This window comes from Glycine max, chromosome 3, assembly GCF_000004515.6.
Source record: "Glycine max cultivar Williams 82 chromosome 3, Glycine_max_v4.0, whole genome shotgun sequence".
In the NCBI taxonomy this organism is placed as follows: domain Eukaryota; kingdom Viridiplantae; phylum Streptophyta; class Magnoliopsida; order Fabales; family Fabaceae; genus Glycine; species Glycine max.
This window is the reverse complement of record NC_016090.4, coordinates 32,370,409-32,442,497: the sequence shown is the minus strand read 5'-3', so window position 1 is coordinate 32,442,497 and position 72,089 is coordinate 32,370,409. Positions and strand designations below refer to the sequence as shown.

Sequence of the window (72,089 nt, the reverse complement as noted above, 5' to 3'; positions counted from 1 at the left end):
AATTACTTGAAACACTATTGGAACTTTATGTCAGTAGCCCCAAGCTATTCATCATTATGACAAAATGAAACTTTAGGGGAGGAGTATTGACAGATACTCATTAGATGTTAGATTAGTTAGTCAAACAAATACAAGAATTTATGTAACAAAGAATGGTGTTGGGCCTGCAATTGATTATTTCTTATTTGCTTTCCAAATTATTCAATAAAAACTACTTTCATGGCATTGCAAGCTATCCTGTACTCAGGAACAAGTGGTGCTTATAAATCAAATAGTTCTACAACTATACAAGTAATGCATACAAAAAGAATTTCAAATTAGTTTTCGAATCAAAGATATAAATACATGAGTTCGAGGCTTTAGCACAATTGACTTTCCAGCAATGACTATAGGACTACTTTTCGAAACAGCAATGACCACAGGATCAAGAATGGCTAAAATCACTCCTAATGGAATCTGAAAATAGTATGGCAGCATAATTTAGTGTTTAGCAAATTAAAAAAAAAAGGCTAAATGACATTATAAACAATATTCTAAATTCCACCAATATAACTTTTAAGCCACTTAATTTTTAGAATCTATTTTGATCTCTCAAGACCTACCCTATCATTTTGTTAGATAGCTAAAACTAAGCAACCACACACATACAAAGATGGAGCAAAAACTGACTTGTTGTATTTCAGTTATGCATCATATTTAAAGTGTTACAATGAGAGTTTAAATACAAAGGCTATAAAAGTTTCTTAGCGGGCAGAGCAGAAAGCAATCAAATGGTCTTGCAATTAGACCAAATTTATATATATAAAAAAAAAAAAATCAACACCATGTTGCTAAAATTAACCTTTTACCACCGATCTAACTTTTTTTCTAATTAAAGAATGGAAGCAACAAAAATGGCATACAGATCCATCAACCAGAATGTGCTAGCAAATGCACCTTGCTTGGTCAGAATTCTAGTGGATAAAGGCTTAAGTGGCTCTAACCATTTGGCGGGAAATCAAGTATCTCATCATGTAGCAGTGTTGTTCTTTAGAGGACCAAATGATAGAGAAGCATTGTGCTATGGATGGAGAATGGTGGAACATCATGGGATTAGCCTTACCGTAATGCGTTTTGTCCAAAGTGATCAAGTACAAGTACAACCATTGAGGCAACAACATGGTGGCATTGATTTGGATGAACCGAGGGTGCTGACAGTGCAAACAGATAGGGATATTCAGAAGCAACATGATGAGAATCTTATACATGAGTTTTGGATGAGGTGTGGGGATGATGATGTGGTTGATTATGTTGAGAAGGTGGTCAGCAATAGTGAGGACGCAGTGGCAGCTATAAGAACAATGGATGACATTCATGACCTTTTCATAGTTGGGAGAGGTCAAGGGGTGATATTATGACACCATGTAATAAGAACAAAATTTAAATATCCATTCCCTTATCCAAGCTCATGTTAAGAATTACACCAATTATAGTCAAGTTTAATGGGCGATGAGAGGAAAATACACAGCTAATTGTAGCACCAAACTAGCATGATAAATGGATTTTTTTTTTGGTAGAGATAAATGGGATTTCACACATTCCCAAGCACTAAACGTGCACAAAATTGAAGATTTTGCATTGAACGGGATTTCAATGCTTATTCAAACACACCCTTAGTTTGTCAAATTTGTGCCTGTTGATTCCAGTAATTCAAGCAGGCATGTGATCATGTCTACCAAGAGGCAACAGGAAAATCGTGAAGAGGCGTGTTAAGTTGAAATGGTTTTCCTTACAGTCTTCATATCACAAAAAATAGATAATTTCTTCAACAAATCCAGTGCCCTTGTACAACTCTGAACCAGAGCAAGTTATGCCATTCTAACTAAGCGATGAACAGAAATAAATAAAATCATTACACATGAGAAAGCCAACTTTTAAATGTTATATAAAGGGTGTATCTTTTAATCCAGGGCATTACAACAAAATAGCAATTTTTTTTATATTGTTCTCGAGTGAGTTAAACAGAGTTGTTGACAAGGGTCCAACACCTAAGAGCATTTTTTAAGAACAGAGGCCACAAAATGAGTATTTTATAGCTAACAAGGTACTATATATGAGGTAATGTAAAGAACATATGGAAACAACTTTGTTGATGATGCTACATCGTCAACTTGGATAGGTAGCCGGATACCTATATAATGAAAGGAGTATTCTAAAAGTAGAATAACATCAACTTGGGACATTTTGAACCTATATAAGACAACAAATTGATAAATAAAGAAGAGAGTATAACAATGCAAATATGAAATCCCAATTGATTTTTAAAGTGGATACTGAAACCAAAGACAAAACTACTCTAAAAGTAATTAATGCCACATCAGAGAACAGAGATGGATTGGACACAGAGATTCATCAAAGGAAGAAGTTAAATATGAGAGAATGGATCCTCTCATGTTGAATTTCACAAACCCATTTAATGTAAAAAAATTGTATCTATCTTTCACTCCCTCTCTTCTTAAATGTACATAAATTTTAATTTTAATATAGCCCCACATATTTAATTTGTATGAAGGGGTGATACACAATGGCACGATCCTCTCCAATTTCAATATCTATTCCCTTATCCAAGCTCATGTTAAGAATTACACCAATTATAATCAAGTTTAATGGACGGTGAGAGGAAAATACACAGCTAATTGTAGCACCAAACTAGCACTGTAACACGAACGGGTAACAAAACCTATTGTTTGGAAAAATAATCATATTGACTAGTCTCAACTTAGTCAAATATCAATCATATTAGTTATTCTAACTAAGGTTTCGAAACATGACAACAGAGACAGACCACTTAACAATGAATTTTCATCATTAACAGAGAACAGAGACATACCTTTGATGGCTTCCCTGGGAGTCTTAAAGCCAATCAAAATGGACTTCCAAAATCGATTCCCACCTTTTCCGGGACTCTTTCCTTTCCTAGTTTTCTTCGAGCTGCGAAAGTTACCAAATGTTAAAACGAGAAATGCCTAATGTTAAAATGAAAGGACATACCTAAATCGATAAGTGCCAGTGACGAACTCGACAATGTGCTTGCAGTGACGGCAGGGCAGGGCAGTTTGTGGCAAAGACAAACTTAGGCAGAAGGAGAAAGAAGAAGAGCGATAGGGTTCAAGCGCGCGGGATATGCAATTTCAGGTTTTTAATTTATAATCATAACAACACCGGGTTTTTTAAATATAACCGATGTTAACCTCAATTAGGTAACATCGGTTTTCTTAAAACCGATGTTAACATCAAATAGGTAACATTGGTTATTTAAATAACCGATGTTAACATCAACTCGTTAACATCAAATTTTCCAAATAACTGATGTTAATCTCAAGTAGTTAACATCGGTTTTGGAAAAACCAATGTTAACTAACTCTACTTATTTACAAAATTGCCACCGAGCTTTTGTTAACGTTGGTTTTATGAATAACCGATGTTAACTGTGCGATGTTAAATCTAAAAATGGTAGTAGTGATTTTATAAATTGGAATCTTTTTGAAATAAGGGCTATTAGCTTTTTATAAGTGATGTTTGCATAACAAAACAAACTGAAAGTACAATGTGGGTAAAATAGAAAGATGAACTCTTACTGCACTATCCCATCCCACATATATGGCATCAACCTACCAAAATCGTACTCATGATTTGTTTGTGCAAACACTATTAGAAAATACACTTTCAACATCGGTTATTTAGAACATTCTACATCGGTTCTAAAACCGATGTTGAAAGTGTCGATGTTGAATGTATCAATGTTAACATCGGTTTTTGAAGAACCGATGTTAACATGTATATGACAACATCGGTTCTCTAAATACCCGATGTTAAACACAATGAACAACAGCAAAAAAACTGTACGCATGATGAACGTTGGCATCGGTTTTCCAGTAAAACCGATGTTAATATGTTATATTAACATCGGTTTTTTAGCAAAACCGATATTAATGTATTCCATTAACATCGGTTTTGCTAGAAAACCGATGTCAACGTTGATGATGCATACACTTATTTGGTGTAGTTCTTTGTGTATAACATCGGTTATGTGTACATAATCGATGTTAATATTCAAATGTTCACATCGGTTATTTATAACTATCCGATGTTAATGTATAAGAGTTGGTATCGGTTATCTAAAGATAACCGATGTTAAAATACAAACGCTGACATCAGTTATACACAAATAACCGATGTTAATATACAAACGTTAACATCGGTTTTCTATTACAACCGATGTTAAGGTTCATATCGACATCGGGTTTTGTAAATAACCGATATTGTTTATGATATTAACATCGGTTTTTGTTAATAACCAATGTTATTTTCAAGTATTTTTTTATATATACTTTCTGTTTTTACAATAAACCCAAAATTGTACCTGTCAAATGCAATTTCAGGCCCAATTCACAGCAAATAAACATTTTATTCTGCTTTCAAGCAGTTTTAATGATAATAAACATCAAATAATTGATTTATCATAAAGAACAATCATCAAATGAATTCAATGTTCATGTTACATAGAAAATGTAAAAAATGTTAAACCAAAGTAAACTAAAGCTAAAGATAATGTCCCTAAATCCTAGGCCTGATCTCTAACTCGGAGATAAAACTGTGTCCACTGCATCCGCAATGCTTTTAATCTCTCTGGCTCCAATGGTCTAGGATCGTTAAAATACTGCATGATGAAATAAATCATAATAAGTTAATAATGTAATACAAATTATAAATAAATCGATTTTGTTTGAAATAAACTTACCGCTTCCCAATTATTCCTAAAAGTTCCTAAAATGATGGTGGACATCCAGTGCATCACATAGTAGCCGCACTCAGTACTTCCTTTTTGTCTATTACACTAAATACATAATGAAATTTGGATATTAATTAAACAACTAGTGTACAGACACATAAAGAAATATATATAAGTGGAAGTTTTATGTAAATGACGTACCTTGACGACAATCCACCTAGCAGAAGCCTTTGATTTAGGCTGTGGAGCATCGTCAAGACCCTTGATAGCACTGTTCCATATGAGTAACAATTAAAAACTGGTGTTGTACGTTGAGGTATTACAATGCAAATGTATTGAAAAGAACACTAACCTATTAATAATCCCCTTAAGGTAGTTGTCTGGCCTGTTATGCAATGAACAAAACCAGACAACTTAAGTGTTCCTTGGGCAGGATGACCACCATCTGCCAGTGTCCGCTGCAGTGGAACCTAAAATGGGTTAGTACATTAGTAAACATTAATTAAATTTTGTTATTTTGTGACTTACCCATTTAGGTAGGCTCCAAGATAACATCGCGTTGTGAACTCTGCATCCAACTCTTTATGTAACTTTCAGATTCAAACTGCGATTGCCCAGACCTCTGAATGGACTGAGGCTCGAGGAATCCATAGATATCAGAATTCCCGCTCGCATACATGTTTCAGTGAGATGCTGTTTATGTTAAGTCAAAGTTAAATATTTATGAATTGAAAGCCATAACTTAGGTAAATAAAAGCCTTTTATATAAAGACTTACAGAATCCACAACTGTAACACTGATATGCTGAGACATTGACCACCGTGTGCGATTTCGAGAGGTCTTCGTGCTTTATGTACAGGGGGAAATCTGGATTAACGACCCGAACACGGTGGCATCCCATCTAACCTGATAAGGCCTCAAGAAAAGCTCTGGGATGGTCAATGTCATCAGATAAAGGGATCATCGACCTCCGGATCGGGCTTCGGAGGTGGTTTTGGCGGAGACACAGCTACCTGTTCATGAAACAAAGTTAAATAGGCCTAATGAATTAATAAAGAAGAAACATATAGTAAGGACAATAAGTACCTGTGTGATAAAGACTTGACCAGATGTGTCGGCCAAGCAAGGAAGGTGTGAAGTGCCTGCCCCACTAAGGAAACCTCATCAGTGGGTACAGGAACTGGAGCATCTGCATCTTAACCTCTCCACACTCACCTTTACTTGGCCAGGCAACAAAGGAGTGTTATGAACAACAGTGGATCCCTCATAAACTCTCCCATGGCAACCAGGCGGCAGGATCTGCTTCTATGTACAAGCCGCACCTGTCAGAGTCACCGATCTCAGGATCGTTTCCGAGGGATCAACACAACTCCCCTTTGTGCTCACTCGAGGACGGAGGGACCAGGACCAACCAGAGGCTCAGGAGGCACTGCAATCTGAGATTGCATCTGCGACTGAAGGTGGCTGAAGGATGCCATGACCTGCTCGTCACTTTCTCTGTGATGGACTCCTCTAGCTGGTCCCTGATCTGCTGGGTCAGCTGCTGTAATTCGTCAGGAGGCAGGGAGGAAGCGCTGTCGGGACGTCCGTGGAGCCGATCCAAAGTATTGCTTGATGGTGACACCGGCTCCAGCAGCACGGACACATCCAGGGTGCTCTGGACGTCCAATAGCAGCGGCCAGAACATCCTGACGTCCATGGGGGACGAACGATCCCTGTGTGGCCTGCTCCTCAAACGAATCCTGCACAGAAAACACACAGTGGTACATGGCATTCTCAAAATATTCAAACATAATTGTAATGGTTAGTTGAAATGACTTACAATCTTCTCAGCGATTTCCTTTGCGGCCTCAGTCGTCATCTCCCTGTCTTCTTCGTGCGGGCCATCTTCCACTTCACGTGGCGTCTGACCGGGGATGGAGGGTCGATGACGCCATCAACGCTTCCTGACTGTGCAGCTTCCTGCAGCTTCTTCTTGGTCTTCTCAGCCAGGAGCTTCTGCTCCAAATAATCATAACCCCCACGAGACAAAACGTGGGGGCAGTATTCTGCTTCTGGATGGCCTGTGCCTTCATGCGCACATCCTGAAAAAATTAAACAATAATGTTTGAAATGGGTAGAATGAAGTATAACAACATCATGTTTAATATGAAAAACAACTTAAATGGCAAAGGAACATACCTCCCAAGAAGGGTCTCTGCGAGTCTGGCAAAACTGGGCCCACTTTTCCTTGCTGATGTCGTATTTGTCACAGACAGTGTCCTCGACACCGTCCTGATCGGCTGCAAGGGCCCATTTCCTCGTGAGGTCTGATTTAAACTGCCTCCATCTCTCCCCCACGGTCTGTAGTAACTTCCTTTTCGTCCTACTGTCAGAAGCCTCTGGGATATCAAATTCCGCCTGACAACATGAAACAAAGTTTATTTGTTACAATAATGAAATTTTTTGGCTATTAATTACACACAATCAAATAAGAAAAGAGAAATACCTGAATATCCTCCCAAATCAGGTCCTTCTGAGCAGTAGGGACCTCCTTCCAGTTCTCGTAGGTGATGTCCACCTTATCACGTGCCACAATCCCCAAATATGTTCTTAATTTCTTCTTGTGGGGACCGTCGGCCTTCCCTGTAGCAGGATCAACATGCACCACTGGTCTCTCAACACCAGGTGGTCTAGTGGACAACGATCGTAGCGTGAGGCTTTGCGTGTCCGCTTCACGGCAGACGTCGAAGCCGATGCGTCCGAAGTAGGAGGAGGAGAGGAGGAGGAGGAGGAGGAGAGTAGTGGAGGCAGGTGGAGAACCCATGATCTTTTATACAATAACATACAAAATTGGATTAATGAAAAGAGGATTAGTGATAAGTTTTTTTTGGAAGGCAAAAGTATAAATTATTAAACAAAACCCCACCACATAAGGAGACAAGACAAATTAACCAAAGGACTCTGAAAGATAGGTAGTTGTGCTTTTTAATTGTGATTTCATCCATGTTTTCTTTGATATTGATTTTCTTAGGACTTCATCCATGTTTTGACAGCATTTGATTTTCTTTTTTGCAGAAAAGAAAGAGGGGAACGAGCAACAATTTGAAGGTTGTACATTCAGGAACTAAAGAATTCAAATAGCTAGTAATAAGAGGGATTTGTTTTTGGGATTTTCTGAGCACCAAGAGCGGCTACGCAAGAAGCTTGCACTTGAGAGGGAAGGATATTTGCAGCTAATGAACAACTTTCTTAACTATTTGTCCTTCAGATTTTACTGTTTTTTTTCTTATATGTAAATATAAATAATATAAGGTATGCCATAGGGACATGGTCATTTTTACCCCTAACAATCTTAGAAGTAAATATAGACCATGTTTTTACGCCATACCCTTATACCATTTATATTTACATATTAGCAAAAAGAAACAGTAAAATCTTAAGGACAAATAGTTAAGAAACTTGTTCATTAGCTGCAAATATCCTTCCCTCCTCAAGTGCAAACTTCTTGCGTAGCCGCTCTTGGTGCTCAGAAAATCCCAAAAACAAATCCTCTTATTACTAGCTATTTTGAATTCTTTAGTTCCTGAATATACAACCTTCAAATTGTTGCTCGTTCCCCTCTTTGAGAATGAGGAGGATCTTCATAGGACTTCATCCAGCTGATGTTTGTCGGCAGTTTCATCATCCACCACCCTTTTCTTCTGTGCCTTCTCACGTTCATTGTTGTTAAACCCATATTTATGCCTTCTTCCCTTCATGTCTTGTTTATCACAACTTTAGCTGAATCTCCCATCTTCAGCATAGTTGAATCTCTGTCTTATTGTCCAATGCACATTTTGATGGCCTGTATCTCTTTTGTTCGTATGTTCTACTGCTTCAGCTTCACAATGCATAGAGCAATCAGAATTTTCCAGTCATCACCAAAGGCTTCTGCATCAGCGTTGACACTCTCCACCCTCTTTGGTTTATGCTTCTGTGTTTTCTTCCATGCTTCCTCCTTATAATTCTCAGATTTATTGGAGGTCCCACTAGAAGGATCAGCACCAATCCGTGCCTGTTCCTCCTCTACCAGCTCAATATCTTTCCTTTCACCTTTGCTTTTGAAAACTACACTTAATTTACAAAACAAAAGTTGAAAGGAAAGATATTGACCTGATAGACGAGGAAGAAGCACAGATTGGTGGTGATCGTTCTAGTGCAACCTCGAATAAAGCTGAGATTTATAACGAGGAGGCACGGAAGAAAACACAGAAGCATAAACCAAAGAGGGTGGAGAGTGTCAATGCTGATGCAGAAGCCTTTGGTGATCACTGGAAAATTCTGATTGCTTTATGCATTCTGAAGCTGAAGCACTAGAACATACGAAGAAAAGAGATACAGGCCATCAAAGTGTGTCATTGGACAATGAGACAGGAGATTCAACTATGCTGAAGATGGGAGATTCAGCTAAAGTTGTGATAAAACAAGACATGAAGGGAAGAAGCATAAATATGGGTTTAACAACAATGAACGTGAGAAGCCAGAGAAGAAAAGGGTGGTGGATGATGAAACTGGCGACAAACATGAGCTGGATGAAGTCCTAAGGAGGCAAATTGAAACAAAAAACCGATGCCTCAATCAGAGAAAAATGTAGTTGTCACTTACTAGGTTTGGTGACCTCTGTCTCTGCAGAAAATTACATTAGCCGATGTTAATCAATTCTCCTTCATCATGATCATTTCGATTTGCATGAACGTCGTCAGCTTCTTCTTCTCCGACAACGTTACCAGTGATTTGAGCGGTCAAAGGACTAACATAGGTGTCCATGTATGAATCATCATCTTCTACATTAACACCAATTGTTTTGCCCTGTAGAACCACGCACCACCTTTCATCACAAGGGTCTTGCACGTAAAATACTTGTCTAGCTTGTTCTGCCATGATGAAAGGGTCATTGTGGTAACCAAGTTTCTTTAGATCTACCAGGTAAATCCTATATCATCGGTGCGCACACCGGTGTTGCTGTCAACCCATTTACATTTGAAAACACATACTGTAAATTTCACATAATTAAGCTCCCAAATTTCATCAATGAACCCAAAGTAAGGGATGGAAGCTACACAGGGATTGGCGTCATTGACACTTGCAAAGTGTTGAGATTCAGCCCTTAGGGTGACCCCGCTGTTCTGCATTGTACTTTTGTCATCTTGTGCTTTTGTGTAAAATGAATACCTGTTTATGTCGTATCCTTGCCAGGTTATAACATTTCTTTTAGGCCCATCTGCTAGTTTCTTAATGTTTCTGAAGCATTCTCATCTGCAAAGATTGTATCTTTAAACCAATCACAGAAAGTTTGTTATGCTTTTTCAACGCCCAATTCTTTGACATTTTGGATTATTCTGTTTGACTAAAGCTTCATGCTTAACTATGTATGGAAAAACTTCATTACTGTTGTTCAAGACATACAAGTGAGCTTGTAACAAATCTTCTACACTTGGAGTGATCACTGCAGTCCTCTTGAACCCTTACCACCCACTCTGTCATCATGCCGACACTCAGGAAGCCCAACAGTTTAGCCTTCTCTAAGTATTCTGAACAAAATTCAATGGCTTCTTCTGCAATGTACCTCTCAACAATAGATGCTTCCGACGATATAGATTCTTTGTATACCCTTTTAAGATCTTCATGTATCGCTCAACCGGGTACATCCACCGTAGATAAACAGGACCACAACATTTGATTTCTCTGACCAGATGCACAATCAAGTGAATCATGATGTCAAAGAAAGCAGGGGAAAATACATCTCCAACTGGCACAGTATAATTGCGGCCTCATTTTCCAACTCATCAAACATTACTGGATCAATCACTTTGCTACATATAGCATGGAAGAAAAAGCACAGGCGAGTTATCGTAACCTGACTTTGTTTGGCAAGATGTCTCGTATAGCCACGGCTAACAATTGTTGCATGAGCACGTGACAATCGTGAGACTTTAACCCTACAAGCTTAAGCTCCTTCAACTGCACAAGGCTCTTAATATTTGAAGAGTATCCTTGTGGAACCTTCACCCGACGAAGACACTGACAAAAACTTATCTTCTCCTTCTTGGACAAAGTATGGCAGGCTGGGGGCAAGTAAATTTTCTTCCCATCAGACCTTGGATGCAACTGTGATCTTATACCCATATCAGCTAGATCTTGACGGTATTCAAGCCATCCTTCGTCTTGCCTTGAATGTTAAGGAGCGTCCCAATCACACTGTCACAAACATTTTTCTCCACATGCATAACATCAATACAATGTCTAACGTCAAGATCACACCAGTACGGAAGATCAAAGGGCTCTTAATATTTGAAGAGTATCCTTGTGGAACCTTCACCCGACGAAGACACTGACAAAAACTTATCTTCTCCTTCTTGGAACAAAGTATGCAGGCTGGGGGTAGGTAAATTTTCTTCCCATTAGACCTTGGATGCAACTGTGATCGTATACCCATATCAGCTAGATCTTGACGGGTATTCAAGCCATCCTTCGTCTTGCCTTGAATGTTAAGGAGCGTCCCAATCACACTATCACAAACATTTTTCTCCACATGCATAACATCAATACAATGTCTAATGTCAAGATCACACCAGTACGGAAGATCAAAGAAAATGGACCTCTTCTTTCATATGCAACTCTGACTTTTATCCTTCTATTGGGTCTTCCCAAATACAGTATTCAGGTGTCGAACCCGCTGATATACTTGCTCACCAGTCAACGGTATCGGCGCAATATCATGCTCTTGACTTCCATTAAAAGCTTTTTTCAGTCGTCTGTAAGGATGATTAGGTGTTAGAAAGCGGTGATGCCTACTTTAGACTGTTTTTCTGCCATGTTTAAGTTGTATGTAACTTGTGTTTTCTTCACAGATGGGCATGCATGATACCTTAACACTGTAACCACTGAGATTCCCATATGTGGAAAGTCATTAATGGTACAAAAAAGCATTGCACGCATTTCAAAGGTCTCCTTGCGAAACACATCAAACACTACAACCCCCTCGTCCCACAACTTTCTCAGATCTTCAACAATGAACTTAGATAAACATCAATGTCATTTCCTGATGTCTTGGGCCGATATCATCATAGACAACATCATGTATTTTCACTTCATGCACAACCAAGGAGGCAAATTGTAAATTACTAGTAGAACTGGCCATGAACTGTGTTGAGTGCTTAAGGTGCCATATGGATTCATTCCATCACTGGCTAGTCCAAGTCTAAGATTTCTTGGCTCTTTCCCGAAATCTGGATACAAACCATCAATCTTCTTCCACTACGAGCAATCAGCCGGATGACGGACCATTCCATCAGAAACCTTCCATTTGCATGCCATGTAAGGTCTTTTGCGTCATCCTCATTAGAAAAAAGACGCTTAAACCTTGGTATGATTGGAAGATACCACAAAACCTTCGCTGGGGGGCCCTTGTTCGAGTTTTCATCAGAATTGCTTTCTTCTTCATCCTTCACTTTGTCTCGTGAAGTCCCACAGATAGGGCATTTCTACATTTCTTGGAATTCATGCCTGTACAGTATGCAATCATTGGGGCAAGCATGAATCTTCTGATACTTCATACCCATCGGACACAATATATTTTTTGCCTTATAGTAACTTTTAGGCAATGTGTTGTCCTCTGGAAGCAGATTGTGCACTACCTCAAGCAGTGAGGTGAAACTTTTGTCACTCCACCCATACCTGGCCTTGACATTAACCAGACTTAACATAACAGACAACAGGGTTAAGGAATTCATGCACCCTGCATACAAAGGCTTCTTAGAATCACTCTGCAATCCTTCATACACAGGGCGTGTGCTTGCTGGAAACACTCTTGTCCAAGGTCACGAATCATGTCCTCTAACCGATCTCCCATTTCTACATCAAACGGTTCAGATTGGGACCCACTCAAACTGTTTGTGACTTCACCATGCCATATCCACGTTGTGTAATTCTTCTTAATCCCATCACACAATAGATGGTCCCGTATGTCATCGAGTAATTGTCGTCTTCCATTCAAACAGTTGATGCAAGGACAATAATATTTTCCTTCTTCATTGGTCGACCTCTTTTGACGCAAATTGCAAGAACTGTTCAACGCCATCCTCATATTCTGGGCTCATGCGACTTTCATTCATCCAACTTCGATCCATCTAAGCAATTCCATGCATGAAAATCTCACTTTTTTATTTATAGGTGTGGCCCTATCCCATTTAGAAAAACTGTCTTTTATGTTAGCTTCAAACGTCAGGGTTACCATTATTTACAAAAATTTGACTAAATTTGGCAGCATTTCGCATTGGTCTCCAAGTACACGACATGACATCGGTCAAATGAATTTCCCGATAATCAAGTATGCACTCGGAGAACAACTTGAAATGCATTGAACCGAAATTGAATCAAATTAATGAAAATAATAATAACCATCACGAATAAATGTAACATAAAAATACTAGTCTCCCCAAACTGTCCAAACAGACAATTCAAGACTAAATACAATGACTAATGCAAACTATCCGCAAGAATCATTGCATTCAGTCTCAAACGGGAATCTAAGGTTCACTCACCATGAACAATAGTTGTTTATATAGCAAATTACACTGATCACATACAAGAACATACAAAAGGTCAAATTCAATTACAGACAAATATAGACATCAGCAGTTATTTATGTAACTAATTTCAAATGCTGGGTTTCAAGGGTGCTTATGCTTTATTATTGTAGCTGGGTATATGTGTGTGTGTGTGTATCATGAGGGTCTGTGTGTATCATAAGGGTTGAGACTAGGAGACCCTTTGGCTCCATTACTCTTCGACTTAGTGGCTGAAGGACTGACCGGGCTAATGAGGGAAGCAGTATCTCAAAACTGCTTCAGAAGCCTCCTGGTGGGGAAGAACAAGGTTCCTGTGGATGTTCTGCAGTATGCTGATGATACTGTGTTCTTTGGAGAAGCTTCCATGGAGAATATCAGAGCTGTGAAGGTCATTCTCAGAAGATTTCATATGGTCTCTGGATTGAGAATTAATTTCGCAAAGAGTCAGTTTGGTGTTATAGGTCAACCTGAGGAATGGTGCAATTCTGCTGCTGTCTACCTTAACTGTGCACTGTTACAGCTTCCTTGTAAGAGGTATGAGCTCCTCATAGTGGAATAACACTCGATTTCCAGAATTTTTTCTTGGGTTCCTATCAAAGCTTAAATTGAACAGTTTATAATATTTAGTTATGTACGAGTAATGTGCTGTCTAATTTGTAATGCTTCTATCATGAGGAGTTGATTGTAATGCTTCTATCATGAGGACTTAATTTCTAATGCTTCTATCACACAGAAACCCAGTGTGGGTGTGTGTGTGTTTCTGTGTGTGTGTGTTTGTGTGTGTGTGTTTGTTTGTTTCTGTGTGTGTGTGTGTGTGTGTTTGTTTCTGTGTGTGCGTGTGTTTTTGTGTGTGTGTGTGTGTGTGTGTGCGTGTGTGTGTGTGTTTCTGTGTATGTGTGTGTGTGTGTGTGTCAGTGTGTGTGTGTTTCTCTGTGTGTGTGTGTGTTTGTTTCTGTGTGTGTGTGGCTGTGTGTTTGTTTCTGTGTGTGTGTGTGTTTCTGTGTGTGTGTGGCTGTGTATGTGTATGTGTGTGTGTGTGTGTGTTGAAGATGCACACGAAGCGATGCACTGTTAAAAGGGTCCAGAAGTTAGAAGCTGAGCTTAACAAGCTTGAATCTGAAGCTGAACACAGGCAGCTGACTTCCCAAGAAGAGATTTCAAGAAACTATGAGTAGCAGACCAGTTTTGAATGGCACCTCTTTTCAAGAAACTATGTTCTTTGGGGAGGCTACTATGAAAAATGTCAAGACTATCAAATTGATTTTGAGGGCTTTTGAATTGTCATCAGGACTTAAAATAAATTATGGGAAGAGCAGCTTTGGGGTGTTGGGCCAATATGAACAATGGAAATTGCAGGCTGCCAGTTATCTGAATTGCAAAATCATGCCTCTGCCTTTCTCTTATTTGGGAATACCAATCAGGGCTAATCCAAGGCGCTGTGGGTTATGGGATCCAATCCTAAGAAAGACTGAATCTAAATTGTCTAGGTGGAAGCAGAGACATCTATCTTATGGGCGAAGAGTGACCCTCATAAAAGCAACTCTAACCTCTATTCCTATTTTCTATCTCTCTTTTTTCAGAATTCCTAATAGGGTAGCGGAAAAACTAACCCAAATCCAGAGGAGGTTCCTATGGGGTGGTGGCCTTGATTAGAAGAAAATTGCATGGGTTAAATGGGACTGCTAGCTCATGGAACAGGGACCTTTAAGGGCAAAATATCCCACATTGTATAACATATCATGTCAATAGCAGAAGCTTATTCAGGATATGGGATGTCACTCTGCAAATGTTTGGGAATGGAAGCTTGAATGGAGAAGACACCTTTTTGACAATGAGGTGCAAGCGGCAGCCAGTTTCTTGGATGATATCTCGTGGGGTCATATTGATCGTTGGACATCAGACTGCTGGTTTTGGAAACGAGAACCTAATGGCCAGTTTTCTACAAGGAGCGCATACTGTATGCTACTAGAAGGAGCAGCAGATCAGACTGTGGATGAGACTTTAGAACCAACAACATTTGCTTGGTGATTGATCAAAGATAGAATCCCAACTAAAGGGAATTTGCGGAGAAGACAGCTGGAGAAAGGCTTTGCCCAGCCCTACAACTATTGGTCTAGTAATTTATCAACAACATTTTTTGATTAGGGTAGCAGTGCAGGGTTATTGTATTCTATTTAGATTGGCACCTGATTCGTAGGACCTATGGTTCTGCTAGTCTGCAAGTTTCTACCTTGTATATTTAGTACCTCTGGTACTCACAGTTATTAATACAAATTATAATTTTGCTGATAAAAAAAAGATAATACAAGAGAGAGAGAAGGGCAGTGGCAGTCACAACATATATATAGAGAAGGCAGCAGATAAAATTACAAAAACATTCAACACTAACAATGAACAAGTTCTAAGTGTTTAAATCACAGTAAATACTTCAAAGATATCAGTCCAATGAAAGAAAGGTCATGTAGAGAGGCATGAACATATCAGTCCAATGAAAGAAAGGTCATGTAGACAGGCATAGCATAAGTTACAAATATACCAGTAATGCATAGCATAAGTTTCAAATTAGTTTTTGAATCAAAGATATAAATACCTGAGTTCGAGGCTTCAAAGATATAATCAAAGCGCTTCCACAGCAACGCCAATTAGCAGTAGTAAATGATAACCCTAAAAAAAACCATACAGAAATTAGCCACAATGTATTTAAAGCCTTTTATCAACAATATGACTCTCACTTCATGGTGATACATTGACTCTCAAAAGACATTATACTGAGAGTGTATTTAAAGCCTTTTTCAGCAATGTGCACCTTTTGCCACAAAATAAGGAAAAGACCCCTCTCAATGCATAGTGCTGGCTATGGTGAAGTAGTTAAAGTCTGATGCACAGGTCAGGAACCACTGATGACCTATTATAGGAGGTAACAGTCGGTTACATGAAAATTATAAAATTTGCAAATGAGGATCTCTATGTTCATCCTATACTGTTCATTTTTCTTCTTCCAAAGACATTACCTCTGAATCCTTTCTATCACATTCAACACAAACTACACTGATTTCAAAGTACCAAGTTTGATTTGTAAGAAAAATAAGTCAGAATACAAGTTTGCAAGAAAATTTCAATTCATTCTCAGTCATTATATCAAACAGCTCATGGACAATTTTTTAAGAATACATATCATACTTCTGTCGAGTCAAACTAAAGCAATAACTAATTAATTTAATTAAACAGGGACCAATTTAGATGTGAATCATTAAAGGTAGATGATGGCATTCAAAGAATGATAGCGTCGGTTCAAATGTTAAGATGAAGAAAAAAACAATTATACTATATTTCAATTATAGACAATAACAACGCCCATCTTAATACCACCACATCGATAGCAACAGAATGAGTAAAACTGCAACCTGCCTGTCCACCCATTAACCTAATTACCCAGTCACTGTAAAGTTTGAAATGCTTCCTTGTCCAGGTTTTTTTTTCAACTTGCTTATATAGCTCATGCTTCCATTTATATTATGTTTTCTATTGGTCTTTCCTTTTTAACCTTTTGATTTCATTTAAGTTCGAGAATGTGTTCTACTTTTAAAAAGTTTGATATGTTAAAAAAATAGTTTACTTATGTTACTTTTGCCACAATGCCATACGGCTTAATTCCATGGTGGATTTTTGGGTTTCCACTATTCACCATTGATAACACTAATAATAAGTACAAAAAAAAATTAAAAAGTAAATACAGTGGGGAGGCAGAGATATAAAGGTTACCAACCTGACTGTCTGATCTGTGTGTATTCCAACAAGTAGAAAATCTCCAAGATCCCTAGCAAGCCTCAAGATCTATATAACATAAAGGTCAGTTAATACAATATCAAGCCACACATCCATTTAAACAATCTAAATGGTAGTAGTAGCATAGAAGTAAATTATTGCAAGAGCCTAGTATAATTTATCATGTCTCACCCTCCCAGAATAACCCCCATCTAATAACCCAAGATTTATTTTCTATAGCCAGATATAACAGGCAAATGGCAATAGATTATTGAACAAGAACATCACCAAAAAATGGATATTAGTTATCTTATGTTTGTCTCTCACTACCCTCCACTCAATTTTGTGAGACCAAGACATTTGACAGACTAGGTGCTTGTTTGTATTATCTTGCTTTGCATTAAAAACAACTTATAATCAAAGATGTTACTGAGCTGAGAGAGCTTTTGAATAAAGAGCTGTTTTAGGTAATGATCAAGCAAAACCAACAGTTATGCAATACGGTATGTAAACTATACCTCGACATGTCCAGCATGAAAGAGATCAAATGCACCATCTATATATACAATGTGAGAATCAGGTACAGTCTCCCATTTTACTATCCCTAGACCCCCCCTCAGACTTGGGCAGGCAAACAATCTCCCATTTTACCCAAGGAATTTTCTTATGGTCTTGGTCCCCCCCCCCATGGAAAATTCCTTTGCAAGGCTACCAGTCTATTTACTACCCTTTGAGGAATCTTGAAGAAGGATAATAAATATATTGGTACAGCATTGAGAACAGAATTGATTAGAGTTATCTTCCCTCCCATTGATATGTTTTTCTGAGCCCACTTAGATAGTTTAGACTCACATTTTTTTATTAAAGGCTCCCACACAACACTGCTTGAAGGTTTAGCCCTAATAGGAATACCCAAGTAGCTGAAAGGGGTTTCCAATTGTCTACAATTCAGGGTTTGTGCTGCTTCATTGGTCCAAGTAACAACACCCCCTATAACTCCAAACTAACTCTTAGCATATACCCAGAACTATATCAAATATCATCTCAAAAACTTCAAACAGTGGCAAGCATGGGGATTTTTGGAGAAACTGGCTAGGAGTGGAAATTCTCCTGGAGAAGATATCTTTTTGACAATGAATTGGGGGGAGCATCAACTTTTATTGACCAGACTGCAGCAATAAGTACCAATGCAGCCTTGATGGATTCTTGGGTGTGGGGAGCTGAACCAACGGGGATCTTTTCTACAAATTCTGCTTATAATTGTATCAGACCTGATCAGCTATTCTATCAGCCAAATAGTGGCTTCAAACAGCTATGGGAAATCAAACCCCCCCTCCACAGCTTTATCCTTTTCTTGGAGATTACTCTGGGATAGGCTTCCTTCTAAGGAAAACCTAATCAAGAGGCAGATTGTCCTTCAAAATGACCATTGCCCCTTCTGCCAAAGCCAAGTCGAATCTGCTTCCCACCTATTTTTCACTTGTCATAAAGTTATGCCTTTGTGGTGGGAATTCAACTCATGGGTGAAGGAAGATAGAGTTCTGCACAGTAAGCCTATGGACAACTTTCTTCAGCACTGCTCATTGGCTGGCTCGAGGAATTCCAACAAAAAGAGGAAGATATGGTGGATAGCAACTACAAGATCCATATGGAATCTCAGAAATGACATGATTTTTAATAATCAGCCTTTTGACATCTCTAAATTGGTGGGCAAAACAATCTTTCTCACTTGGTCTTGGTTAAGGGGATGGGAAAAGGATTTCATTGTTCCTTTTCACCAATGGTCCTCAAATATGTCTTTGTCTTTTATCTAGTCTGTGATTTGTAGGGCTGGGTATTGTTGTTCTTTGGTGGCTTGTTATTTGTTGGTTATATTCTTGTGTTTTAGGGGATATTATTCCTTGTACCTTATTGTTGTACTTCTGGTACTATGCTTATCATATATATAATATTATCTTTGGCCGTTCAATAAAAAATTATGCGCAGAAAGACAGGGAAAAGTTAGTAAAAGTTGCAAGATTCTCTGAAGTGGAAATGAAATCAGCAGTGTGGACAGTGTTCCCTCTGTTCAGCCAGCTGGTGGTTTACTTTCTTTATGGAACAATTCAGCTTTTCATGTGGAAAGGAGAATTAAAGGCCATAGCTTTTTATTTTTAGATGGGAGATGGGTTAGTGAAGACCACAGACTTTTCATAGTCAATGTTTATGCCCCTTGTGATCTAGCTGGGAAAAGAATTTTGTGGGAGGAGTGAAGACAGCCGAATCAAATAGAGGGAATCACTTCCCCATTTTCTAACCAAGAGATTAAAAAGGCTGTTTTGAATTGTGGTGGAGACAAATGCCTGGCACCAGATGGATTTAATTTCAATTTTATTAAGGCTTTTTGGAGGGTTTTGAAACCTGAATTCAGGAGATTTGTAGATGAAATCGACTTTCATGGAAGGTTTCGTAGAGGCATCAATGCTTCCTTCATGGCCCTTATTCCTAACTAAGCATATTAGAGGGTTGGGTAAGATCAGTAGTTTTAAATTGGCTATTGGGAAGCAACCGCAGCAATTCAGATAATGGGTTAGTATCTGAATTCAATGATTGGCTTGCTGCAATAGAGGTTGATGATATTCCTTGTGTGGGTAAACCCTTTACTTGGGTTAGGCCTAATGGTTCCTGCAAAAGCAAACTGGACAGAGTGTGTGTTTCTGATGGCTGGTTGTCCAAATGGCCTGACAGCTCCCAATTTAACCTTGAGAGGAATTACTCTGACCATTGTCCTATTATCATGCACTCTAAATGCATTGATTGGGGCCCTAAACCTTTTAAGGTTTATGATGGATGGCTAATGAACAAGAAATTTCCGAAGGTAGTGAGGGATTGTTGGTTAGATTATCAACCTATGGGGTGGGGTGGTTATGCTTTAAAATGCAAGCTTCAGCATCTTAAACAGAGGCTAAAAATCTGAAGTAAAGACAACATAGGAGACCTGTGCAGCAAAGTCAAACAGCTTCAATAGAAACTAAATGACTTGGAGAATTCTATGCCAGTTCAACCTTCTGAACAACAAGTGAAGGACCTCAAGAAAACCCAAGCTGACCTTTGGGAAAAAGCTACTATGCAGGAGTCTATTGTGAGGCAGAAATCAAGATGTAGACGGATCAAAGAGGGGGACAGCAACACATCCTATTTTCATAGAGTTATTAATTTGAGGAGGAAGAGAAATGCTTTGAGGGGGTTGCAGATTGGTGACACCTGGGTGGAAAATCCTAACATTATAAAGGCTGAAACCTTTCATCATTTTCAGAACAGGTTCAATGAGCCTCACTTGACCAGACCTAACTTGGATGGGGTTTCATTTAAAAGTCTGACTTATACTCACAGAGAAATTATGATTGAACCTTTTAAAGAGGAAGAGATAAGGTATGCTGTGTGGGCCTGTGGCAATGACAAAAGCCCAGGGCCACATGGTTTTAATTTCAGATTTATTAAGCACTTTTGGAAGGAATTGAAGCCTGAATTCCTAAGATTTATAGCATAATTCCATGTGAATGCTTCCTTCCCCAAGGGTCTCAATTCCTCTTTCATTGCTCTTATCCCAAAGATTAAGGACCCTCAATCCTTCAATGATTTCAGACCCATCTCCCTCATTGGATGTGTTTACAAAATTATTGCTAAACTACTGGCTAACAGGCTCAGCAAGGTCATGAACCACCTCATTGATGAAAGGCAAACAGCCTTTGTGAAGGGTAGACAGTTGCTCCATGGTGTTTTAATTGCAATTGAGGTGGTTGAGGAGGCTAGGAGGTCTAAGAGGCCTTGCAGGTTTTTTTCTGTTTGTGGATTCAATCCAAAAGAAAACTTAGGAGAATAATTGTTGTAGGTTTCTACAATTCAGAAGATTGTCTAGGTTTCAAAAGGACTGTTGTGATAGTCTTAGATTAGTACTGACTATAATGAGAGGATAATTAGAAATCATCATGTTTACAACTGGTCAGGTTTCAACTTTTAAGTTAGCAAAATCAATGTGCATTATATAATTTTCTAAACTTTAAAGTATTGAAATTTCTAAGTCCAAAACTGTATCTAGATTCTAGATCATCTTATGAATGATGAGATGTTTGCATTTGTTTTTGTAAGCTCAAGTGTAGATTATGAAGATAAGCTAAAAAAAAAATACGCAAACACATAAGCAGTTCACTTCAGGATATGTTATTGTAAAACAGTTACAAGCATAGTTTATTTGAAAGCACACTTACATATGAGAACTTTTAGAAACTGCCAATACGAGGCAAGTGAATAGTTTATAAACAGTCTGGAAGCATTCAACAATTAAGCGAATAAAATAGAAAAGAGAGCAAGCAACCCAGTTCCTTAAATCCAATTGGGTAAAAACATTATCTATACTTAAGCATTACTTGCTCAAGAAACAAAAAATATGTTAAAACAACAACAGTCAAGCCCCCTCTGTTGGACAGTAAAATGTTAAAGCAATTACAGGAAATTTCAACACCCCTGTGGATCCATCTACATAAATCATGGTTGATTCTCTGTTATAGTGCAAACAGAATAACACCTTACTAAAAATCATGCAACATTACTTATTACTACCCAGAAAAAATAAAATAGGTCAAATGAAGTATAGAAGTTAGTGTTACCTTGATCAAGAGAACCCAGCAACACACGCACGTGAGCGGAGCCTGTACAATCGCAAACAAAAACCTTTTCTTTATTATCTAATGTCACTCTCAATTCGGGTCAAACCACTCACAACGAAACTTAGCATACACGAATTTGACCTACGTACCTCGTGGAGAAAGCTTTCACCTTTGAGCACCGACAAGTGTTTCAACACCCTAGTAGCAACAGTGTATGTAGGGTTTTCTTCGAGCAAGGACAATGTGGGTTCTGTGGGGTTCGAGCGACGACAATATGGGTTTTTCGGCAGTGTAGGGGGTTCTGTGGGTTCCAGCGAGGACAATGTGGGTTTTCCGGCAATGTAGGGGGTTCTTTGGGTTTTACGGCAGTGTAGGGGGTTCTGTGGGTTCCAACGAGGACAATGTGGGTTTTCCGGCAGTGTAGGGGGTTCTGTGGGTTCGACCGACGACAATGTGGGTGTCGAGGGAGCGGTTTCCGGCAGATTTCAGGCGGGAGGAGAAAAAGAATAGCGATTTCAGGTAGGAGGATGACAAAGAGAAGAGGGAGTGCAAGGTTTTCGAGAGCGCACGGCTTGTGAAATCTCAATTTTTTTTAACTTATAAACACAACAACATCGGTTTTTTGTGGATAACCGATGTTAACTGAATATAGTTAACATCGGTTTTGTAAAAACCGATGTTAACATCAAATACATTACATCGATTTTTTAACAAACCGATGTTAAAATCAACTCCTTAACATCGGCTTCCTCAAAATCGATGTTAACTCTATGAAGTTAACATTGGTTTTGCCTAAACCGATGTTACCATATTCATCTTAACATCGGTTTTTTAAATAACCGATGTTAACATCAATTAGTTAACATCGGTTTTACTAAAATCGATGTTAAGTAACTCCATTTAATTACAAAAATGTCATCGCGCTTTCGTTAACATCGGTTTTTGCTATAACCGATGTTAATAGGGCGATGTAGAAAGCTTTTTTTTAGTAGTGAAAAGTAGTTACAATATAAAATACCAAGAAGGAGAAAGAAGAAGAGTGATAGGGTTCCAGCACGTGGGATGTGCAATTTCAGGTTTTTAATTTATAATTATAACAATATCAATTTTTTAAATATAACCGATGTTAACCTCAACTAGGTAATATTAGTTTTCTTAAAACCAATGTTAATATCAAATAGGTAACACCGATTATTTAAATAACTGATGTTAACATCAACTCGTTAACATCGATTTTGGAAAAACCGATATTAACTAACTCTACTTATTTATAAAAATGCCACCGAACTTTTGTTAACATCCGTTTTATGAATAACCGATGTTAACCGTGCGATGTTAAATCTAAAAATTGTAGTGATTTTATAAATTGGAATCTTTTCGAAATAAGGGCTATTAGCTTTTTATAAGAGATACTTGCATAACAAACCAAACTAAAAGTATAACGTGGATAAAATAGTACAACGTGGATAAAATAGAAAGATGAACTGTTACTGCACTATCCCATCCCACATATATGGCATCAACCTACCAAAATCGTACTCATCATTTTTTTGTGCAAAAGTAGTTACAATATAAAATACCAAAAACACGTTGAAAATGACTTCCTTTTATCTTTGTTCTTCATATAAATCTTTTAAAATATAAAAATATTGAAAGTAATAAGGTCACATTTTTTCCACTAAGAATAGAAAATAAAACTAAATAATTATGCTTGCATTTAAATAATATTTTCTCCGGAAATTTTCATAAAACAAGTCTAAAAGTGAAAAAAAATTCAAATGTTTTCTTTATCTTTTAATTGAAAAAACGATACCACCAATTTAATCAGGAATTATTTTTTTTTTGGGTGTTTTTTTGAATTTTTATTTTTAGTGTTTAATCTAAATTTTGTCAAATTGTCTCACCTTTTTCTCTATCGCCAATCCATGCATTCAACAATAGTGACTTGGTAGCATATATAGGAACTTATCACGATATCAAAGAAGATAAAGTCTCATGGAATAATTATATATAATATTTTTGAAAAAACTTATATTTTTAATCTCTTATTAATTGATTTAACACCATCGACTAGTTTCATCAAGTGAGATTAAAAAAATATATGTTATTGGTTTATTAAACTTTTGGATAATGTGATAAGTTACTTGACTATCAATGTCGCTAATAGATAGAAAAATAGAAAATAACACTAAAAATATCTTTTTCTTACATTAAGAAAGCATTTTCTTTGAAAACATTTCATAAAATAATGTTAAGGAATAACACAACAATATTGATAATTCAATGACTTTAACAAAATAACTACTAGTATTATTTTTGAGAAACTATGATTCTAATATCTGATTAACAAATCTAGCATCGTCAATTGGTATGAACAAATAAGAGTTTTAAAACAATTTTAAAAAATATTACATGTCTATAGTAAAACTTAATGATGTGATAAGTCACTTGAATATCAATGTTATTGTTATATCAATATTTAAGGTTTTTACTTGAATGCAACAATGATGATAGATGAAAAGTTTAGAGATATTTGTTGATCAAAATTTCGATTGTTAGAGACTATTGCTTAATCCTAAGTAATTATTGTCTAGGATTTACAACACAATAATTGCTTAGGATTAAGTGCATGCACCATTCACTACTAAAAAAATCCTTTTTTTACGTCGCACATTCTAAGGCGGTTCCCTAGAACCGCCTTAGAATGTGTCTCGATGGCATTTTTGTAAATAAAACGAAACTTACTACGACGGTCGCGGACACCCGTCTTTGTTATTACGGCGCGATGGGTTTTTCGTAATTTACACCCTTTCTTCTACTGCGGGTGTGACAAGTAAACCGCCTTTGTATGTTGCCCATAAACATACAAAGACGGTCATGGCCCAATAATCGCCTTTGTACAGAGAGAGTTCCTGCACGTGCTACACACGTGAGTGTGTCTTTTGGATTCGGGCGTGCACGTATTCGACCACTTCTTCGAAATCTCCCATGACACGCTTGCCCTAGCAGCAGCTTCTCTCCTCTGCCACCATACCTTCCTCCGTTTGCCGTGCTCCGCGCTCCTCGTCCGTTTGTGCCTGAGCTCCCATTCATGCCGCCAATGTAACTTCTGTTACCACTCACAAAGGTAGTACATCTTTCTGAGATCAGCTTCTAGTAAAATACTCCTTTTAGTTCTGTACCCCTTTTACAATTTTAACTAACAAAAATACTTAGTTTTTAAACTTTCGAAATGAGGCAGATAACGTGGTTGGCCACCCTCTTGAACTTCAAAAACCTCCACCTTAGGCTCAACAATCTGACTCAACTTCAGGTAGTTTTAATTTTTTTTAAAAAAAAAGATTTCAATTTTTAAAAGTATAATCATAGGTTATGCTAATTGATTTGATTTGCACACTACTGCAACAGGGGTTCAGAGCATTTTTGGTTGTTTTATTGTGTTTATAGTGTTGTGCTTTTTGTCTAATCTAGTGTTGTAATTGCATAGGGATGACATCGTGAGCTTCCTTCGCTTAACATTGTTCGTAGTGCTTTTGATAAGGTATGACTAATTTCACACTTTTTTTGATCATGTGTCTCAACAATCTTTCTGGTTTTTTGTATTTTAATTCTTAGCAACTGTGTGTTGTCCTTGGTTGGGGTTACATTGTTAGCATTCATGAGCATAATGGTAGCCATGGTTGGTCTGTCCGCTAAATTTTCTTGAGAAAACTTACATAAGTCAGCTATGCATAAAGCTAATTTTGGCCTATGAAGAACTTATTTAATTTTTTCTTATTCTCTCATAAAAGTGCTTCTGGAGAAGTTATCCAAACAGGCATGTGACCTTGATAATTTGGTTTAAAGTGAAAATTTTATTCTTTCAATTAAGTCAAACGAGGGGGAGGGGTGTTCAAAATGTATTTTCTCTAAAAATTAATAAATATAACCTGCTAGATTGTTTAGCTGGACATCACTTTCATTGATATCATTTCATTTAACAGGCAAACCCTGCTCTTGATGTTCAGAAAGAGTTTAGCAAGGCTCACTTAACCGCTTCTGGTGAGTTTTAAATCTTCTGAAAATTTTGTTTTTGAGACATACAAATATTGTATTTCTGGGCGTTTAAAATTTAAATTATTTAATTATGGTGAAGGGCTGTTATTAAATTACACATTTTTTTCTTCTTTTTTTTAAATATCATTTGAAGACCTAGGGTAATCAGGTGTAGAATTGATTGCATGCATCCTGTGTATTCTCAGGTTCTAATGCTGCTGGCCGTCCATCAGAAGATGTTGATTCCAGAACCATTTTTGTTAGCAATGTAAGAACTCTTACTCCTCTGTTCTTGGTGTGGGAGGGCAGGCTTCAGGGATTGGTAGGATTTGTTTGATTTCTGATGTTGGTTGTCACAGGTTCATTTTGCTGCCACCAAAGATGGCTTGTCTCGGCATTTTAATAGATTTGGGGAAGTCTTAAAAGTGATTATAGTTACTGATGCAGCAATTGGGCAGCCAAAAGGGTAAAAAGTGTCAGAATTTTGTTTTATTCATTATATATTCGGTATATTTTGTTGGTGAAGCTATATTGATTCACATTTACTTGAGCAGGGCAGCTTATGTTGAGTTCATGCGAAAAGAAGCAGCAGATAATGCATTATCTCTGGATAACACTTCTTTCATGTCAAGAATTCTCAAGGTATTTATCACATTTTGGTTCTCTCAAGTTATTTATATGTTTTCCCCCTCTCAATTATATATTTAATTTGCTTCAGGCATTTTTCTCCTCCTTTTCCTTTCATTTTTCAGATGTAAATTTCTAGTCTCTGTTGATGTTTGTGGCACATATAACCTCATTAATAAAGAACTTTCTTGTTGGCTTGTTGGGTATTAAGATTGTCCTTCTGTAGTAATACCTAGCATTAGCAAACCTAAGCAGTGTAAGTTTTATTTCTGACTTAAGCCTAACTTACATTTGGCATCAAAATGGAATTCTTGGAATTATATCTAGTGAGCCGATCCTGGTCAACTCCTGGTTAAAAGTAGAATCTTAAAACCTTTCTAATGTTAGCAGTGCAATGCAAATATTATTTGTAAGTCCAAGACCATTTATTAGGTATTTTGTGTCTAACAAAAGAAATGTTTTAATAGATATATTTTAAAAATTTATAATATTTAAGTTTTAAAAATGTTAAATATTAAATAAATTTGAATGAGATAAAAACCGTACTTGCTGGAAGAAGAAAAAAAAAGTATCATAAAATCATTTTTTTATTTAAGCAATTGGACCTAACCAACTGATTTGTGGCATTTACATTGTACACTTTTATTATTACATCGAATATCTCTCGTTCTATTTGAAAAAATTCATTCTAAAATATAAATTTATATTCTAAAATGAATTGTTGGAAATGTAATGAGAGGTAGAAGCTATAATAATAGGATTGTTGGATACAACAGGCCTGATTTGTCTGCTTTCTCTTATAAAAGTTGGCCCAATCCAGTAAGTCCAGCCCATAATTAGTTAAAATTGACAGATCAGAAGTGGCTTCTATTCGATTCAGACCAACCTATCCTTATACTTGGATGCTACTAAGCGACAATACTTTCTTTTAACACTTCCTTTATCATATTACTGAATAACTATGATTTATCAAATAAAAAATGGATTTACGAATTAAAAATTAAAGCATACATAATTTTACAGAGACTCTACAGAAATTTTGCATTATCATAAAAAAAACATTGTAAATATTTTTAAAATATTAAGTTATTCAATAAATTTCTGAAATATTTGTAAATTTTTAAATAGGTCCTTAAACTGACACAATGATAATTAGTGGCGATTTTAAAAACTTTAAGGGATTTAACTAAAAAAAAATCACATGATCATAGATATATTTAAACAAAAATAGTTTGGAGACCTATTTAAAAATTTACTAACAGTTCAGGACCAACCGAGTAATAATACCTTTCCAAAATTACACAGCCTACACACGACACGTTTATGTACCAATTTATCTGAAAATAAATGAATATAATGTTATATACTATTTCTAAATTTTTGGATAAAAGCCGGTGGGTTAAATAAGGCCTCAGATTTAATAAATTTGTGAACAGAAAACACTGTTTGTCGGAGTCAATCCACAAGTATTAATGTAGCGTTTAACCTGCTTTTCTATCTTCTGTTCAATCAAATATCCTACTTTTTTTTACAGCAAATATCCTACATTTTAAAAATCCTTGTATTGTTGCATTCTCTTTTTAAAACACACCACCATTTAAACCTGTCCATCAAATGCTATCATTGATCAAACAGAATGTAGAGGAGGGTTTATTTGAGGCATCTCAACCCATTTAGTAACAAGGCAAAACGAGCAAGAGAAAGATCAAATAGTAGGATTATTTTAATATGATGCAACCACTTAAACTTGGTGGTTCTGAGTGCATTGCATCGAATTAGTGAAAAGCAAGCATAAAAGGAAATTATATATGTAGAGTACTTGCAGTTGCAGTTGACTTCAGTTATGGGTGTTCTGCTTGATTTTTCATTCCACTTCTTTTACATATTTATACTACTATAGCTAACAGAAATTCAAATTGTTGTATAGTTAATTATCACTACCAACAAACTAGTGGAATGCTGTAACAAACTCTGGAAGATTCTACAAGCACTTGGAGCCTTCGCACAAAGCAAGTAAGTGGGCTTCTTACTCACTCTTCTTGGCCTGTTAGTAGCTTCTGCAATGTGGCCTATGTGGTGTTCTGTTGCTGAATTGCTATCACTATCCCACTTATATAGTAAAATATACATAAACAAATGCCAGAAATGCGAGACTCACCAGTGCTTGAATATAAATAGCAATATAATAATCCATCCAATCATTGGTCCAGTGTCAATGAGTCAATTTAATATAAAAGCTATACACATACACACACATATTATGTTTGCAGCAAAAATTAAACCTACCTTTTTCATTTCCTTAAATGTGTTAATGACTTGGCCATCACCACCCCAAGAGTTCATGGCAGATAAGGCTAAGGCTTCAATATGAGGCACCAAGTTGCGAAGTGCTTCTAAAGACAGTGACCTCTGAACAAGCTTCCTCAAATTAATCATTCTATTAGTCTATCCTGTCTGGACGCACGCTGGTTAGGCACACAAATATAGAGTAGCAAATTTGGACTTGGTTGATGTAAGTGAATGAAACAATTAATTTGTTTCCTCTGTCATTCATTTGATAGGAACTGATGTCTAGAGACTAGAATACCCTGCCTATATGACTTATGCATTGTTGGGAAATACCCAAGTCCCACATCAGAAGAAATCTAACATGCATGTCCCAGTAGTTTTTGCTTTTGTATAAAATGTTAAGTGAAATATTGAAAAGAATTTTTACTTTCATTGAACCTTAAAAATAAAAATTATGAGTAATGTGGACATGTGGTATCCAAGCTTGTGTATTCAAAAGACATGTGTGTGTGAGTGTGTGATTTGGATTTAATGTCTATCGTAGTTTTCACCACATTTTAGAAGTTATCAATCAATATCAGATAGAACCAAAGCATTTAAAAACCCAAAGACAATACCAGACATAGAAATATGTTGATTGTTGTGCGAAAATACAAGGTTAAATTGTAGAAAATTGTAGAACCAATTAGACACCTATGAACAGGTTATTAACCAATTAGACACCTATATATGAACAGGTTATTAACCAATCGAACAAAGTTGTCGTCTCTCCGTAAGAGGTTACTTGTTCCACCTTGCTCTCACTACATACACTGCGACCGTTGTTCTCAATAATAACAACCCTTGAAACTGTCAACACCACAAAATAAATTATACGTACGAGAGATTATATCTTTTTAATTATCTAATTATTGTATCTTATCAATCTTGCAAATGTTGAAAGCATTTCAAACGACTTAAATTGCCCCAGCTGTCATCAACCTTATCTAGGTGCATTGGTGTAAAGGGTTATTTGAAATTGACAATAATAATGTAAGAAGTTGAATGAAGTATATTTTGTATACTTTGGCTTCTTTTTTTTTTTTGCACTGCAAAAATCTGATAGTATTAATAAAACTTCAGTACTAGATGTACTGAAAATGATATATAATTACAAAGGCATATTTTGCCTACCCCATTTGCAAAAAATCTCATAAGATGAGAACCCATACAACAAAATTCTAAGACATTTCTTACTTTGATAAGATATTTTGGCCTGTATGACTTAAGATCAAATTGACAATACTAGTTCGGATATTGGAGATATTGCTTGTTTATAATAATGCAAGTGTTATATAAAAAAAATACACCACTAATTAAAAATATCATGGATAATTTTATTGCAATGTTGGGCATTGGAATGTGAAATACTACTAAAATCATGACATGACCAATAAGAGATGGATGCAGAAAAGTACAATTGAGGTACTACTGCATGCTTTGAATTTGGCAACTAAAAAGTTTCTTAGTATTCATTCATTCATATGAAACGATTACTTCGAGTGTTCTTTTGGGGTTTGTGTTAGGAATTGTTCCCTTGAAACAGTATGTTATGTTTCAGAGATGCCAAGCACTACCGCTAGCATGTGGCACTTTTCTTTTTTTGGGGTCAGGGATTTGACCCTATGGGATTCGATCCTAGTAACTATATTAACTACATAGGTCCTAAAAAATTAAAATGGACCCGATCCCATTTGATATTTTTTTATAACTCCTCACTGTTTAATTTGAACATGTGAAGTTATGACTTATGAGTGAACCAAGGACTGACAGCTTCGGAAAAGAAGCGAAGAAGAGTAGCCCCCATCTCCTACTACTATCTACAAAATTCATTATATTTGTTGAAGTGCGTGTATAATTGTTGGATACCCAACTAGAACCAATTAGACACCTATGAACAAGGCATAAAAAAAGGGAAAATATAGGCTTAATAAAAAATTATTAGGTAGTTTAAGATTATTATTAGTCTCTGCTAATAGAACCAATTAGACACCTATGAACAGGTTATTTACCAGTTGTGTTTCCTGTTTTCTTTTCTTGTTTAGGCTTCTGTTACTTGCCTGTACATTACAATGCATGTGCTCTGATGTGAAGAAAGGTGCCATAGTATATGAATAATCATATTATAATGAACCATTTTTTTTACATAGTGTTCTTGTTCTCTTTTTTTGGGTGAAAATGATCTTGTTCTTATCATTTAGTTAAGATATTATTAATTTAATTTTACGATTAACATGTTAGTATTTGAATTGGTATTACACTTATGTATAAAGCATACAATTTGGCACACCTTGTAAAGTTTTTACCATCTCATTCAGTTTGACCATTTGTTCCATCCCACTCTTGCCTTAAGTATTACCAACAATTGTACTCTCTTTAGCTCCAGCAAATCCATGCCCAAAAATCATTTCAAGTAAAACCCAAAATAGTAGAAATTACCTGATATAGCATTCAAAGACAAGGATAATTAAAGGGCTGGGATGGAAAGCAAAACTCTCCCACTCCAAACAGTTGATCTCTTCCACACACTTTTTTAAAGCCTGCTGATTTTTGTTTGGTTACTATTGTTCTTTCTTATGTACGTTGACTATGTCTATAATAACTAACAAGAAATGACAAAGACATGGTAAATATACAGCATAATTAGCTAACACAAACAAGCCAATACCAAGTCATGTTATGTGCAGTTTCATCTTACAAATCTCCTGCCGTAAAAGTATGCACCTCTGTATATGGTTCAGCACTTGTATTATCATAAAATTTGTTTGTCAATTGAGTTAGCAATGTATGATTTGATTTAAATTTTCATCAACTGCTGATAAACGATGTATAATCTGTTGTGCTTCACAACTGTCTACACATTGTTGTGGTTTTCGTGGCTACAATTTATGAGTTTTGTATTGGACAATTCAGACTTTGTTGGTTAACCCACGACAAAATTGATAGTATTTGAAGCTTCCATTACCGCAGCCATCTATCTAGGTATGTAAGTTAATAGGAATTTTATTTGGATTGTAAGTTTGTTGTTCCATAAATTACTATTATTGTTCATAAAAAATATGTGCATTGTGAGTGAACCCTAGTTTCCCGTTTGAGATTCCATACCATGATTAATACGGATAGTTTGGATTAGTTGTGGTATGGATTCTTGAATTGTCCGTTCGGACAGTTTGGAAGCTCTCTTTTTTTACTTCATTCATAGTTATAGGTTAAGTATGTTGTGGTATATTTGATTTGATTTTGGTTTATTGCATATTGCTTTGTTCTCCGAGTGCATACTTGATTGTGGTCAATTTAGGTGACCGCTTTCATTTTGTGTATTTGGAGACCAATGCGAAATGCTGCCAAAATTTCATCAAATTTAGCATAACATACTTAACTTGTACATATGAATGAAGCAAAAAAAGTTTGTTCCTGAATGGGATAGGACCCGACCTTCATATAAAAAAAGTGAGACTGTCATGCATATGCCATAATAGACGCCCTCTTGTAGAACAAGAAACATGAATAGAAGTTGGATTCAAGCACCCCGCATAAGCGATGAGTATGAAAAGGGGGTTGAAGATTTCTTGAAGTTTGCATAACAACATGCACCAGCTGTGGGTGGAAAGTATTTCTGCCCGTGCGTAAACTGTGTGAATGGAAGGCGTCAGACATTAGTTGTCATTAGATCACATCTAATTTGTGATGGCTTCATTCGGAGTTATACAAATTGGATATGGCACGGTGAATTGCCAGAGGTCTCATTACCTGCCGACAATGAGGCGGTACCGTTAGAAACCGAAGATCGAATGGAAGACATGATACGTGATCTTGGGCAAGAGGGATTTTTGGAAGCTCATGCACCCTATTATGAAGATTTGGAAACAGATTCCAAGTTACCGTTGTACTTGGGGTGCACAACCTTCACTCGGTTATCTGCAGTGCTAGCTTTGGTCAACTTGAAGGCTAGATTTGGGTGGAGTGACAAAAGTCTGACTGAGTTGCTTGTCTTATTGAAGAATATGCTTCCCAATGATAACAAGTTACCAAATAGTCACTACGAGGCTAAGAAGATATTATGTCTTGTGGGTCTGGAGTACAAGAAGATTCATGCTTGCCGTAATGATTGTGTGTTGTACAGAAAAGAGTTTGTCGAATTGCGGAATTGCCCAACATATGGGGTATCACGATACAAACAAAATGACGGGGAATACACTGATGATGTAGCCACATCCAACCCTCGTCCAGCAAAGGTTTGTTGGTACCTTCCAATTATACCAAGGTTTAAGCGATTGTTTGCTACTGCACACGATGCTTCTAACCTTAAATGGCATGCAGTTGACAGAATAAATGATGGGTTTCTCCGACATCCTGCTGATTCTCCACAGTGGAAGACAATTGATTACTTGTATCCTGAATTTGGAGCCGAACCAAGAAACCTTCAACTTGGTCTTGCTTCGGATGGCATGAATCCATTTGGTAACTTGTCCACTAATCATAGTTCATGGCCTGTGTTGCTAATGATTTACAACCTTCCTCCTTCGTTATGCATGAAGCGCAAATACATTATGTTGTCTATGATGATATCAGGTCCAAGACAGCCAGGAAACGATATTGATGTGTACCTTACTCCTTTGATTGAAGACATGCGCAAGTTGTGGGTAGACGGGGTTGATGTGTATGATGCAAATCAGGGTGAGACTTTTAGGTTGCATGCGATGATATTTTGCACCATCAATGACTTTCCAGCTTATGGGAATTTGAGTGGATATAGTGTGAAAGGTCACCAGGCTTGTCCTATTTGTGAGCAAAACACAAGTTTCATCCAACTTAAACATGGGAAGAAGACAGTTTATACACGGCATCGTAGGTTTTTAAAACATTATCACCCCTATCGACGATTGAAGAAAGCATTTAATGGTAGCCAAGAGGCTGAAGAACCCCTAGAACCGTTAGCTCCCCATGAAGTGTATGATCGGGTGAAAGACATCGTAATTGTTTTTGGTAAGACACAGCGGAAGGATCATGCTAACAAGAACATTTGGAAGAAAAGGTCAGTGTTCTTTGATCTTCCTTATTGGACCAATCTACATGTTCGGCATTGTCTCGACGTTATGCATGTGGAGAAAAATGTTTGTGATAGTTTACTTGGCACCCTTCTTAACATCAAAGGAAAGACAAAGGATGGTTTGAAATGTCGACAAGATTTGGTCAATATGGGTATACGAGAACAGTTACATCCATAATCACAAGGTCAGCGAACTTATTTGCCCCCAGCATGTTACACAATGTCAACTAAGGAGAAAAAACAATTTTGTCATTGTCTTAAAAATGTGAAAGTCCCACAAGGATACTCTTCCAATATCAAGAGCCTTGTGTCAATTAATGATTTGAAGTTGGTTGGCTTGAAATCTCATGATTATCACGTGTTAATGCAACAATTGTTGCCAGTGGCTGTGCGTGGTATATTGCCTGAAAAGGTAAGGGTTGCAATCAGCCGCTTGTGCTTTTTCTTTAATGCAATCTGTCGTAAGGTCATTGACCCAAAACAATTGGATGATTTGGAGAACGAGGCAGCCATTATACTATGTCAATTAGAAATGTACTTTCCTCCATCGTTTTTTGACATCATGGTTCACTTAATTGTTCATCTTGTACGTGAGATTCGGTTGTGTGGGCCCGTCTTTTTACGATGGATGTATCCAGTTGAATGTTACATGAAGGTGTTGAAAGGATATACCAAAAATCCATATCGACAGAGGCTAGCATTGTTGAACGATACGTTGCTGAGGAAGCTATTGAGTTTTGTTCACAATATATAGAAATGGCTACACCAGTGGGACTTCCTCAAAGTCGTCATGGCTCCACCATGGAAGGTAGGGGCACACGGGGGTTCAATGTTGTAACCATGGATCACCAACAGCTAGCACAAGCTCATCTATATGTATTACACAACACAGCTGAGGTAATCCCTTACATAGATGCTCACAAACAACATTTGTGTCGTATTCACCCAAAAATGAACATGATGAGGTTGTTGCAAGAGCACAATAGAACTTTCATATCGTGGTTTAGACAAACAATCTTCGCCGATGACAGTGCTTCAGACACATTAAGATTGCTAGCCGTGGGTCCAAATATGAATGTTCCAACTTGGAAGGGATATGATATCAATCAGTATTCTTTCTACACAAAGTCCCAGGATGATAAAAGTAGTGTGCAGAATAGCGGGGTCAGTGTTGATGGTCAATCAGAGCACTTTTGTAGTGCTGCTGACAATAATCCCATTGAAGCTTGCATGCCTTACTATGGAGTCATTGAAGAGATTTGGGAGGTTGATTACGGTGAATTTAGAGTACCTCTTTTCAAATGTAAGTGGGTCAATGGAAACACAGGTGTGCGTAAAGACAAAATGGGATTCACTTTAGTAGACCTTAAAAAAGTTGGTTACAAGGACGACCCATTCATAATGGCAACGCAAGCTCGACAGGTGTTTTATGTAGAAGATCCATGCGACTCTAGATGGGCAGTGGTTTTGCAAGGGAGAACAATTTGTATTGGTCACCATGTTGATGGATCAACACTTGATGTCACTGACATGCCATCTTTCTCCAAAGATATGCCTTCAAGTACTATTGAACAAGAAGAGGATGATGTATATGCAAATCGTACTGATCATGACGAGGGTTTATGGGAGAACATTCCTACGTAACTATGTAAGCACAACCATATAAGTATTACTTAACATTTCTAACATTAGTCATGCATAAATTGCTAAGTTGTTTTGAAAATCATGCACCCTATTACATCATTGAATTTGACATATTTATAACACTTGTTTTGTTCCGCAGGGCCATGGCAACACCACCACCATCCCCGCCACAATCAGAAAACCCTCCTGAGGTTACTTCGAAAAGGACAAGACAATCCACGAGGCTCAGAAGTTTGACGTCTAGATGCTTAGATGGCCCACGGCTAGTTGTGAACGTGAATCCAGCTACAGGTAGAGGGTCAGGGCCTCATAAAGAGAAATTTCACAGTTATTTAGGGGTTGTCGCAAGGGAAAAAGTTCCTATTGTACACGCGAATTGGAATGTTGTCCCCGACGATCTAAAGAGCTTAATATGGAAAGATATTTTGGTAAGTAATTCTAAATACACTTGTATTCATGATTTTGTTGTTAAGTTACTTTTAAAGGATTCATTTACATACTGTTACATAACTCCTTTTGTTGTGCAGCGCAAATTTGATATCCCTGAAGGTGAAAATGCAAAAAAAAAGGTGATGTCAACAGTTGCAGCAAGATGGAGGCAATTTAAGTCTTCATTGACTTCAAAATTTGTCTTTGCTGACAATGAAGGTCAGCAAATATCTGATCCTACAGTCAAGTATGGCCTTGATCAAGAAACATGGGCGGAATTTGCAAAAAGCCGCAAAACTCCTAATTGGCAGGTTTGTTTAAGTATTTCTGTATCTGCAATAATCGATTCAATTTTTGCTTTCGTTGTTTTGTAACATATATATGACTAGTACAAGCTTGTCTTTTTCAGGGTATACGAAAGAAGGCCCAGGAAATTCAAAAATTTAATGACTGCCCTCACGTACTGTCTCGTGGGGGGTATGAACTGCTTGACAAGAAACTTATGGAGGAGAAGAGCAAGCGTGGACATGAGGAACATTCGTGTACTGAAAGCCCAACACTCAACATCGACCCACCATCCCCAATTGCAAGACACTTGAAGTGGAAGATCGCCCGCACTAAGCGGCATGGCCAAATGACGTCTGAAGTGGCACAAGAAATTGCAGACAAAATTGTCAGTTCATATATTTTTTGGTTACTGTCATTGGCAAATAATGGTTAGCTAACCTAGTCAAATTTGTTTAATTCAAATTCAAAAATTGTATATGCATGCAGGATTCATTACAGGAACAAGCAACACAGGGGAGTTTTGTTCCGCATGGGCGACAGGACATACTCAACACGGCCCTTGGCCGACCTAAGCATCCAGGCCGTGTTCGCGTCGCAGGGACAGGTGTCACAATAAGCCAATACTTTGGCCAAGCCTCACGTGCTTCTAGCACATCGTCACCATCGATCAACCAACAACAATTGGCTGATATCATCGGTGTAATTAAGGATGACATAAGAAAGCAGCTACAAGATGAGATAAGAAAGGAGGTATAGGATGAGATAAGAAAGGAGGTACAACAAGAACAAAAGCAGCAACAAGAGGCTTGGATGAGGGCAGTTGAAGAAAAACAGTGGCAAAATTTGGAGATGATGAAGCAAGAGTTAAAAAAATCATTGAAAGTAGAGCTATCTCATATTGCATCACATCAGTCAGCCCCCATTGAGGCGCCAGAAATACAAGCTCTACTTGCGCGTGTTAGCACAAAGGGTAGCTGCGCTGGACCTGAAGGAAGCGGATTACTTAAAGAGCTTTTGAGTGGTGGTGACGATCTGATGGGCTTGTTCGTAGTTGTTGGGGAAAATATTGTGCTTGCGGGCTTGGGAAAAGTGTTTGAGAATTCATCTACCATACATAATGTTCGTTATGAAAATGATGTTGTTAAGGTTCAGGTTGTCAGAACATACATGCCTTACGCTGAGGTCCCTATTCCTACATCAGAGGTTCATTATCTTGAGCAGGCCGTTGGCACATTCGTCGCATGGCCGACCCATCTTGTTAGGGAAGTAACTAATGAGGTTAGTTTTTTTCTCCTATGAACCTGTTCTATTTGTTGACATGCTTCTTCATGCTGTACACTAACTTCAATTATTATAGGTGGTCGTAGGACTCGATAAGCCTCCATCAAAGTCTGTTGGAGAGCCGAACAGGTTAACATCTGTGGCCACAGATGACCCACTGGGAGAATTGGTTAAGAAGTCATATGTGGTTTACACAAAGCCAATGGAGTTGGCATGGGACGGGGCGAAATTTGGGTTACCTAATGCCTCAAATGGTTTTTTCATCACACATGTAGATGTGACTGAAATAATTTTAGGTGACAAATGTTTAAACATATCTGTACTGCAACTGTGGATGATGTAAGTAAATCATATTATTTGACTGGTTGTCATATCTTATTGTCCACTCCATATTTGTCTAAGAATATTGTTGATTGTGTTTAAAACAGGTTTATGAATGATTGGAGTACAAGCATTGGTTTTTCTCCAGTGTACGGTTTCCTTGAGCCCCAGTCTATACGCTGCACAAAGGACACGCGTGAAGAATGTCAAAAGTACATAGAAACGTGGGTCAAGGTGTCACATCGAGAAATCTACTTAGGACCTTACTTCAATCAGTAAGTCTATTCATGTGCTTGTTATCAATGTGTTTGCATCAGTTTGATGGTGAATTTCATGTTGTTGACTTCAGGGCACATTGGCAACTTCTTGTGTTGTGTCCACGAGAGAACATTATAGTATGGTTCTATTCTATACGAAGAAAGCCTGATGTTCACATTAAGTTTGCAGTGAACAAGTACTTCGCAACCTTATTCAATTTAGCATTGGTCATTACTTGTAGTTTACTACTCAAAGCATTACATGTTAACTTCGGCTTTTGTTATTGTCAAATTTAGTGCAATGAAGGAAATATGCAGTAATCTCCAAGGCAAGGACAATGCACCTCCACCTCCACCTCAATGGATTGAGGCTAAGGTATGTTGTAATCCCTATTTTTTTTTAAAATTTGAAATAAGTCTGATGTTTCAATTGGAATGATCCAGCATTTATTGAGCGCTTATATTGCATGTAGAGCCATGTACAACAAGGACCATATGAGTGTGGATATTATGTGATGCATTGGATGTGGTGCATCGTTAGTGCCGGTTTGAAAAATGAACTCCACAACGTATGTCCTCTATTAGACTAACAAATCAATTTGTGTAGTATGAAATCGTACTTAAATGGTTGATGTACTAACTAAATTTTATTTTCTTCCCCTTGGTAGTATTTTTCAGATGGAACAGCATTAGACACTGACACCATGACGACAATACGCAAGAAATGGGCAGCCTATTTGCTAGAAGTTGGAAAATGGATGTAAATTAGACAAATTTAGATGACATAGGAACATTAATCACCTTTGTAACGTAAAATTTTCATTGCACAAGACACATCATTATGTCTGGTCATGACTTTTAATTCGGCATCGTTACATGATTATGGGACTTGTTTACGTTATTAGTGTGCACTGCTTTTGGGTTGCATTTTGTATTGGTCCCAATATAAGATCAGTTTTTTTGTTGTGCAACTCTAATTGTATGCAGGTCAGCGTTTGACATGTTCCTGCTTGGGTCATTCAGTCCGCCGCAACCTTCTCATACATTGGTCCAAGAAATCATCGAAAAAGCTACTCAGGTGCTGCAATAATGACCTCTCTCCTTTTTTTTAATTTCAAATTTTATAAGTTTATAATTACAAATTGCCTGATGACTTGGCTTCTCAGATGATCTGATTTGTAGGAGAAGCAACTGCGATGCCTACAAGTGACTCTAAACAGTAAAAAGAAGAAATGATTTGTATTAGATATTCTTTAAGCAAATGGTCTTTGCTTGGTTCCTTACTAATTGAATAAAAAAAATTATGCTCTTTGTTCACTCTATGTATTATGCGCCATTCTCTTCTTGTAGGTTCAGCTGATAACTATAGTCTAAATGGTGAAGTTGCTGTCACTTGTCTAAAGAATGCCATCTCCTACTTCAGTGATCATACTGATTACTTGAAGAATGTTGCTGCTATGATTTTTCCGTTACTCCTTGTTCTACCACATGTAATAAGTAACTTCATATTTAATATTTTTTTCGGATAGAAAATTAATATATTTTGGTCTTGTACTTATTTAATAGCTTTTATATTTTCCCTTCTCTGGTAATTATCAAATAACCACTTATTTTGCCATGCAGACACAAAGCTTGAATTTAAAGGCTCTGGGACTAGTCAACAAAATAAACTGGCCACTTTATCAGAATATTGTCGTGTCTTCTTTTGGAGAAGGGGTAAATATCTACTTTCAAATTTGTTTTTAATGTACAATTACAGTATGAAGAAGTTTAATTCTGTTGCTCAAAAAGGCAAGTTTGTCAAACTCTAGATCCTATAAAGAATTTGCCAAGGTGAACTGAAGATATGAATCAAGCATAAGGTCCTGTCTCCTTTGGAAAAGCAAAACTTTGAAAATTCAAATGCACATTTTTTACAGATATTATGGTGGGAATAACCCAATTAGAGCATGACGAGTCTAGTATATGAACATGATATGTTACTACTTACTAGTAGTACTTGTGGTGTGGGTTTTCTCAAAGACATTTTTGGTTTGATAGTATTTCTAAATTGTTAATCAGTAATCACAACAACTCATGAATATGTTTACGTCAGATGAAATCGTCAATCATCTTTTACTTTAGTGACTTTTGAAGTAAAATTGCAGACATTGATACCTGGAAGTTTATCTTCAATTAACTTGAAGACTATTGATAACATGGCTAAGAATTTCATGGTCCACCCCAAAGAGCATATTGCTTGGTTTGTTGAAAGCTGCAGTGATTTGGAGTTGTCAAAGACACTCTTCTTTTTTGTTCTTTTGCAGTCTCTTTTGATAAAACCAAAAGGTTTGTTTTCCCCTTCTCTTTAATATTTTTCAGAAATAGTTGATAACTAATACATAAATATCTTATATCGTATAATGACTAAAAAAGTAATGTTTAAACAAATAAGCTAGAAATAAATGTTTGAAGTATATTTTACTTCCCCTAGTTGTACTTTTCTATTCTCTGTATTAGATTTCTTTGTAAAAAAATTACAAAAGATGGGATCAAGGAATGGTAAATATTGACTTTTTTCTTTTGATCAAAGATGAAGACATTTATACACTATTTGAATGTGTATTTCCTATTCTAAAGGCTGAGTGGGAAACATCAATGACAGCTGGTGATGCCTCATTGGATGAGGTACAAATGATTTACTAGCATATTGGTGCTTTTATTTCATTTTTTTTTTACTTTTTTTGTAATGAGAAGCTAATTTTTTACTTCTGTTTTGATTGTTGGGAATTCGGGTTGTTTTGCAGTTCAAGCCTGAAGTGTTAGACTGGGATTGCAGTGCATTCTTTAATGAGCTTTTGTATGTCAAGCTGAGACATCTAAATGTGAAGGTTATGATTTGCATATTTTGGAGGCTAGCACAACTAATATCAGTACTACCTTCTGACATTCTGCTTGTTAGTAATTCCTTTACTATTTGTAATCCTTTTATCAATTGTCTAATGAACCTGCTTTCCTTCTTGGAATTTGTTGTTAGATTCTCACCTTCAACATTTGTTGGATATTAACCTTTTACAAAATGCAGCGTGATGATGATAAGTGGGTCAACAAGATAAGGGATCTGTTTGTATTTTTTGCTTCCTCTAAATTGAAGCATACATTCCTCGAACACCTCCATTACTTAGCAGCACAGTGCAAAATATCACCTCCCCGCCTCTTATCTAAGTTTTTCACAGATGAAGGTGCTCTACACTTATTATATTTTACTTGGCTAATGTTGTGTTCCTTTGGAATTGATATTTACAAATTGTTTTGGTATTCTATAGTTAACATTTTTCGTTCAGAATCAGAAGTCAGATAAAGTTCAATTGGCATATTTTTTGGTTGAATCTTTCATTCTACAGGTGTTACTGCTGCAGTTCAGGTTGAAAGTCTTCAATGCTATGCATTTCTTTGTAGCCTGTCGCAAGATAAATGGAAAATTGAACTTTTAGCTGAATTTCCTTCTGTTCTTGTTCCATTTGCGAGTGATAATCAGGTATGATTCTTTGTTAGCTTTACTCTCTGACGTTGTGTATATTTTTGTCCTTTTCTGCACACCGCCAATTTATAATTGTTGACAAATGGTTTTCTTGGTGGTATATCCTCTATTACTTTTTTTTTCCGTTTTCTTTGTTTTTGAAAAGATGTTATCGGCTCAAATGATTTCTTTGCATTTTTTTTATTTTTCTTCCAGTCTATAAGGGTTGCTGCCATGAGCTGTATTGATTCATTGCGTACATTGTGGTGTCATGTTGAGCGTTCTGGCAAGAAAAATGGTACTCTATTGTCTGAATAATTTGATGTAGCCCTCAATGCCTAATTAATTTTACCTTGTTACTTTATAAATTTCTAAATTGGTAAGAACAGGTAACAATGCAACGTGGATCCATTTTTTGGGTGATGTTTTGGCATTGATGGATCAACAAAAAACATTCATATTGTCCGACAAGAAATTTCTTACTTCATTGTTTGCATCTGCTTTTAGCTCATCCTGTCCAAACATCTTGGAGCCTCGAAACATCTTGGTACCTCAAGATATAGAAAAAAGGTATTTATGATGTTACTATGACAATTCTCATTTCAATGGCACCAATATTATTACCTTAGAACTATTTGTTATATTCATTGTCTTAGCTGCTGCTTATCAATATGACCATGCTTTCTTGTTCTGTTGATGAAATTAGCTAGATTTTCTTAATGTGGACAGAAGCATTTGGACAGAGTTTTTCCCCTTTTCTTTTTAAAATCTAAATGATGTTCAGTTGTTGTTGCTGGGAAATAACTGTTCTGTTTCTGTTCATTGTCCCCATTGTCAAAACTCAAAGTTCATAAGGATTGGAGGGATGCATGACACAAATAAAGTCATATAGGGAAGGGGAAAGTAAATTAAGGGTGGGACGAAAAAGAAATGGAATTTTAGGTAGATGGCATATAGGGAGAACTAGGACATTCATTAAATGTGAATATATATATATATATATATATATATATATATATATATATATATATATATATATATATATATATATATATATATATATATATATATATATATATACAGCTGATAATTAAAATGGTGCTGAACCAATGCATAAACTGTAGGATGGAACCTTAACTTGACAGTTGAATAATCCTATTTATATTCAAGATGGAAATGCTAATCAATTATATTGCTTATAAATTTTGTAATTATGGGTTTTCACTTGAGAGCGGTTTTGATATGTGTTATTCTATTTCTTTTATTATTATTGTTCTAGAATGGTTGCTTGTTTTCTTCTTGTCCTTATTTATTTCCTCTAGATGAATTCTTCGATAAACATGAAATAAAAAATTATGATAAATTCCAAACTAAGCAATATGACACTTTATTTTGGAGTATTTTATTAAATTGCAGTTTAGGCTTTGGTGTGCATGTGCATGTGTTTCTGTTATGTATATATGACCAATTGACATTAAGTATCAAATTTTATATTTCACCAAATCCTATTCCTTGCTTCTCCTTTAATCTAAAAGGCTAGGATTGATTCACTGAACCACTCACTTGACCAACTGTTTTCTCTTCCCGCTACATGGGCCTTGCTGGTGTATTTTTTATTGCTTTTATGCCTTGCTGAGCGCTGACGAGATTGTGATAAGAGTTCTTGGCTGGTGTTTCCTTTTGGACTATAAAGATAAAGCCATGAATGTTGTTAGTGCAAAAACACTAATTGTAATTATACTCTCTTCCTAGGAAGGTTCTAGCCGGCAGGTGAAGTTGCTTTATGTACCATAATACATCCTGGTATAAAGACAAGTCTCTAGTAGAGACTCTCTATAATCAATGATGCCAGCAACCATTAATAAAATGACATTATAAACCAGATCTCATCAGCGTCCCCAATCGGTCCATCTGTGTCACTGTGACAACTGGGTTTGTGAAGAAGAGAATTGGTCACATAATTGATTTAGTGAATGAATATTAGCATTTAGATTAAAGGATAATGATAGGTAGGATTTGGCGACACATGTACAGTCACATAGACCTTGACATTGTTTCATTTGCTTTACATTAGTGTTTTTGTTTGTTTATTTATTTAGACTTTGTTTAATGTTACATATTGTGTGGCTTACCTTTTTAGAGGAGTTAAATAAGAAAATTCAATGTTTTCTGAATTTTCTATATTATTTTGCTCAGGATGACAAATAGCATTTCAATTTAGCTTTTGATTTTGCTGTTAATAGCTGGGTTGTTATTTCTGCAGATTCAAGGACCACAGAAGATGTAGTTACATGATAGCCAATGCACTGGATAAGGATGGTAAATTCACTACTGCCCAAGTCTCTAGAAAACTTAAGCAGCTTGATTTGTATCTTCCTCTGCCCAAGGATGGTAAATTCACTACTGCCCAAGGGGTGCTTCTCCTTAACTAACACAGCAATCGGCATTGATGTCCCTGCAAGGACTATGCAGGTATAGTTATTCAGATGTAAATATGAGCATACCAACTAAGATTTTACTACATTTTGATCCTTTTCTCTACTTTATATCTTATAAATTCAAGGTGTCTATAAATTCAGCATTGATGTCCCTACATTTTGATCTTTTTCTCTACTTGTTTGGTCAGAAAGATGCTAAAGAAAATGAAAAAGCAACCCCTATTGTTTGTGGAACTCCTTTTCTGGAAGACTCGGAGGGAATGCCATTACATCAATGTTGAATATTTTTTGAGCGAGCTTGGTCATTTGAAGAAAGAAAGTGCCAATTGGAATAACACTCAGGGAGATGAAGAAATTGGTTCATCCCCAACAAAGGTGTGGACACAGGATATCAAAAGTAAGATAAAACCCTCAAACTTTGCTTCTAAGCTTTTATGTATGATTTTGTACTTTCTATTTCTTTTGGGAAATTTTTTTGAAGCACTGAGATGACCATTTTTAGAATGTGGGACCAATTTTCAATTTATGCTTCTTGATTGATTGGCTCATAATTATTCTTGATCATTGCAAAGAATTATCTGCAATGAATCTACTCTTATTTTTGTTTCTTTCTTCTGCAATGAATCCATGCGCCCCTATAGACTACTTGTGGGATGGTCTGAATTGTACTTATCCCGGAAATGACTCCCCAACAATCACAACTTTGTAAGTCGTGTTTAACAATTTAATATCATAACTTTATAAAACTGAAATGATAACATATATAAAAAGCTTAAATATATTTTTGTCCTTCATAAATATTTATTGTAATGAATTTTTGTTTTACACTAAATTTTTAATAAAACAATACTTTTGTTTATTTATTCTTAATATTTTGTTTTAATTTTTGATAAATTAACACATTATTTGTTCTCTAATAAATTAGTAAATTTTATTTTAGCTCAAACTAATAATAAATGAAAAAAATTATCAAGAATTAAATACAAAATTATATAATTTATTAAGGATTAAAAATAAGTGTTAAAGATCAAAAATAAAAATTATTATTTTACTAAAAATTTAATGTAAAACATAAATTTATTAAAAAATATATATAAAAATCAAATATTTATTAAAAACAAAAACATATTTAACCTATAATAATGATTGGGCGTGTAAAACAGGAATTTATCTTCAAGTGGATTTGTGTAAAACATGCAGGAATTTATCTTCGAGTGGATTGTCAAGAAAGATAGACCCTTCAATTTTAAATCTCACCATGCTGGAGAATTTGTGAGTTTATTTTATTTTATTTTTCTTGATTCAATAATGATGAGACCTGCAGAAAAAACCTCTTATTTTAATTTATTTATTTTTTTGCTTTGTATTATGTGTCAACAATCAATATGTCATTTGGTACATGTGTCAAGATTTAAATATATCTAAAGGGGCAACTTAATTATTTGCTTTCCAGGGATTTATCAAATAATAGCTTAAAGGATGAAGTTCCCGATTTTCTGTCTCAATTACAACACTTGAAGATCCTGTAAGTTACTTGGACTGTTACTTGATGTGGGACCAATTTTCAATTTATGCTTCTTGATTGATTGGTTCATAATTATTCTTGATCATTGCAAAGAATTATCTGCAATGAATCTACTCTTATTTTTGTTTCTTTCTTCTGTAGAGACAAGCTTGATGTTATTAAAGGCTTTGCACCTACCTCTAGCACTAACAGTGACAAAGATGATCATAAGTACGTTTACAACTTGACATCAAATTTTACTTGAGATTTTATAGTTTCTGATACTTGGTTTACTTGGACATAACAGTGGGGAGCAATTGATGGAATATGAATCTCAAAGATCTCCATGAGAAGTAGGTTTGAGCAGATCAAACTTTTGTCTAAACTTTGGAGCATGATTTAAATTAGAGCCTTGTCAAAAAAATTCAGTCTTTTTTATTTTATTTTTTTTACATCATTGGTACAAACATTCTTAAAAGGAGTGAGCAAGATAGATCAATTCATAGCTTTTCAATATTTTGTTGAATTTCATTATTTGTACTGTATTTCAATTCATAGCTTTTCTTGTACTAATTTAACCTGGGTTTATAAATTTCCAAAAATTAAAAAAAAATCAACATATTCTACATCGATTCAATTATAAACGATGTAGAAAATATCCTCATTCTACATCGGTTATACGATAAACGATGTAAAAGCTCTTCAAATTCTACATCGGTTGACTGTAGACCGATGTAGAAACATCCTCATACTACATCGGTTTTGGTGATAAACGATGTAGAAAATCTCCTCATTTTCTACATCGGTTGATTGATAACCGATGTAGCCACGTACCATATATAGTCATTCTACATCGGTTGAACTATAACCGATGTAGAAATCTTTCACTTTCTACATCGGTTGACTGATAACCGATGTAGATATCAACCCATTCAACATCGGTTTTAGCCTTGGAACTGCTGTAGAAAGCTACCCATTCTACATCGGTTGTAGCTAGACAACCGATGTAGAAAACCCGGCCTTCAAAGACGGTCATAAAACCGATGTTGTGAATCAACGATCCCGGGTTACCACCACGCGTCATAACCGATGTAGAAAGGTCGTTAAAACCGATGTAGAAAGCCTATTTTTTAGTAGTGATTCAAGGCAAACAAAAATATTGTAGCTTGGAATTCATTGCCAAATTCAAGAGTGCCTTCCTAGCCTACGAGATTGAAGTTTGTCTAGATAGCACCTAAAGCAATGCCTTTGTTGATATCAATCTGAAGCACATAGACAAGGAAGCAGTGTATTTGAAAGGCAAGGTTACAAATTGACTTCAAAAGGCGAGGCATGAAAATGACAATTATTTTTATAAAATAAAAATAAAAATATTTTCTCAAATTAATGAGCCCTTATTTAGAGAGAAAAAAAATGAGTCAGGAATACATCACTGCTAAGGTTTCGGAGACTACCTTTTAGAAGACGAAGATCTATTGGAAAACAAAAAGTATGGAGAAACGGAAGGCAAGATACAAAGATTATCTTACCACCTCACACTTTGTTTAATATTTTCTATTTCCAAAAATACCCCGGACTTTTGGTTGAACAAAAATATACAATAGTAATGCACTTCTATTGTAAGAGAATGTCCAAACACAATATCCAACAAAATCGTGTATGGGATATGGATTTGTCTCAATGAAAACGTGTTTTTATGATGTTACCAAAAATGTATTTTCGTTTAAATAAATACAACACTATAAAGATACTTAAGAATCAACAGTAACGAATATTAAATGTCCTACAGCAGAAGCTTGAATAGGCAAATGTTTTCGAATATTAGCAAGATTTGTGGGCACTTCAATGACTGACATCTGGAACATTTTTAAGAACTGTTTCTCCTGCAATGATATTTATGCTCATCAAGAACTCATAATAGCACAAATTATAATAGTAATGACAACTCAAATGAAATGTCAAAACTATATAAAAAATACTAGGATATGAGAATAAGGAGAAGACATGTAATATATATAGAAGTAATAGAAACAAACATTGGCGAATGAAGGTTAAATAGGAAAGACTAAACCAAAAGAATTCTTGTTAAGGATTACAAGCATACACAAGCTTATACTTCTTATAGCTGACATGAACCATCTTTGATAGATGATCGTTTCTGCTTACTAACCAGTTCATAAATTAAAGAGGGCCATTACCTCTATTAAAGAAAGTCAAAAGACGGAAATCGTATTACATGTGATACTATTATAAAGAAACTAACTAGCCGATGTATTGCAATACTAGATTAACTCATTTGTTTTTTAAGTTCATTTTTTTTAACCTGATAGCCTCAGATACACCAGGTGATGAATAGTTCCATTTCAAGATTTTCTTCCAAATTGAATCTGCCTTTCAATTTTGAACCTCTTTAACTTATGACTTATCCCTTCTACTATTATAATACCTCACCTTACACACAGAAACTTGTGTAGCCCCAACACTAATAAAAATGAAAGCTGAGTGTAAGAACACATTTATTTCACCAGAAGTAACTGTCTAAGGAAACTTCTGGAGTTCTGGTCAAAAGAAATTATCCAATAAATAAAGAAGCACTCTGCAGACAAATATAATTGCTTCTTGTTGCAGACCCTATTTTACAGAAAAATTTCAAGAATTATGCTATGCATTGCCACCTTACCCACATACTGTGCTACTAACTAACAATCACCATTAGTTGGTTGAACACACACTAACTCAAGAAACTCACCAATTATCAGTTACTCATGCTAGTTAATTGTTCTCTCCTGTCCACTAATGTTATAGGCCACTGTTGCAAGCCAACTAAGCATTAACAAAAACTACCAACTAACAAAGTAGCATTTGTCGAAAAAAAAATCGGATATAATTTAATTCTCTATGGAAAACCAATATGGATAAAACTTTTCACTGAAAACTTATTTCTGGAAAAATAACTTTGATCTACAATTGGCATGAACACAAATACTCACCTAAACTACTTAAGGAAAGGAAATAATTATGTTTGGGGTAAAAATCATATTATATTTACCAAAAAGAGGAAATGACCTTCAAACTATCATATTAGCAGTAACCTATCTTGCTAGGGAATTGGAAACTTAAGTTACAACAAACAAAATTGGGTTCTTCGCCTAAAAAACAGGGTCCTTAAATGAGTCCAGATGTTAATTCATGCATCTATGACAAAGCAATTTAAAAAAAGTAAGCAAATTGAGGGGTTGGAGGAATACACAATCAGATTCTACCTATGAAGAATTATAATGACTTTTTTATTTCATAATTTTTAAGTTTTTCATAACAACAATACAACAGAAAAGAAGCATATGTTGTATACAAGACAAGACTTAAATGCAAAATGTACCTTATGGACCTTATCACACACGAGACTTGAATGCAAAGTGTACCTTATGTTCCTTATCATATACTTAAATGACTATTATTATGTAATGCATTTCCTATTTTTTTTTTCTAATTAGTAGAATCTGGCTAGTCTCTTGATGTTGAGCACCATTTTTATTTATTTATTTAGGTGCGTGAATAAGACAACTCCAAGGGCTATTTAGTTTATCATAGCACAGTACACTCCATTGAGGATAAAGTTTAGGTGCGTGAATAAGACAACATATTTTGAATTAGTTTGTTAGACTTATATCACATTAGGCGGTTTCAACTTAAGTTTAAGCAACAAAACCAATTCATAATTAAAAGACCGAAATTTATTGATTCAGTTATAAATTAAAGCATTGAGGACAAAACTCTGTTTACATAGTCCAATCACAATAGTCATTGTAAAGTACTAATAGTATATTCAATACCTATACATCCTTTAATTTCTTCAAGCAACCTTCGAGATTGATTTACTTAGACTGCCAGTAAAGTTTAATGGTTACGGAATCCATTAACAATAATCTCTACGATACAATATCAAGACTTAAAGTTCATTGTTTGAGGGCCCTAGGGACTCCTAAATGGTTAGAGGGGACTAGGAGGATAAGGGATAGGACCTATGGGTAATAGCTAATATGAGTTGAAATTTTATGGAGTAGAATCCGTGTTTGATATTTGAGTTGCCTAACCAGTGGTTTCTAGTGTACATTTGTTATGGTTATAGTGTGTGATATGATGATACAGATTGTCTGCTAAACAGCTCTGTATGAGGTCCCCCTCCAATCCCTTTTCCACTATAGGTATCAACCAAAATAAAAACACAATCCTTGTCTCTCCTCTGTCTCTCTCTCTATATACCCTCATATTCATATTAATTTTAAGAAAACCCCACAAACCATCATCATCATTATTTACCATTCCCGTCCCATGAAGTGTTCTCTTTGTCCCTCAAAACCATGACTCACCTATATAGTTGTATCATACATACGGTGTTACCTCAAAGTGTACACGCAACTCCAATTAAAAAAACTATTTTCACTTTCGAACACAGTCCTTACCATAGCACCCAATAAATTAAGGAAAAGCTGGGTTAATTGCAATGTTGTTATATTTTCATGTTGCTTATGCAGAACTCAATCCAACAGACCCTAGAGTTTGACCTCAACGGTAAATACCAAGCCCGGACAGACCCTAGAACTGGTAAATGACGAAAACTAACAAGTAATTAACAAAGTTTACTTACCTCACAAAAGTTGGACAAAACCTAGCCCGGACAAGTTACCGGCATCGACGAAACGCAAAAGCACACAAGGGAGGGCACCACAGAGGTTTGCTACGAAGGAGGTTGCTAGCTAGGGCGTGCTCACGACAGATAGGAAGGGCAAAGAGTTATAAGGTAAGGGCGCGGTTTCTAAAATTTTATTTTAATTTGCAAAACTGCAACAAGGACGGTGATTTCTTAAAAAACATCGTTGTATTCATTAGCATGCTGTGAAATACGAAGACGTTTTTCACAGCTCAAACATAGTCATTTGAACCGCTCAAATACAACATCGAGCAGCACCAAAAACGTTGTCGTTAATGTCGGGGTATTTACAAAAATGCCACCGCTACAGATTCAACAACGTTCGCATAACACCGATGTTATATTGATGTCGTGGAAATGCTTTTTTATAGTAGTGCAAGTTACAATGAAAGAATATGAACTAAAAATATATTTTATCCTAATAACTAAAAGTTATCCAATATTATAACAATTATATATAAATGTTTATAATATAATCTTAAAAATAATTAATTTTAATAAATAAATATGTAGATAGATAGATAAATGAGATTTATAATAATACTATACAAAACATAGTTAGTTTAGATAATAACAGGTAAAAAATCCCTTTCAAAAAGAAAAAACAATGGAAAACAAGTGGTAAAATTATCATTCTTATCCTATCTATTATATATATATATATATATATATATATATATATATATATATATATATATATATATATATATATATTTCTTTGGGTTAGATTATCATTAGTCACAATAAATATTATTAAAAAGGTATTATTTAAAAGATTAGTATATATATTTACTATAAGTAATATATATTATTAATTAGTATATATATTTACCATAAGTTATATGTGAAAAATAATTCTTAAAATATTTTTAAATATTATATTTCAACATTTGAACAATTGTAAGGGGTAAGAAATTGTCTTAATCAATCAAAGGATTATATATGGTAAAATTATAATGAAATAAAATATATTCCATGTTTCATAATAAAAAAAAAACCTATTATTTTTGTAAGTAAAAAAGAAAGAATCTATGTAATTGCACTATAGAGAAATAAAATGTTTCATTAGCTAAATGCTTTGGCAAATTTGAAAAGAGTAGAACATAAATGAGTTATCAAATTTGACGTATATAAAATAAACCAAATAATTGGTATTCCTATAAAGAAAAATAAAAGTTTCTATATCATAAAAAAAAATTGGGTGGAAAAAATCATATTTAATTCAAGAACTAGTTTGATGGCTCGTGCCATGTACAGGCGTATTGTTGTGTTAATTGTTATGAATTTGTAATATATAATGTAAAATAACTCAAATTTTCTCAAATATAAATTAATTTATCATTATTCATGACACGTGTTCAAGCATGTTAATAGAATTTTATTAGAAATTTTTCCTTGTTATTTTATTTATATTTTAAATTTATTTAGAGTTTGCCGTCCGTCATTAAATAAAATAGAAATCATAAAAAATAAACATAATAAATATTATGAATAATTCATGTAATTTTGAAAATGAAACATAAACAAAGACATAATTTTTTTCCCGAATTTAAAATTCAACAAGGGAATATATAAGAAGTGTTTATAAGTATTCGAAACAAGTTATTAACATTTCCAACATGCAAGGATGAAACTTATATGCCTTTATTGTGAATACATCATAAGAATTTTTTCTAAGTATTATAAAAAAAATTAGAGATTGAATCGTTTTTTTAAGGATAAATTGTTAAAATGTATAAGATTATTAATTTTCAGAAAAATAAATTTTAAAACATAGTGGAATGTTGGACTGCTGTTTTTTTTTTTTCCTCCGATTATTCATGTTTTCTCTCTTCACACAGTATGTCACTTTTAAACTACCCAAAGTTCACACATTATTCATTTGTTTACACTATTTCTTTAGTTTGTAAGTTGTTCATCCTTCTTTATTCTCTTATCCCTTCCCACCTTCACTTTCTTCTTCATTCTACTCTTTATTCTATAATACTATAGACATGGTTGATTTCCAATAAGAGTTTGATGCTATAATTAATACTTCGCCCCTCTATACTAGAAATATAAAATTACAACAATAAATAAATTATTACAAAGTATATTAATTATTATTTTTTGAAGTTACTATATTATTAAAATAGATAGGAAAGTCATCCCAATAAAATATAATAGATTACAATAAAAATGAAACTAACAGTGTTATATAAAGATATTGCATTTATTTATTTCTATTCCCAATTTTTTTATCTCACAATATATATAATTATGTTAGTAATAAATTTATATAATTATCTATGGACGTTAACTCATAAAATACAATTTTTCTTAAAAATTTAATGAACAAGTGTAGTCAATATAGCACAAATCATTTAATGTATATAACAATATGTTTTTAATTTTTTGTTTCACATATTGTGTGAATTAATTTTATGTGACTATGTTTTTTCTACTATTTATGTTTAAAAATAATTAATAATTGATTAATTTAATAAAAATATATTGAGAATATAATTTTTTTTAAAAAAATTGTAATATAGATTATGTTTTTCTACTGTTTTGTTTAAAAATAACAAATAATTTATTGATTTAATAAAAATATATTCATAATATTAAAGATAACTTTGCGACGAGACGGATAACTTTGTCATAATCATATTAAAAACCATGTCATAATCATATTAAAAATCATGGGTATGATAATTTTTACTTGGTTAGTAATGCTAAAATCTCTATTGTTTTATGTCATCAAAATTAAGCTCATTCTTCCATTACAATAGTAATTTAGTATGACAACATAAATGTTTATTTGTTGTTTAAATATATTTTTCTCCTCCTAATTGAAAAATATTTTAATAAAATCCAGAATTTTGTGCAATATTATTTTTGATCCTACAACAATGTTACACTCTATTAGGTGTGTTCAAAGACTAGAACATTGGAATCGATCCTAAAAAAATCACATGTTTTTTTTTTTGTAGTTTGTTTCAATTTTCAGATCTTATGATCAAAATCCAACCAACATTACAATTACATTGATTTTATTCAATGAATGTTTTTAGTTAATATTATTTTAGATTTAGAACGGTTATGATATGATTTACAATGTATTTCCTCTCACCAAATGGGTATAGCTCATGAGTGTTAAGTTAGTGTTGTAAATTCTTTAGTAATTAATGGTATAAGTGGGAAAAGGTGAACTGCAACTAGCATACAGTTCTCCACCTCCCTTTGGTTTTTTGTTTGAATCAAGGAATGTAGAGTTGTTGCAAATGATTGCTTGGATTGGTTTTGTAGTGGGTTGTTTTTGGGAGAATTTTGGTTGTTTTTGCTAACCCATAGCACTTCATTTGTGGCAGGTTACTGTGCAAAAATTTGTCAAATAAAAATTTGAAATGATATGTCAATGAACACGTTATTAATAAGAGGTTATCTTAATCATAAATTACATATAATCTTATCTTTAATCTTCTTTCGTTAAGTTATTCTATTACTGTTAACCCTCTTCCTACCAATTGTTTTTGTTACGTCTTGAACAGAAAGGCTAGTCGTCCAAGGTGCTTGATGAATTATTGAGTTCAACAAGGGAGATGAAGAGTTTTCTGCCTTTGCAAAGTCATCGCCATGAGGAATCTCCATATTGGTATTGTAGATGGTCAAATCATAGTATCATTCGTAGTATTTGTCACCTAATCATGAAACACCACCATGACTAAAGATAAATAAAAAAATCTTTTAGGATGTATTTGATAATTTCTTTATTCTTTTCTTTAGAATGGTATTCTTATTATTTTAGTTGGTAGTAAAATGAAAAAAAAAATCAATTAAAGAAACCATGCTTTGCTCTCCCAACAAATAGATGTAATAATTTCAAAAGAAAGACATTATAAGTAAAGATAAATTTAATGTTAAAAACTAAGGTATTATTTGGGATGATTTCTCGTTTTTTAGTTTTGAAATTTTTAATATTCAAAATCAATTTTAGTGATGAGTTTGGAGTTTCGATTTATGCTTTGTTTTTAGTTTTGAAGATAAATAGAATAAGTCAATTGTTTTATCTTATCTCGCTCTATTACAACGGTGACATAAGTAACAAGGTGGGAGTGACGACAACGGCGGTGCCGGTGGAATAATGATGGTGGGGTGAAATAGTGACAATAACGATGGTGGAATGGTGACGGTGACGGTAGTAGTAGTGGAATGGTAGTGGTAGGATGGAATAGTGACAACGACGATGGAGGTGGTGACTAAATGATGGTGATGGCATCGACAGTGGACTAATGGTGGTGTGGTGGAATAGTGATAACGACAATGGTGACAATAGTGGTGGAATGGTGATGGTGACGGTAGTAGCAGTGAAATGGTGGTGGTTGGGTGGAATAATGACAACGACGATGGAGGCGATAGATTCATGGCGATGACATCGGCAACGTGGTGGCGATGGTAATGGTGATAACAATGGTAGAATGTGATTCAATCCTCCAAGGGAGGGGACCCATCACCAGATCCATGGCTAGGAGACTCCAAGAAGATTGGGTCAAAGATGAAGGAGAAGGTCCTAGGGTTCTCAACTTCTCATGAGTCTTAGGGTAGATTTTGGATCTATGGGCTAAGTATGAGCCCACTTATCTTCGTACATATTAGATTAGGGATTGATTATTTTTTGATCTCGTATTTAGGGTTTCATAGTGTAGGGAGGGTGCCCTAGTAATGTAGGATATTTTAGCCCTTGTATTGGCACTTAGACTAGTTTTTGTATTAGGGGTAGTTTTATATTTTCACATGCATTAAGTGCACCATTTGATGTGTGTGTTAGGAGAAAGATTTAATTGAATTGGAAGAAGTCCACACCATCCTAATGGGGAGGTGAGCATTTTCTTACTACCTCATTGTCACCTCATATAGTCACACTTTGTGCATGTCTTTCATGCTTTACATGTCTCATGACATACTTAAGTACACTTAGTGGAGAATTTTGGACTTCATCTTGGATTAGTGGGTTAAACCATAACTAAAATTCACTAATCATAATTAGTGAAATTTTGGCTCCAAATTTGGCTCCACAAATTCAAATTCAAGTAAAATTTGAATATAAATTCAAATTTTCCTCTAATTTTGTGTGACACTTAGGCTATAAAAAGAGGTATTGTGTGTACATTTTTTTCAACTTTGATCATTTGAAAAATTACTTCAAAGTTCAGATCTCATTTGAACATAAATTTTGTGCCCCTTCTCTTCCTCTCCATCTACTCATCTTCTCCTACCTTCAAGCACTTATTCTTGACTCATCTTCTCTTAAAGTGACGTCTCCAATTACCTTTCCTCCTTCTCCATTTTTCTGCCATTGATCTTCAAGAAGCAAAAGACTCCATTAATGAAAAAGGTCCAAGGCTTACAAGCTTCACATGGAGCTACATCAAAATGGTGGTGGCGGTGGTTATGACAGCAACAATGGTAGCAACGACAATGTGATGGTGATGATGATAGTGTGGTGGGGATGGTAGTGGCAATAACAATGGTGGAATGATGGTGATGGTTGGAGTGGAACAGTGGCGGTGGAGGCAGCCATGACGACATTGCGGGGATGGTGGCAATGTGAGGATGGTGATGAGAATGTGTTTTTTAAAACCCAAACTAAATTCATAAAACTTTTTTTATTGGTTTTGATCATGAATGTAAAACTGATTTGAAATTGAGCTAAAAATTATTTCATCTTCATCTTTTTTTTCCGAACCCAATTATTTTGAAAATTGAGTTAAAACTAACAACCACCCCGAACGGATCTATATTAATCAACTTTCTTAACCTGCATGATTTTTTTAATTAAAACTTCACTACTACTATTTTCTCTCCACATTGGGGAGCTTGACCTAATATTTTGAACGGACTAAAATAATTAAGCTTAATTATAATATACAAAAACATAATAGTATTACTTTTATAATTTGATCACTTATACTTTTAATAATAATAATATGTAATTAGAATATCTTTTTTCTAGCTTATTAATAATACTTTCTAATTTTTTAACGACTTCTATACTTTGTTTGTTACTAAGTAAAAAATAGAGATTTTATGTTTAAATTATTTTTGTGAAAAATCTATAAATTAAGTTCTTTCACATGAAACAAAACTTGGACAAGAATACCTGAAAATATTAAAAAATTCAATGATTTTTTTAATAAATTTAAGAAAATAGTCATATCTTTTGTCAAAATAACAAAAAAATTCAAAGAAAAATTTATAAGAAAATCAAAAAATTTATTAAACAAAATTACATAAAAGAACCTACAATAAAAAAATGGTAGGTTTAATTATATATATTGTATAAATGTTCTTATTGTATGAAAAAAAACGGTAGGTTTAAGTTGCATGATAAAAAGGTTAATAAACTTAGTGGGTCCTATTAAACCTATATAGCTTTCCACGACCCCACCTTTTACATATTTCAGGTTGCTTTCCTAGGTAGTAATCGTGTGTGAAACTTCTTATGGTACAATTGGTGTGTTAATGGTGTGTTCCCAAACTAAGTCATAACTATTATATAGACGCAAGCTAGTGTGGCAAATTTCCCAAACTAGGGCTGTTTTGGAGGTATTTTCCAGGGGGTGCTGTTTTTGCACGTACCCAGCATGGGACACGCCAGTAGAACTGGCGACTTCATGCATGGCCGACAACTGTCGACTGCTGGAGGAAAGCGCTAACCGGATTGGCGATTTGACCATGAATTGCAAAACGCCAGTGGTGTTGGCGCTTTGACCCGTCTTGTCCCGTCAGGCAGCAGCAGAAGGTGCAGGGCTAGGTAGCTTAGGTGCAGGGAAACGCCATTCCCATTGGCGCTTCCTGCCTGCTGAAGGCGCTGGTGCCATTGGCGCTTCGTGCTTCTTCTTTCGTTTATAAACTGCGTTTGGCCTTCAATTTTTAGCCTGTGTTTTCGAGTTTGCAGAGTGAAATATTGTGTGAAGAGAGTGCTTGGTTGGTGTTGTTCTTGTTGGTGTTCTTCCATTTTCGTAAAAAAATTGTAAGTTATATATTGAATCTTTTGTATGTTTTTATTTATATAGATGTTTATATTCTGATAATAAAATGGTTTTAGGTAATGTAAGATAATAATTTTGTATAATTTAGGTAGTGTAAGATAATAATTTTGTATAGTTTAGGTAGTGTAAGATAATAATAATTTTGTATAGTTTAGATAGTGTAAGATAATAATTTTGTATAGTTTAGATTTTTTATATGATAAATTAGGAATAATTTTTTATATGGTAAATTAGGAATAATTTTATATGATAGATTAAGTTTAGTTGAAATTTTTTATATAGGTTTAGGTACCATAATTTAATAATTTTAGATTAGGAATAATTTTAGGTACCATAACGTATTAAGTTTAGATTAGCTTTAGTTTAAATTTTGTATATGGTAGATTACATTTAGTTTAAATATTTGATCATAGATTAGAAATAATTTTATGTATTGTAAATTATTAATTTAAAAATAGGTTTGAATTAAATTTTTTATATTATGTTAATTTTAATTTTAATTATTATTAGTTTCATATGTTATGTTTAAATTAGAATAGTTTTAGGTATTTTAAATTATTGATGTTGTATGTTAAATTATTTTACTCATAATTATTTGACGTCATTAATTTTGTATATGGTAGATTACATTTAGTTTAAATATTTGTTATGATAGATTAAGAATAATTGTATGTAATATAAATTAGTAATTTTAAATTAGGTTAGAATTAAATTTTTTATATTACGTTAGTTTTAGTTATTATTAGTTTCATATATTATGTTTAAATTAGAATAGTTTTACGTATTTTAAATTAGTGATGTTGTATGTTAAATTATTTTACTCGTAATTATTTGAAATCATTAATTTTGTATATAGTAGATTATATTTAGTTTAAATATTTGTTATGATAGATTAAGAATAATTTTATGTAGTGTAAATTAGTAATTTTAAATTAGGTTAGAATTAAATTTTTTATATTACGTTACTTTTAGTTATTATTATTAGTTTCATATGTTATGTTTAAATTAGAATAGTTTTACGTATTTTAAATTATTGATTTTGTATGTTAAATTATTTTACTCGTAATTATTTGAAGTCATTAATTTATATATTTAAATTTATATTTGTTTGTAATTTAATTTATTTATAGAATATATATATTAGGTTATTTGTATAATATATTTTGTTATTGAAATTTAAAAAATATAATTTCTTATTTATTTTAATTAATTTTTTGTAAATATACTTAATTTGTGTATGTACAATTAATGTATAAATTTTATTGTCAAATTAATTGTATTATATTTTATTTTGTAGGATCAATGGCATCTTCGTCGTCATGCTCATCAAGTATACAAACTAGGTCTGGTCCAATTGATGGTGACGTTTGTGGATGCAACCCAAGCATGTTTCAGAACATGTTTGGAATGGGGAACCAGACAGAAAATACACATCAGACGAGCAGTCCGACGTATCAAGGTGAAGAACAAATACCAGAGGAAATTGTTCCTCTGCTTCGGCAATGTGGGTTTTATTGGATATGAAGATGGATACCTAAAGATAAATGCGGCCTTAATTAGTGCGTTCATTGAAAGATGGAGGCCCGAAACCCACACGTTTCACCTGAGATGCGGAGAGGCTACCATTACTCTCCAAGATGTGTCAGTTTTATTAGGTCTGCGTACTGACGGGCACCATTAATTGGTTCAACAAATCTTGATTGGGCCGATTTGTGTGAAGAATTATTAGGAGTCAGACCACAGGAAGGCGAAATTGAAGGCAGTGTGGTCAAATTAAGTTGGCTGGCTCACCATTTTTCTCACATAAATATTGATGAGGGTAACGTTGAACAATTACAAAGGTTTACCCGTGCGTGGATCTTCGATTCATAGGAGGTGTCCTCTTTGTTAACAAAAGTAGTAGCAGAGTTTCCTTAAGGTACCTACAATTTTTACGTGACTTTGAACAGTGCAGCACGTATGCGTGGGGACCTGCCGTGCTTGCGTATTTATATAGAGAGATGTGCAGCGCCACCGATTACAAAGTTAAATCAATCGGAGGTATGTGCATCTTAATCCAAATGTGGGCATGGGAACGATGCACGACTTTAGCTCCAAAGAGGACGCCTCCCGTCATAGAAAATAAACCACTCGGACACAGGTTTGTCGTTTAAAAAATTAGATTTGAATTAAAATATTTAATGATGGAACGTGTTGACAATGATGATTTCATTTTTATTGTAGGTGGCTGCGACGTGGAAATCAGCATATTGGCAATGATGATCTTAGATTTTCCGTCGCAAATTGGATCTGATGAAACGACATGAGGTAAGAAATCGTAATGTAATGGTTAAATGAAATTTTAATATGTTATGTTTGACTGAAAATTGACAAGTGTGTTGTTATATGCAGTTTGTCTGGGAGCCATACACACAACTGTGATGGCAGCGTTGCCTCCAATTTGTGTGGTTGGAAGTGTAGCCTGGTTCGCGGTGGTGCCACTGATTTGTTTCCATGTTGTTGAGTGGCACCAACCCGATAGAGTTTTACGACAATTTGGATTGCAACAACCTATTCCCGGGTGTCCTTCGCAACCGCAGAATCTCCATGGCATAACGCTCAAAGGCAAACAAGATGAGAATTGGTTCCACCTGTTGGCCCCAATCATTAGTCAGTGGAACAATGCAGCTGAGTTTAGGGTCGACGTTTATCCTCGACAGGAGGGCCTACTGGGTTTTAACTCGGACTACATGGTGTGGTATAGGCGTAAAACAAAGATGTTTGTCGACCCAAACAATGCAAACACACTGCATTGGTATTTATCTTTTTTCAATGTTTAACTTCTAATTATTTCTTAAGCATGAGCATTAATTTGTTGACGCTAATAATTGCAGGGTGAAGTTGTGGAGACTTTACATATATGGTGTCACCACAAGGGAGGAACACATGGACAGTTGATGATCTCGTGCCTTACGTGGATAAGTTAGCGATTATATCTGAAGAGCAAGAGAGAATCACTGAGCCAGTGTCACATGGTCCAGCATCAGAGCGTGAATTCCCAGCACAAGAGTTTCACATTCTTCAGTCAAGTGTTGAAACTCGGGGCATAGGCAGACGAAGGGAGCCTGTTGAAGCGGAACAATATTCCCAACAAATGATGGAGCGTGGTCATGGAATGTATTACACGCCAACAACATTTTCCGAATATCCTTCACAGATGTATCAGTATCCTTTTGCAGGTCATCATACTGATACTTCTGAGACCAACATTCGTTCGGTGGTGTTGCGGAAACACAACCTCATTTTTCATGGCCCACTATGACTCCTTCACAGCAGCACGATGCCCCCATGGCAACACCTAACGCCCCATTTGCTCCGCAATGGAATGTACCCGGAGCAATACCTGATATGGGCGACTTATTAGGTGTTGATTTGCGTCAGGAGTTTTCTGCAGAGGCTGAGCAAGCAGAAGCGGGGAGACAACGCGGCAGAAGAAATCCTGATCGTCAAGCGCGAAGATGGGATCGACCATGTGGCACATCCTCACGACATCACGGACACCATAATGACTGATTTTGATGTATCTGTGTAATTTTGTTGTTGTTGTAAGACATTTGATTTTGACAATTAATCTATCGCATCTCATTTATTATGCCTTACTAATGTATAGAGTTTATGTGGCGCATCAAACTATAATAATAAACAAGTTTACAAATAAAACTAAAGTAGACAAACGAAAAATAAGTTGGGTTAGGTTAGGGTAGGGTTTAGGGTTATGGATTATGGGTTAGTGTGGCCTATGGCTTGGGGTTAGGGCTTAGGTGTTTGGGTTTAGGGTTAGAGCTTATGGGTTTGGATTAGGAGTGGGGGTTATGTTTTAGGGTTAGGGTTATGTTTTATGGATTATATGGATTTGGGTTGTTTCCTAGGGCTTGGGGTTAGGGTTTATGTGTTTGGGTTAGGGTTAGGGTTAGAGCTTAGGGCTTTAAGGGATAGGGTTAGGGTTAAGGGTTTAGGGTTAGGTTTTATGTATTAGGGTTGTTTCTTAGGGCTTGGGTTAGGGTTTATGTGTTTTGGTTAGGGCTAGGGTTAGAGCTTATGGGTTTAAGGGATAAGGTTAGGGTTAAGGGTTAGGTTTTATGGATTAGGGTTGTTTCCTAGGGCTTGGGGTTAGGGTTTAGGTGTTTGGGTTTGGGTTTGGGTTATAGCTTAGGGGTTTAAGGGATATGGTTAGGGTTAAGGGTTTAAGGTGAGGGTTTAGGGTTAGGTTTTATGGATTAGGGTTGTTTCCTAGGGCTTGGGGTTAGGGTTTATGTGTTTGGGTTATTGCTAGGGTTAGAGCTTAGGGGTTTAAGGGATAGGGTTAGGGTTTATGGTTAGGTTTTATGGATTATGGTTGTTTCCTAGGGCTTGGGGTTAAGGTTTATGTGTTTGGGTTAGGGTTAGGGTTAGAGCTTAGGGGTTTAAGGGATAGGGTTAGGGTTAAGGGTTAGGGTTAGGTTTTATGGATTAGGGTTGTTACCTTGGGCTTGGGGTTAGGGTTTAGGTGTTTGGGTTTGGGTTAGGGTTAGTGCTTAGGGGTTTAAGGGATAGGTTTTGGATTAGGGGTTAGGGGTTATGGTTAGGGTTTAGGGTTAGGTTTTATGTATTATATGGATTAGGGTTGTTTCCTAGGGCTTAGGGTTTGGGTTTAGGTGTTTGGGTTTGGGTTTGGGTTAGAGCTGAGGGGTTTTAGTGTTTGGGGTGGGTTAGGGTTAGAGCTTAGTGTTTGGGATTATGTGTTGGCTTAGGTGAGGTAGTTTGGGGTTGGGGTTTAGTGTGTTGGGCTTAGGGTTTGGTTAGGGTTAGGTTGAGGATTAGCGTTTAGTGTTAGGGTTTATGGATGTGTTTAAGTAACGAATTCATTGAAACCCACAAATAGCTAATGTACACAAACCAAAATAAGTAATGTTTTAACTAACAATTTATTCAACCCCACAAATTCAATGCATTGAAGAGAACTTAAACAATACAAGTCACTCGACTAACATACATAAATCAATGATTTGAATCAACTCCCACGCTCAGATTGCATTGGACAGCGATGCCTGTATGCCCTTCGGCTCCACATCTACTGCATTTTATTCGGTGCTCAGATGGTTCGACCCAATCCATCTCATTCCTTATCCTTGTTGATTTTGGCCGACCTTTCGCACGAATTGTGTTGGGTCAGGGATAAGTGTCCATGCATCAGAAGGAGAATAGCCGCTTCATTCCAAGAGGCCACCATTGTGCGGAGTAAGCTTTTAAGATGTGCTCATTTGTATAAACAACATCTATATATTGGTAGTAGTTCAGGCTCACGTAACCACAAGCTGCAATAATATGTGAACATGGATAGTGAAGCGCAGAATACCTTCCGCATTGACAATAATGACGTTCAAGTTAACTGCCCACTTTTGTCCGCCACGTTGCGTAATAGGATTGAAGGTCTCCTCTACTTCAAACCTTGTGGAGTGGATGTCATACACGCAAAGATGTGCGAACAAGCTTGTTCTTGATTTTTCTAAGTTCTTTAACAAGCTTTGAACAATATACTTTCCTTCATTTAACTGTCTTGGGCTTGGCGGCCACGCTCAACAAAGTACTTTCGACACCTACTGTACGTTGATTTAACCAAGGCTGTTATGGGAATGTTGCGACAATCCTTCAAAACCTTATTGATACATTCTGAGAGGTTGGTTGTCATGTGGCCATATCGACGTCCTTCTCTATCATAAGCCATCGTCCATTTTTCCTTTGAAATGCGATCAATCCATGTTGCTATGGCTGGACTCAGTTCACGAAATTTTCTAATTTTGATCAAAAATTGCTTGCAAGGAGTGTAGGCTGCATAAAATTAGTTATGAATAACAATTTTAAGTATATATGAAAGTTAAATAAACGTGACCATCAAATATGAAATCTTACCCAACTTCTTCAACATTTCTTTTTGTTTGGCGTTATTGAATTTTCGATTGAAGTTGCTTGCTATGTGTCGCACGCAATAGACATGATAACCGTGGGAGGTTGCCAACCAAGTGCTTCGTTAGCGACAACGACTTTATACTCGCGTGTCAATCAGATATGAGACAAATACCATTTTTATCAGTGACGTGTTCACGCAAGTGTGCCAAAAACCATGACCACGCTGTCAACGTCTCACCTTCAACCACCGCGAATGCTAGAGGAAGGACCCACCATTTCCATCTTGTGATGTGGCCATTAAGAGGGTCCCACGGTATTTCCGTACAAATGTGTGCCGTCAACTTGTATGATTGGCTTACAGTACTTGAAAGCTCTTTACATTGCCCAAAAGTCCAAAAAACTCTATGAAACTGACGGTGTTTCGCGACTAACCGTATTCCAACGATAAAATCGTCATGTAGTACTTGAAAATATGATCCAGGAGAATGATTTTGCATGTGTGTTAGCCACGACGAAAGTTTCGCATATGACTCATCCCAATCGCCATATTCAATTGCAATGGCTTTCTGTTTCGCCAACCAAGCTTTTTTGTACGACACCTTGTACGCAAATCATTGTTAATCCTCTCTTGAATCAAAGAAATTTTTATTGATGGATCTTCTCTAATCATGCCTGTCAATAACATAACAAAATTTAAATGATAATTAACAAAAAAAATGAACATAATATGAACATAAAATACGTACCTATAACACAAGTGGCAATTAAATCTGAATCAAGTTTCTCGTGATCTTGAGTCATGGTCATATTCAGACATGTGTGTGGTCCACCCCATTGTGTGACTTTCCACGTATTTGTTTTTTTAGATAAAATTGCCCTCATATAGAAAGGGCAAGGACACTCTGCATTTTTATTCACACAACAAACCACATACTTGTTCGTTTTGCTTTCAACAACTTTGAAACTTTGATGCACCTTCATAACATATTGTTTGACTGCATTTTTGACCGCATATTTACTATCAATTCCATGCCAACATATAATTCTTGGCCAACATTAAAGATCGACGGCATCTCCAAACCGCAAATGTCCTCCTCATCAGGATAACTCCAGTTGATATTGTTATAACGTGAGGCATCATTCCAAAATGGATTTTCAATTCGTTGTGCACCTAACAGTTCAACATAAAATAAAAAATCAAATAATACTTATTTAGCATTAAATACAATTGTCATCAAATAATAAATGTATTGTCTAATTTTTTTTATACAACAAATTATACCTTCTGCTGGGTGAACAATTCTTATTGGTTGAGGAATGTTGGTGACTTCATCGTCTGTATCAAATATATCGTCAACACTGTCATCTTCGTCTAAAGACTCTTCAACGTATGAGTTAGACACAAGATAATCATCATCATCATCATCATCGTCTTCGTCAATATGTAAATTGCTCATATTTGTTGTCGGTTGTGTCTCATTATTAGATAAATAATTTCCACATGATGTAAGCGAATTGGCAGAATGAAACATTGAACCACCAGCCACATCCTTTTCTATGTACAATTCCAGAACTGACATTTAGTCTTGTTGTTTAAAACTTTCCAACATTGTTTCAATGTCTTCGTCATCACAAATTTCCAAGGCAATATATTTTCCTGACACTAAAAATCTACAGCTAATAGCAGAAATAATTTCATTATTTTGTAACTTTACCTTATCTCCAATTTTTTTCTTCAAAGCATTGAAACTAATTCCACGTTTAATCTGAATCGCTTTTTTACTGTCTTCAAATATTACACCATCATTATCTTCATATACCCTTCCATTGAAATACAACACTGTTATAATCGAATTCATCGTGTACCTACAAAAACAATATTTTAACACGTCAAATAAATTACAAAATGGGTATCACAAAAAGTCATTACTGAAACTTCAAAATAAAACTTAATTTAAAAAAAAATTAACTTCAAATCAATTTCACATTAAGACACTTTAAAAAAATTAACAATTTCAATGTAGTACTTTAAACTAATCAAGATGTAATTAAAATTATTAACTTTAAATAAATTTCACATCAACACACTTAAATAACACAAACGATTTTATAAAAATTTTAATCAAAACTAATAAAATGTAATCACAAAAGATCTCTTTATTGGAACTTCACATTCAATTTCTCTTTTAAAAAAATTTAATTAACTTCAAATTAATTTTATGGGACAAACTTATAAAAAATGAACAATTTCAACATAGTCATTTTTAACAGAAAATTTAATAATTCATTAACGAACTTAGTAGTATAAATAATTAATCTTAACCATTAATAACTTTAAAATGGAAAAAGGTAATTACAAAATTACTACAAATATAATAAAATATTTGTAGTACGAGAAAAAATAAAGCATCAAATAACACTTTCGAGTTCAACGTTTCTAAATTTTTAACACACCAACAAACCAACCTAATCTAATTAAAAAATACTACAACTTCATATTAAAAAAAATCGTACTCAAAATACTTACTTCAAATAAATATCATCTATAATTTTTTTATTCAAAGTTCAAACGTTCATCAACACCAACCTAATTTAATTAAAAAAATAATACAAATTTCATGTTCAAAATATTTTCTTCAAATAAACATCGTTACACAATTTTTCTTTTTATTTTTTACATTTAAACACACACTAACAAGCCTTTTAAACATAAAAGCTGATATAATTTTTTTAAAATAAAATGCTTCATACCACAGAAATTTCCAAAGCCACCAAAATGCCAAAGCTACCAAAACGAAAACAAAATGTTCAAAGGGAAAGCGCTGAAGAAAAAACATAAAAGCTAATATAATTTTTTTTAAAAAAATGCTTCATACCACAGAAATTTCCAAAGCTACCAAAATGCTAAAGCTACCAAAACGAAAGCAAAATGTTCAAAGGGAAAGCACTGAAGAAAAAACATAAAAGCTAATATAATTCAAAAAAAATGCTTCATACCACAGAAATTTCCAAAGTCACCAAAATGCCAAAGCTACGAAAATGAAAGTGAAATATTCAAAGGGAAAGCGCAGAACAAATGTACAAGACTCTGGGATTGGTTTGGATATTTAAACACCTTCAAATGCCATCACCATTGGCATTTTCATGCAAGTCGCAGGAACCAATGGCGCTTCCAAAGTCGCAACCAGCATTGGCGCTTCCTTGCTGCAGGCCAGTCTGCAACACTGCAACTAACCTAGGGCTACGCGTTCACCAAGTCGCCACTACTACTGGCGCTTCCAAAGCCACCTCAGTAAAAGGGGAAGCGCTGCTGGGAATGGCGCTTCCATGGCCACGTGGCTCGTCCCTGTTGAAGGCGCCATCAGCACTGGCGCCATGCATGGCCAGTTACGTACAAAAGAGCACCCCCTGGGAAATACCTCCAAAACAGCCCTAGTTTGGGAAATTCTTTCTAAAAGAACCCGAAACAGGGAAATGTGCCGGCTAGTGTGGGAGACCTCTTTAGGTCTCTCAATATGGGAAAGTAAATTTCACCCGCTGGATCTAGTAGTTTAAAAATTAACAGTTGATATTAATCTTTCTTTTTTAATTTTTTCTCTTTTTCTTCCCCAATTTCCCAAATTGTTCCTCCTTTCTATCTCATGGAGTCACGGTTAATCTTTCTCCACCCCTGAATCTCCTTAGTCCTTCCACCAGTCCAATGCACCATTCTCTTCCTCTCTCCTCTGGTGTATCATTGATTGAAATTTGATTTATATTTTGTTTTTGCAGAGTTTCTTGTGTCCATATTCATCGGAAAACAATGAACTGCACCATTGTTGATGACGACGCTCTATCATCAGAACGTTAACTAGCGGCTCATCCCCTTTCCTTCTCGATTCTAACCCTAAGTACCTCACCTCTGACTCATTCCAGTACTCCATAGAAATACATATCAGAGTGAGTGCGGAAGACACATAATAATGGGGTCTCCTAATAAGATCCAAGATTCTCTTTTAAAGATTGGGTTTCAAAATGTTATTACCGTTACCAAATAAAAGAAAGAAGTAATTTTTGTTTGGATACTGTGGCGATTTGTTGAACTGGGTTTCAAAACTGACACAAACGGAAGCAAATGTTGGCCGTTGAATAACTTTGTCCATTTCTGTTTGTTGTTTTCAAGTATTAAGTTGACCTATTCTTTTGGGAGTGAGAGTTAAAATTTAGGAAACCACCCATGATTTGGGTGGAGTTGGGACACTTTTTTTTTATTCTAGCATTTCTTATATAGATGTGATTCTCTAGTATTTCTTACATAGATGTGATTCATCTTTCAGTTTGAATAATACAATCGGGTACAGAAATCTAAATATATCTTACCTAATTGTGTTTAAAATTTGGTATCTGAGTGAGAGAAACACATGTGAGTGTGAGTGTTTAGATGAAATCTTGAGAAATCGCAAAATCCATTAAATACGTAAGCAAACATTGGCCGTTGATTACATGTATAAATTTTGTTTGGATACTGTGGCGATTTGTTTACATGTACAATTCTGAATTTGATGGGCATTATGATCACTAGGAAAAGTTAATGGAGAATTTCCTTCTATCAAAGGAATATTGGCACTTGGCAGAACATGGAATTTCCATTTTTCCAGACAAAGCAAACGCATCAGAAGCAGAAATCAAGTCGATGGAAGAACGACAACTGAAGGACTTGAAGATAAATAATTATCTCTATCAAGAATTGATAGAGAAATTCTGGACACTATTCTAAATGATGAGACGTCTAAGAATATATGGGATTCGATGAAGCTGAAGTTCCAGGGCTCAACACAAATGAAACGAGCACAACTACAAGCCTTACGCAAAGACTTTGAGATGCTGCAAATGAAGGAGGGAGAGTTAGTGAATTCATTCTTTGCTCGGACGTTGAAAATAGCCAAAAGTATGAAAACATGTGGAGAAAATATGCAAGAGAGTGTCATAACTACAAAAAGTTTGCGATCTATGACAGCGAAGTTTAACTACGTGGTGTGCTCCATTGAAGAATCCAACAACATGGATACCATGACAATAGACGAACTACAAAGTAGTCTATTGGTTCATGAGCAGAGAATGATGTCTCCAGCAGAAGAGGAGCAGGTCATGCAGATTGTGGCTGATGAGAAAAGTGGAAAAGGTAGAGGAAGAAAGAGAAGTAAAGGGTCTTTCTAAGGCAGAGGAATGGGAAGACAGGCATTCAACAAGGCTGAGGTTGAATGCTTCAAATGCCACAAGCTTGGACATTTTCAATATGAATGTCCTACGTGGGAGAAGAAAGTAAATTATGCTGAGATGGAAGATAAAGAGGAACAAGAGGATGAGTTATTGTTAATGACCTTCGTAGATTGCAAAGAAGGGAAGAAGGATGAGTGATTTTTAGACTCGGGATGCAGCAACAACATAGTAGTAACAAGGAGTGGTTCTCAGAATTAGATGAGAACTTTCGGCACAAAGTAAGGCTTAGTAATGATACTCGTATAGCTATGAAGGGGAAAGGTAGTGTTCGGATGGTTGGGAATGGGATTATACATGTAATCACACATGTATATTATGTTCCTGAACTCAAGAATAATTTGTTGAGTATAGGACAACTTCAAGAAAAGGGCTTGATTATAACAATTTAGAACAACAAGTGCAATATTGTTCATTCTAAGAGAGGCATGATCATGGAAGTAAACATGAGTGGAAACAGAATGTTTGTGCTGATAGAAACTATGGGAGCGGAAACTACAACATGTCTTCAGGTGGATTTGGAGGATAATTCTCAACTATGGCATAATCGGCTAGGACATTTAAGCTATGATGGCTTAAAACCTCTTGTCTCTAAACAAATGGTGAAAGGGTTGTCTTCTATCACAACTCCCAGAAATATTTGTGCACATTGTCTAGCAGGGAAACAACACCGAAATGCAATGCCAAAGAAAAGTCTATAGAGAGCATCAAAGAAGCTATAGCTAGTTCATGCTGACATATGCGGCCAACATCAAGCAGTAACAAGAGATATATCCTGAGTTTTATTGATGATTTATCATGTAAAACTTGGACACATTTTTTGAGTGAGAAATCAGAAACTCTTTCTTTATTTAAAAGTTTCAAAGCACTGGTTGAAAAAGAGGCTGGAGAAAGCATTATCTGCTTACGAACAGACAAGGGAGGAGAATTTACTTCCAAGGCGTTTGAAGAATTTTGTAGAAGCGAAGGCATAAGGAGACAATTGACCGCTGCCTGCACTCCCTAGCAGAATGGGGTTGTTGAGAGGAAAAACAAAACCATCATGAATATGGTTCGCTCAATGCTGATTGGGAGACAAGTTCCCAAAAACTTTTGGTCAGAAGCAACAAAATGGTGTGTTCACATTCTGAATAGAAGTCCCACAGTAGTAGTGCAGGACAAAACCCTTGAAGAAGCATGGAGTGGAGTAAAGCCTTTTGTTGATTATTTTTGGGTATTTGGTTGCCTAGCTCATGTTCATACACCAAACCAGCAACGGGTTAAGTTGGATGACAAGAGTAAGCAATGTGTTTTGTTTGGAGTCAGTGATGAATCCAAGGCATACAAATTATTTGATCCAGTCAACAGAAAGATTATAATCAGCAAAGATGTAATCTTTGAAGAACAAAAAATTGGAATTGGGAGCAGAATGAAGAAGAAAATCAACAAGACATTATTGACTAGGGGGAAATGAAGAATATGACACTGAGGACCAACATGAAGATGAAGCAAACAGTGAGGAGCAGCAACATGGAACAGAGACACCAAGTACTGGAACAAATTTTAGAAACGAATCTCATATTCCAGCACTTGAGATTCCAGTTGAAGGGAGGGCTAAAAGGCACATGAGAGAACCGATTTGGATGACAAATTATAAAGAAGGAGAAAACTTATCAGATGATGATAATACAAATGCAATGCTAGTAACTGAAGATGATCAAGTGACATTTGAAGACGCTGTTAAGAGAAAGAAGTGGAGAGTTGCAATGGTAAAAGAGATGGAGGCAATAGAAAGGAATCAAACATGGGAGTTGACTGATTTGCCAAAAGGAGTAAAGCCAATTGGAGTGAAATGGGTATTCAAAAACAAATTCAAAGAGAATGGAGAAATTGACAAATTTAAAGCTAGGTTAGTAGCAAAAGGTTATGCACAACACTATGGAGTGGACTACACAAAGGTATTTGCACCAGTTGCCAAACTAGACACCATACACATAATACTTTCAATGGCTGCACAATATGGCTGGAACATTTTTCAGTTGGATGTGAAAAGCGCATTTCTTCATGGAGAGCTCAAAGAAGAGATATATGTACAATAGACAGCTGGATTTATGAAGAAGGGTAAAGAAGAGAAGGTGTACAAGTTGAGAAAAGCACTTTATGGGCTCAAACAAGCACCAAGAGCTTGGTACAGTAAGATAGAAGCATACTTTGTGCGAAATGGATTTGAAAGATGTTTTTATGAACATACATTGTTTACAAAATCAACAGAAGGAGGTAAAATTTTAATTTTGAGTGTATATGTAAATGATTTAATATACACTGGAAATGATGGGAGTATGTGTAATGATTTTAAAAGCTCCATGATGTCAGAATTTGACATGATTGATCTAGGGAGGATTCGGTATTTTCTTAGAGTTGAAATTTTGCAGAATGCACATGGAATTTTTATATGTCAAAGGAAGTATGCTCGGGAGGTGTTACCTCGGTTTGGCATGAAGGATTGTAATGCAGTCAAGAATCCAATTGTTCCAAGAACACAGCTGTCTAGAAATGATGCAGGGACTAAAGTGGATGCTACTTTATTCAAACAAGTAGTTGGAAGCCTTATGTACTTGACTGCAATGGAGTCAGCTTAGTCAGCAGATTCATGGCCAATCCCGCAGAAACTCACTAGTCTGCAGCCAAAAGAATTTTGAGGTACCTAAAAGGCACCTCAAAATTAAGAAGAAAAATCTCAACCTTACAATTATAAATTATTATATTTAAGGTTCAAAATTCTTTCCCATTGTGAGATACCTAATAAGATCTCCCACGCTAGCCTGCCTCCTACTATATATAAGAACTCTTAGAGAACTACTTTACTATTAGATTTTAAATTGAGATTTTATACCACTTTTTGGTAGATTTCATGGTGTTACATAGGATTAGTGCTAGATTTCATTTTGGAATCATATTTTTTGTAAGTCCCATATGAACTCATTTTTAAATATTTTATTTAATTATTTATTAGATTGAATATAAATAATTAAATAATTAATTTTAATACAATATTGAAGAAAAAATTATAAATATTATAAAATAGGAAAATGAGCATAAATTTAATTTTTATTTTTGACTAAATGTTAAAGAAATGAAAAATACATAAATTAGATAATAAAAAATTGAAAACATTAATGTCAAAGAAGGGTAAATAGTCATTTTTATCACTCAATGTGTAATACAAATGTATCCCTGAAAGAGAAAAATACACAATTTAGTCTATGAAAGTGTAAAAAGTGCAACAAATATATTCGGCCGTTAACTTCCATCAATCACCATTAATTAAATAGTCTACGTGGCACGGAATGACAAATTTGTCACTGAAATGATTGCCAACGTGGATTGCTAGCATATGGACATATTTGTCATAATATTTTTTTTGACTTTTCGCCTTCTCACTTCACTGACAAATGTATCCCTGAAAGATGAAAATGCAAAATTTAGTCCCATAAGGTATAAAAAAGGTGACAAATATATCCGTACATTAATAATGAATTGTATACGAGAGAAGTTAGGGAAAAAGGGATTAAAAAAATAGTAAAATAAAACTTAAGATTTGAACTCTTATACTTTGATTATCTATCTATTTATCCATCCATCAAATTTTTAATTAGTTTTTTTTAATTAATCAATATAACTACTTATTTTCCAAAATAAAATAAATTTTTTTA

The 72,089-nt window shown here is 35.4% G+C and overlaps 6 protein-coding genes and 1 long non-coding RNA gene across 7 annotated transcripts; all 7 read left to right on the top strand.

The window, feature by feature from the left end:
* The first annotated feature begins 20,158 nt into the window (after positions 1-20,158).
* On the top strand, positions 20,159-20,989 carry LOC106798239 (uncharacterized). The gene is made up of 2 exons (XM_014774220.1): positions 20,159-20,538; positions 20,809-20,989. Exons 1-2 carry the CDS (start codon positions 20,159-20,161, stop codon positions 20,987-20,989), a joined length of 561 nt encoding a protein of 186 aa, XP_014629706.1.
* A 4,189-nt stretch (positions 20,990-25,178) lies between these two features.
* On the top strand, positions 25,179-26,457 carry LOC106798328 (uncharacterized). The gene is made up of 5 exons (XR_001387709.2): positions 25,179-25,314; positions 25,757-25,814; positions 26,015-26,076; positions 26,168-26,274; positions 26,363-26,457. It is a non-coding gene; the product is annotated as an uncharacterized lncRNA (long non-coding RNA).
* Positions 26,458-32,554: 6,097 nt separating this feature from the next.
* Positions 32,555-33,991, top strand: LOC106798238 (uncharacterized). Its single transcript, XM_014774219.1, has one exon. It carries the CDS (start codon positions 32,555-32,557, stop codon positions 33,989-33,991), a length of 1,437 nt encoding a protein of 478 aa, XP_014629705.1.
* A 2,022-nt stretch (positions 33,992-36,013) lies between these two features.
* LOC121174587 (uncharacterized) lies at positions 36,014-37,782 on the top strand. Its single transcript, XM_041013995.1, has 4 exons — positions 36,014-36,197; positions 36,296-36,559; positions 36,661-37,452; positions 37,532-37,782. The coding sequence occupies exons 1-3, from the start codon at positions 36,030-36,032 to the stop codon at positions 36,928-36,930; spliced, it is 702 nt and encodes a 233-aa protein (XP_040869929.1). The 5' UTR covers positions 36,014-36,029; the 3' UTR covers positions 36,931-37,452; positions 37,532-37,782.
* Positions 36,985-42,235, top strand: LOC102664920 (uncharacterized). Its single transcript, XM_041013937.1, has 18 exons — positions 36,985-37,452; positions 37,532-37,794; positions 37,884-38,051; positions 38,126-38,230; positions 38,331-38,409; positions 38,507-38,602; positions 38,702-38,793; positions 39,021-39,111; positions 39,216-39,252; positions 39,384-39,523; positions 39,657-39,749; positions 40,181-40,361; positions 40,606-40,700; positions 40,820-40,969; positions 41,098-41,254; positions 41,417-41,550; positions 41,749-41,830; positions 41,922-42,235. Exons 1-18 carry the CDS (start codon positions 36,985-36,987, stop codon positions 42,110-42,112), a joined length of 2,622 nt encoding a protein of 873 aa, XP_040869871.1. The 3' UTR covers positions 42,113-42,235.
* Positions 42,236-67,929: 25,694 nt separating this feature from the next.
* LOC100783642 (uncharacterized) lies at positions 67,930-68,337 on the top strand. Its single transcript, XM_006577572.1, has one exon. The coding sequence runs from the start codon at positions 67,930-67,932 to the stop codon at positions 68,335-68,337; it is 408 nt and encodes a 135-aa protein (XP_006577635.1).
* A 2,150-nt stretch (positions 68,338-70,487) lies between these two features.
* LOC106798236 (uncharacterized mitochondrial protein AtMg00810-like) lies at positions 70,488-71,015 on the top strand. Its single transcript, XM_014774217.1, has 2 exons — positions 70,488-70,653; positions 70,750-71,015. Exons 1-2 carry the CDS (start codon positions 70,488-70,490, stop codon positions 71,013-71,015), a joined length of 432 nt encoding a protein of 143 aa, XP_014629703.1.
* Positions 71,016-72,089: the final 1,074 nt, after the last annotated feature.

Coding starts and splice junctions, on each gene's coding strand:
- LOC106798239 (XM_014774220.1), top strand. CDS start 20,159: ATGCCAGTTCAACCTTCTGAACAACAAGTGAAGGACCTCAAGAAAACC. Junction 20,539..20,808: donor TTTAAAGAGGAAGAGATAAG/GTATGCTGTGTG, acceptor ACTGGCTAACAG/GCTCAGCAAGGTCATGAACC.
- LOC106798238 (XM_014774219.1), top strand. CDS start 32,555: ATGGAAGACATGATACGTGATCTTGGGCAAGAGGGATTTTTGGAAGCT.
- LOC121174587 (XM_041013995.1), top strand. CDS start 36,030: ATGTCAACAGTTGCAGCAAGATGGAGGCAATTTAAGTCTTCATTGACT. Junction 36,198..36,295: donor GCAAAACTCCTAATTGGCAG/GTTTGTTTAAGT, acceptor TGTCTTTTTCAG/GGTATACGAAAGAAGGCCCA. Junction 36,560..36,660: donor AAGAAATTGCAGACAAAATT/GTCAGTTCATAT, acceptor ATATGCATGCAG/GATTCATTACAGGAACAAGC.
- LOC102664920 (XM_041013937.1), top strand. CDS start 36,985: ATGAGGGCAGTTGAAGAAAAACAGTGGCAAAATTTGGAGATGATGAAG. Junction 40,970..41,097: donor TACCTTCTGACATTCTGCTT/GTTAGTAATTCC, acceptor TACAAAATGCAG/CGTGATGATGATAAGTGGGT. Junction 41,831..41,921: donor GCGTTCTGGCAAGAAAAATG/GTACTCTATTGT, acceptor TGGTAAGAACAG/GTAACAATGCAACGTGGATC.
- LOC100783642 (XM_006577572.1), top strand. CDS start 67,930: ATGAAGCTGAAGTTCCAGGGCTCAACACAAATGAAACGAGCACAACTA.
- LOC106798236 (XM_014774217.1), top strand. CDS start 70,488: ATGAAGAAGGGTAAAGAAGAGAAGGTGTACAAGTTGAGAAAAGCACTT. Junction 70,654..70,749: donor TACAAAATCAACAGAAGGAG/GTAAAATTTTAA, acceptor CCATGATGTCAG/AATTTGACATGATTGATCTA.